The 69,584-nt window shown below is 35.7% G+C and overlaps 8 protein-coding genes across 8 annotated transcripts in view; 5 read left to right on the top strand and 3 right to left on the bottom strand.

The window, feature by feature from the left end:
* The window catches only part of LOC106103943 (syntaxin-binding protein 5), a 49,033-nt gene extending 39,688 nt beyond the window's left edge, over window positions 1-9,345 (top strand). The window contains exons 14-22 of the mRNA XM_013283860.1: window positions 2,603-2,843; window positions 3,045-3,167; window positions 3,249-3,358; window positions 3,449-3,692; window positions 3,986-4,094; window positions 5,521-5,610; window positions 6,481-6,576; window positions 6,662-6,786; window positions 7,177-9,345. Of these exons, the coding sequence (XP_013139314.1) occupies window positions 2,603-2,843; window positions 3,045-3,167; window positions 3,249-3,358; window positions 3,449-3,692; window positions 3,986-4,094; window positions 5,521-5,610; window positions 6,481-6,576; window positions 6,662-6,786; window positions 7,177-7,436 (1,398 nt within the window). The 3' untranslated portion in view covers window positions 7,437-9,345. The remainder of the gene's footprint in view (window positions 1-2,602; window positions 2,844-3,044; window positions 3,168-3,248; window positions 3,359-3,448; window positions 3,693-3,985; window positions 4,095-5,520; window positions 5,611-6,480; window positions 6,577-6,661; window positions 6,787-7,176) is intronic.
* Window positions 9,346-14,243: 4,898 nt separating this feature from the next.
* LOC106104004 (serine/threonine-protein phosphatase 6 regulatory subunit 3) lies at window positions 14,244-28,103 on the bottom strand. The gene is made up of 18 exons (XM_013283939.1): window positions 27,935-28,103; window positions 27,665-27,744; window positions 26,967-27,240; window positions 25,981-26,145; window positions 25,246-25,444; window positions 23,957-24,092; window positions 23,273-23,431; window positions 22,560-22,737; window positions 21,802-22,039; window positions 21,322-21,449; window positions 20,958-21,022; window positions 20,414-20,564; window positions 19,595-19,627; window positions 19,424-19,486; window positions 19,306-19,355; window positions 19,071-19,189; window positions 18,541-18,717; window positions 14,244-18,103 (listed from the first exon to the last, which is right to left on the bottom strand). Exons 1-18 carry the CDS (start codon window positions 27,992-27,994, stop codon window positions 17,673-17,675), a joined length of 2,706 nt encoding a protein of 901 aa, XP_013139393.1. The 5' UTR covers window positions 27,995-28,103; the 3' UTR covers window positions 14,244-17,672.
* Window positions 28,104-28,439: 336 nt separating this feature from the next.
* On the bottom strand, window positions 28,440-31,301 carry LOC106103987 (probable ATP-dependent RNA helicase DDX10). Its single transcript, XM_013283913.1, has 3 exons — window positions 31,051-31,301; window positions 28,717-30,833; window positions 28,440-28,636 (listed from the first exon to the last, which is right to left on the bottom strand). Exons 1-3 carry the CDS (start codon window positions 31,186-31,188, stop codon window positions 28,492-28,494), a joined length of 2,400 nt encoding a protein of 799 aa, XP_013139367.1. The 5' UTR covers window positions 31,189-31,301; the 3' UTR covers window positions 28,440-28,491.
* An 882-nt stretch (window positions 31,302-32,183) lies between these two features.
* On the top strand, window positions 32,184-43,949 carry LOC106103988 (cathepsin L-like). Its single transcript, XM_013283914.1, has 7 exons — window positions 32,184-32,375; window positions 33,271-33,370; window positions 34,002-34,204; window positions 37,305-37,467; window positions 41,745-41,950; window positions 42,280-42,478; window positions 42,786-43,949. The coding sequence occupies exons 2-7, from the start codon at window positions 33,278-33,280 to the stop codon at window positions 42,945-42,947; spliced, it is 1,026 nt and encodes a 341-aa protein (XP_013139368.1). The 5' UTR covers window positions 32,184-32,375; window positions 33,271-33,277; the 3' UTR covers window positions 42,948-43,949.
* A 2,805-nt stretch (window positions 43,950-46,754) lies between these two features.
* LOC106103989 (cathepsin L1-like) lies at window positions 46,755-51,476 on the top strand. Its single transcript, XM_013283915.1, has 7 exons — window positions 46,755-46,944; window positions 47,209-47,300; window positions 48,101-48,303; window positions 49,211-49,346; window positions 49,619-49,821; window positions 50,387-50,582; window positions 51,251-51,476. The coding sequence occupies exons 2-7, from the start codon at window positions 47,217-47,219 to the stop codon at window positions 51,413-51,415; spliced, it is 987 nt and encodes a 328-aa protein (XP_013139369.1). The 5' UTR covers window positions 46,755-46,944; window positions 47,209-47,216; the 3' UTR covers window positions 51,416-51,476.
* A 925-nt stretch (window positions 51,477-52,401) lies between these two features.
* Window positions 52,402-56,971, top strand: LOC106103991 (cathepsin L1-like). Its single transcript, XM_013283916.1, has 7 exons — window positions 52,402-52,479; window positions 52,668-52,762; window positions 53,550-53,668; window positions 53,997-54,129; window positions 55,006-55,214; window positions 55,384-55,579; window positions 56,633-56,971. Exons 1-7 carry the CDS (start codon window positions 52,449-52,451, stop codon window positions 56,831-56,833), a joined length of 984 nt encoding a protein of 327 aa, XP_013139370.1. The 5' UTR covers window positions 52,402-52,448; the 3' UTR covers window positions 56,834-56,971.
* Window positions 56,972-58,670: 1,699 nt separating this feature from the next.
* LOC106103970 (zinc finger C4H2 domain-containing protein) lies at window positions 58,671-62,279 on the bottom strand. Its single transcript, XM_013283890.1, has 5 exons — window positions 62,106-62,279; window positions 61,734-61,905; window positions 60,455-60,633; window positions 60,030-60,221; window positions 58,671-59,325 (listed from the first exon to the last, which is right to left on the bottom strand). Exons 1-5 carry the CDS (start codon window positions 62,162-62,164, stop codon window positions 59,199-59,201), a joined length of 729 nt encoding a protein of 242 aa, XP_013139344.1. The 5' UTR covers window positions 62,165-62,279; the 3' UTR covers window positions 58,671-59,198.
* Window positions 62,280-62,551: 272 nt separating this feature from the next.
* On the top strand, window positions 62,552-69,583 carry LOC106103942 (general transcriptional corepressor trfA-like; the record flags this gene model as incomplete). Its single annotated transcript, XM_013283859.1, has 6 exons — window positions 62,552-62,940; window positions 63,015-63,494; window positions 64,506-64,601; window positions 65,204-65,551; window positions 65,972-66,253; window positions 66,500-69,583. Coding segments are annotated over exons 1-6 (4,425 nt in total), but the record flags the coding sequence as incomplete, so codon positions are not given.
* Window position 69,584: the final 1 nt, after the last annotated feature.

The following is a 69,584-nucleotide window of genomic DNA, read 5'->3' as shown; positions in this document are numbered from 1 at the left end:
AAACTGCACAAGTGCCTCTCCACCGCCTCCGACGTGTACGCCGCGCCCCCCGCCCCGCAGCATTCCCTGCTCACGACGCGACAGTATTGCAGTTTTGGTAGTACAGTCACCTTGTACGAAACTACAGTCCTTCCGCTCTGTAACAGTCGCAATTTCTCGATTTTGTTTTGTTCAGTTTTTCCGTTACAACTTCGTTCAGTTGGCTTTTGACGAAGCGCTTGGAGCATCCGACGCCGGAGCGCGTGTGCTGCGTCGTATACTAACGGACTCGAACACGTCACTTGCCTGCAAGCGCTTTCGCCGAAATTTCTTCTTCATTTACTTTCTTTCAGTTTATTCTGTTTTTGTTTATTTTAATTCTTCAACGCTCAACTTCTCTTTCCATTACTAATTGCAGATCTTCAGTTGTTATGAATTTGAAGATAAATTGGTGTGTGAATGTTGTTGGTATGTATAATTGTTGGAGAATATGACACGATCTCATCCTCAAGTTCATAACTGAATTGGTATTTAATGAAAATTGATTAAAAATTGTTGCTGATACAAACATAAATGGTATATCATCAATGTTGGATCGATTAGTTTCATTCGGCCCTGTTGAATTGGCATGCGTTGAGTTCACGTATTCATTTATTAAATTTTCCACTTTCAGATCGGAATCATTTAATAGGTAATCATAACAGTACGTCATTCCAAAGATGTTTTATTTCTTTATCTTTAGTTGTCTCGAGTATCCCATGTGTCTTCATGTCAACTTCTAGAATTTGATCCTCATGTGGTGTGTCATTGCTAAGACGATAGCCGGCCTCTGCCGCTCCTCGTGTTTCATAAATCGACGTCCAGTGCCAAAGCGTATAAATTCAATTACTAAAATATCCTTTTCACGACTCTCCTTTCGTTGTTCTTTACTTTTAGTTTCGTAAATTCTAATCTATCCGTTATTGTTTTAAAATATTCATCTATGTTGTCAGTTTTTTTAAGAAATCCGTAAGACGTGGTATTTCCATACGGTAGTACGCTTGGCACTGGACTGCGAGTTACCTGTCCTGTCCTGTGTCTAGCGTCCTCGGACCCGCTTGTAACGTATGTGGTTTTATTTGTTGATACAGAACCAACTATTCCGCAGACTCTCGCATCTATGGAGTACTTGCACATAATGCAACCCAATGGTATCCAAACATTTGCATTGTTTTTTTTTCTTTTAATATATTTCTTTGTTCATTTGGTGGCTTTCCAGGCACCTGTAGCTTGTTTATTTGTACGTTAGAATGAAATTGTGGCTGTTGTTTCGTGTAATACAGCACTATATTCAGATTATTTGCACTTTAAAACGATACGGCATGATGTTTAGATTAAGGTTAAAAGGTGACTTACTACTAAAAACTATCTTATTTTATAAACTATCACAATGTCAGTGTTACGATGAACGGACTTTGTATGTTCTATGTGCATTTACAGCGAGGCTTTCCATATTGTATCAGACACGCGATCTCTACATTTTTTCTTACTAATTCTTTTTCAATATTCTATCGAAGATTTAACGTTTAAAATCAAGGTCACAAACGGTCACATTTTTGTTTGTTTGCCATTATCTGCAAAGTATTTTGTAATTATTCTATAAAGTAATATATTTTTTTATTGAGAAAAAAATTCAAGCTCAACAATTCGATAATTAGTTTGTTTAGTAATGTATGAGATTTGTTCAATACATAATGTAATTTCTTTTTTCTAGCCCGACCACACAAAAAGTTTATATGGCTCGTATTTGGCTGCCTCTATATACGGCTGTCATTATGTCTATGTATGCTTCCGGTACTATATTTAATAACAGCACTAGACGCATGCGCCTTACGAACGTTCGCACCGCTCTTAAATTAGTGTTATGTTGCATTGAACTTGTTTGTCCGTCCATACGACTGCTTCGTATTAGACGTGGAGTGTTACCGCGAGGGCTCGTGTAGACTCGCTCGGAGCTGTTTACGCTAGAGAATGAAGATCACCGGCTGAAGACGGGCCCAGCTTCCCCCATCTATACCCATCTTCATCACCATTTCGTGTTCCTTTACGCTAACATCTGTTTATGTTAAGCAACGCCTTCATTCGCTCTCTCCATACCTTTTAGAACTGTGATATGTGTTAACTTTTTAACTCTAATGTGATTCTCCATATTTTAATTTCTTGTAATATAGCGACAAACAGCCTTACTAACTGGGTGTACGACACGAGTTGTGTAAATCAGAGATTGGACGGGCATGCAATCCAAACCTTTCAGCATGACTTCTCCTGATCTCTTGTGACGTGTGCACAGAGTATGCAACACCAGACGGTGACTCCGGCTACTTACACAGCACAGATTACGTACGCTAGTTGTCGCCTGAAGCTACGTAGTTATTGTTGTCTATGATACTGGCTGATTTTTATTTTGATGTGTGTACCGATAGATGTCGCTTATTAAAAAGTACTTCTCGGTATAGAAGTTTTCTATGAGTATTATTTAAGTTAACTCAAGCAGTCCTTATAACAAATATGGTTATATAGAGTCTTACAAATAAGAATTTTAATTCTATAGCGTCATAGAGTATAAAATGCTTTTTAACATATAATCAGCCAGTATGATCGCATTTGTCTAAAGACCATAGAGCACTCGTGGTCTATGATCTTTGGATCTGAGCTATTACCACTACGGGTGGATAATCTGTTGGTTCTGTTGTCTACGGGCCGCGTAGACAAGCTGGATAGCTCGTTCTCGCGGTCGCGGTCCAGCAGCATGTCCAGTCTGGAGAACATCTCGCAGGAGGGCATACAGTGCCTCGCATTCGCTGACAGTTACACCAAGAAATCAGGCAAGTATACATTTATTAACTTATCTATGTTCATTGTATAGTGGTCCTTCGAGCAGGATACCCATGGATGGCAACAATGATCGCTAGATTCGATCTTATTGCTAAGATTAAAACTTTTTTTTAAATGCCGCTTGATGATGATATGCTAGTTTTCAATATATCTTTTCATTGGACAGTATTAATTCAATTTAAATTTGGCAGACCCTACGGGACTGGTGCCGACATTGTGGATCGGCACGTCGCTGGGCTCAGTACTCACCATGATGATCAACCTGCCCGAGGATGACCTACGCTACACGCAGCCCGTCCACATTTCCACCACAGGTTTATTTGCTTACTAAACCGTAGGTTTTTAATGATGAAATACTGTTATGAAAAATTAGCAATTGCTTTTATAATTTGCAGGAGGACCTATCCTAAGGCTAAAAGGTTCAATTTTAACGATGTCGTTCCTCGACTGTAATGGTGCTTTAATACCTTATTCATACGAAAGTTGGAAGGACGATAGTAAAGAGGTAATTCTATATGCAAAATACAAATCAATAATTTCTTTCTATCTCCTGTCAGATAGGAATGGTTGTTTTAAATTGTACTGGTGTATTTAGAGTCGTGATAGCCGTGAGCGTCGCGAGCGCACGCCCACCAAGCAGGGGTCGAGTGCGAGCCGCACGAGCCCGACGCCGGGCGCGGGGGGCGCGGGAGGCTCTGGTGATGGTGACCGCCAGTTCGTGGTGGTGGCCTCCGAGAAGCAAGCGCGTGTCATCGCCCTGCCCAGCCAGAACTGCGTCTACAGACAGCAGATCGTCGAGACTGACTTCGTTGTTAAATCTGAAACAGTCAGCCTTAAAGGTATTTTTATTTTTATGTCGGAACCCTAATACACCATACACAATACACAAGCGATTTAGAGGGCGCACACCTTTGACTGAACTATCGCACAACTGTCGATTGTTTCGCAGCCAAATCAACTGTTTAATTGAGCAATTAAAAATCGAGTAACGTGCGCACCTCCATATAAGCTCATAGGAATCAAAGCAAGACTAACCAGTTCTGATATAGTTTAATCAAAAGTGTGCGCGCGCTCTTAATGACAGTAACTACTATTAATATAATTGTATTAAGTTTGATTCTATATATTTCAGACAGCGTGTGCCTAGTGAATTACCTGTCGACGGGTCACCTGGTGGCGTACAGCCTGCCCTCGCTGCGGCCGCTCGTCGATGTAGACTTCCTGCCTCTCTCCGAGCTCAGGTATACCTCTTATGATACCTATCCCTTAACTAATATTTACTCTTCCATGGAAACCAACGCTTAAAGAGCATCCTCTCTAGATGAACTATAATCTATGATTTTTTAATCTATGACCATCATATTCCCGAACTACTTGTGACCTTGTCAAGCACTGAGTTATTTTGACATCGAATGAAGATCGCTTGATTTTTTTCTCTTGTGTCTCCGAAATATCGTTGACTATCTGGCCGAGTCGGTGATTCGCTTCACCTAGAAATTTTAGAACATCTAACTTCGCCTATGCTTCATAGACTAGATCAGCGAGCTTTATGTTTTTAAAACTCTCACTCGTCTAACATAAAGTATTATTTCAATTCGATTCTCTCATATTTGGGCTTAAATGTTTATGACGCGCCAGATTTCAAAGGATATTTCGACAGACCATGGTTTCCATGGAAGTACGTTACGGTGGACTTTCTTACTAAATTCTCTTTTAAAATCGGTGTCCAGTTCCTCGATAGACATGTCCGGTGAACACCAGTCACTTTTAGACAATTTCCATGCACTAAAATAAGGCACTAAATGATAAAGAGCTTGTTTTACATTCGAATTAGCTTTGATAATTACGAATGCTTTAACGCAGATTTTAATCATACAATGATTTGTCATTCATCAGTCATTCGCTCGATGAAATCGATTTAAAACCATCTGCTGTTTTATCATTTACAAGCCTCGACGTACCTTCTGTGACTTACGATCGATGTTAGATCTGTGATACTTGTTTGGTGCAAGACGTGACCCGACTAATTGCAACTCCGAAATCGACAAATTGATTTATATTTTCAATATATTTAACCGCGCTTTCAACATCTTTTTAATCTTCTTTTACGTGAAACTAATTGCTCATTTGTCGACTCTGGATGATGCAATGTTCCGTCATTTTGCATCCAAAGTTCAATCTGGATTTTATCTCAAAGCACGATCCAATTTTGCGCCAAACAAGCTGCGGTGTGTCATCTTTTATTTGAAATCAACAGCACCGCGCTGCAGTGGCGCCACTTCTCACAACGTAGTCAAAATTCTGCAGACTGTCAAGCACCACCTGTGCTTCCGATATTTGCAATTTTTAATCTATTTTTAAGTTAACAAAGCGGACTCTTAACATGATACGAACACAACAAATGTAATGACCTGACACTGTAAGCGTTGCCAATCCGAACAACCGGCGTTTAAATGGTATCCCACGATGCCAACAGCCATTGAACTCATCGAATGTGTCCCAGGTATCCTTTGCTAGACATTGTAATTGTGTAAGTCGCGGATCTTATCGATGACACCTGCATTTTACCCGGCGAGCGGCCGCGCGCGCTGCCCCTGCCCCAGCTGCGAGGTGGAGGGGCAGCGCGCGCTTCGACCTCTACTGACTCGCCGCTCGTGTTCCCGGTAGCTTCCAGACACAGTCCAAACAGAGGGGTATCGTAGACCCAATGCTCTCGATCTGGGGCCAGCAACTCATTGTTAACGAGGATACAGACCAGTAAGTGGTAGCGGCCGCGCTGCGTACCCCGCCTCACCGCCCCGTGGCCCCGCCCACACGCCCTCTTGCGATCCTTTGTTTAAACTGTTAGCTGTTCATGTCATCCAACTCCTACGTTACGTTTACACGTTGATCGAGGTCTGGGTGAGTATTTGCGCGTACTTTGAGTACGATCGACACTAAAATAACGGCAGTAACGTAAACAACGCAAATATACAAAAGGCAAAAATTCACCCAGACCGCATGTAGTTCGAGTCCTCGCTTGCGTTTGCTTTGAGCCTCAGTACCCTAGCGCGATTCCCTCACACTACACTACCCACAAAGCCCTCTACAATACACTCTCACACTTACACTGCTCTTCTCTGCTTTCATATACGTTTGTCTCGCTCTTCTTATTGAGTTATCTTCTCTTTCTCTCTCTATTTGCTACTATAAATCTTTTTAAACGTTTTTAAAGAAGCATGAAAGCTGACGGTACTGTATCTTCCATAATGCTTTACTTCATATATTGTACAGTCCGATGCTTCGCTTTTGTAGATTTTATATCAAATAGGTATCGTCATATGGATTAAAGGTGAGATTTTTTCATGTAAATTACATTAACGCTAAACTTTTCATTATTAAAAGCAATCAATTGCAATCACTGATACAATCTATCATGAATTCAAAAGAATACCTTAATTTACTCGGTGACACGTTGCGTCACAAAATTTATAATTCAGCTATAATTATAAAAATCAACTTCAATAACTAGTGGATATTTCAGAATTTTTATCAAATCCTGATTACTTGAAAATTATATACAAAACTGGTTGTTGGGAAATTCTTTGATCCGACGAGATATCTACATTGAATAATTTATGTGTACAGGATAGCGAAGACGTTCTGCTTCAGCAACCGCGGGCACGGACTGTACCTCGCCTCGCCCACTGAAATACAGAAGTTCACAATTGACACCGATTTCTGGTAAGTCATTTCACATTCCAAAAAAAATCACACAATTCTTTAACTTTCGAATGTAATTCTGATATCAATTTGGTATTTTGTGTAGCTATCAAATAAATGAAATGCTTGGAGAGCTATTCCTCCCGCGGGATATGCCGGAGGCGCCCAAAGAGGGATTTTTCAGAGGGTTGTTTGGCGGCGGCTCGCGGCCGCTCGACAGGGAGGAACTCTGTAAGTAATATCAGAACAAAATAGTACAACACTTGTGTAGGATTTATGATTGTGTTGTATATAAACTTGCACTGTCTGCAAGGAATATCTGTAAAGATTTTTATTTTTTAACATAATGACTTGTAATTCTCTTACCAATAAAATATTTGTATTTGTATTTGGACTCGTACATCGGTATAGGTAAATCCAGAAAGAGATGGATGGATTGCGTGAAAGGCGACATGATCAGAAGGGAGTGACTGAGATGACGTATGATAGAGTTATGTAGAGGACAAAAACCTGTTGTGTGTAAGGAAATAGATGATGATGAACGTACAACCCCTTACCCGTACCCCTGCTAAACTGTCTACCCCTGGAGATCACGTGATGTTAACCTACATCAATGTGCAGTCGGCGAGAGCAGCGGGAAGCCGAACCGTGCGGTGGCAAAGCACATCCCTGGCGGCGCGGGCACGGCGGAGCTCGGCGCGCGCGCCTCCGCCGCCGCCAGCGAGGTGTCGCGCGCGCACCAGCTGGTGCTGGAGCGCGGCGACAAGCTGTCCCAGCTCGAGGACCGCACGGAGCGCATGCACTCTCAAGCCGCGGAGTTCTCCTCCTCCGCGCACCAGCTTATGCTCAAATACAAGGACAAGAAGTGGTACCAGCTGTGAGTCCCGTGCTTCATCTTTTAGGCTAGAAGACGGATCTTTGTGAAGCTGTAATACATATAAAGGTGCACGCACTCGTTAGTTCCTCTAGCCGGCGGCCCCTCTCAGACGCATCTCAGACCGTATAAAGCCACAAGCAAGAATGACATACGATTTGCTTATCTTTATCTTCATAGACATCGAGACGGGGCGGGGCCGGCTTACTGACAAGACGAATGTGCGTTAACCTTTATTAGATACGCAAAATGTTTTGTCGCTCCTGTCTATCACAGCTGATAGATGGCGTTAATGTACAAATCTCTGAGTGCGGACTATCTATCAATTCCGATGCACATAACTTCCCAATAAATTCTAAATAGTTTCAATGGACTTTTAAGAACAATTAAGGTAGTAATAAAATTAAGGACACGATACAATTTCGAAAAAAAAATGGTAGGTGATTTAAATTAACTGAAAGGAGCACAATTTTCATATTCTAACACGTAAGCAAGTTTTCAAATAAGAGAGCTTAGGACAGGCGACAGACGAACTTTCTATAGCGTTTCGGAGTTACGCACAACGTTGTTTTTAGTTCGGGAATGACGTAGGTTAAAAACACGTTTGGTCAACAATTATTACTGTGCCTGATTTCTATTTCTTCATTAGTTAAAATAAATATCAGATAAATGAGAAAATATTTTTCATTTTAAGAAAATTATCGAAGTGTATCTGTTTGAAACTTTCTGCATTCGTTGTCGCGATGTGATAATGTAAATAAAAAAAAACTAACATTAACTTTATTTTTTTATACCACTTATCGTATGGAAATACGCATCAGTTATCTTTTATTTCATTTTTTTAATTACAATTTGAAATGCGTCTTAAAATCGCGTTCTATTTTTAAAAAGTTGACAGTTTACGTTTAGAAACAGAGTTTTATTTTAAAAAAAACGGGTGAGATTGTTGCTAAAAACCCGTGTCGCGTAGCTGTACATTTTTATAGATACGAACGTAAGGATAAAATTTAATAAACTAAATGATAGTTAATGTTGAACTGTATAATGTGATAAGTTAAAATAAATACTATAAAGATTGGAAATTTAAGCATTGGATGACAATAATTTTGTTACTCTGCAAATTTCTTTCGTGCCACGAAGTTACCTATCTTTTCTCTCTATCTCTTCTCTATTCGTTCAGAAATCGCAACATTCTTTATACATTGTGGCACTTTGTCTATGATATGTGGAGTTATATTTTTCGTCAGAGCATTTGTTAGTAGAGACACATTATATTTAATTAGTATTTTAATTATGAATTGTTTATAATAACGTAGGGTCCCGGTGCTTGCGGCACATTACATAGCAATACAGGCGCGGGTTGCCAGCCCGGCGCAGACCAAACCAATTGGTGTGTCGGTGTTGCTAGATAAAATACAAATATAAAATAAAACGATAACTATTATACTATAAACTATAAATTAAAATAATTGCACTATGTATATCGCTGGTTAATAATAAGTTTGTAGAGAAACTCTCTGTGTATATCAAGTTAAAAATATAATAAAAACGTATATGTTCTGTAACCAGTAGATTTATGGCAATAGTTTTTAAGCATAAAATACGTTTTCAAATTCAAGTATAAAGTTTAATTATATGATTTTTGTTTCGTATATGTAAATAAGTACAAAGCAATTTAGTATAAAATGGACAGTATACAGTGAGTTTCATCTACCTTATATTTAAGTACTGTAGTGAAAATCGGTGTATCGCATGGCAATAAACATTTTATTAACAATATTTAGGTCAATAATTACTGGTAACCCTGTGTTGCTTCTCGCTTCTCTATATTTCTCCTATGAAAAGAATTAAACAATTATAAAAATAATATCTTTAAACAAGCTAAATGATTTTTTTTTTATCTTATGCTCCTTTGTGTATTTAATTTTTAGGTTATGTTTTATTTCATATCTTTTTTTCGCTGAAAGATTTTATTAAAACTTGTCAAATTATTCTAATCAATGTTTTTCTTAGATTATTAATACAATTTAATTAAAATATCTACAATATAGTTTGTTCTTTAATATTCATATTTTTGTATTGTTACCTACGGTGAACCTAATATAACCTCATTTATATAAGAGTATTCATTAAAAAATAACTGTATTATTAAATATATTATGCTACGTTTGTTTTTAATTGATAATATATTCTATTCTAGTTATAAAGTTTATTTCGTTAGGAATGTTGCATTAAACGGAATGTTACTATTGTCAGGAATATATTTAAAACGGGGGAATTCCAAACTCATAATGTTCCAATTTAGCGTCTGTCTAAGTAGATAGGTTGAAATTATGTTATTTTATTACAATACCGGAATGCCTCTTACAGTCTTTAGTAGATACAATATTTTCTTATGAATCTATAAACAAATTAGCGTTCGCGAGGTTTTACATAATTTTTAGGTTATGTATATTTTGACAGTTGGTAGCGCACACGCCGTTGTAGAGAAGCACCGCATATCTGGTCGCATATCAGTGTAATATAAACCTATTTAGTGCGATGGTCGTAGGAACCCGTCGTAGTTTCTAGACGGTGCTTGACTTTTCTAACTAAAGCTTTTAAGATCTACTTAGGATTTATTTCTGTCTATATTCTAAGCTATCTGTAAGTACTCAAGTCAAAGATAACTGCACACAAAAGTTAATAGCGTCAGATTTTTTGTGCCGTTTTGACAAAACTATTGTTATGTGGTTAAAGTCGTCACGCAAAACCTGACGTTTCTTGTATTATCGTTTACTGCTCGGTTTACACTTGACCAGTTGAATTGCGACGGGCAATCATAAATTGTATAGACTTAATGGCGCCAATTAGTTTTCACACTACGCCAGTTGATTCCAGTTACTGAGCGATAAAGTCCAACTGTACTGGCCAAGTGAAAACCGCGCTTGTTAAGGACTGTGCAGTTATTTGTCTTGGGCCATCATTGCATAACGAATTGTCTCACATGTTCCATGCTGTACAGATCGCTAGAATTAAAGTACACTTTCATGAATTAATAGGTGTTGAATTTTATCGACGATCGAGACTTACAATAGCTTTTGTTTCATTAAGATTGTTGGACATGTTGCCATATTATTTTGTGACAGTGACGGATGTTAAGAAATTAAAATCGGACATATAATAGTTTTTATTAGTTTTCTTTGATAATTTAGATAAAACAAGCAATAAATATACTTTTTAAAATTCATCAATGGGCGATGATTGTACGTTTTTTTGTGCATTAACCTGCAGGTCGAACATAAGCTGATAGTTTCCCGCTTTTTTACTTACAGAGGTGGTAGATAAAGTGACATTTTTTCTAATAAATCTTGATACAAACAGTTCACGCTAATTTTACCCGCAAAAACGTCTAATCTAATAATCTCTTTGAGAAAAAAGTGATGACTGAGATTAGAGGTTTGAATAGCAGAACAGCAGAAACATTAGCAAAAAATGGTAACGCAAGTTTTGTTAATTGCGGCGAGAAAAACTTTTACTCTACTTATTACAATGTTACTTTGTCCTTCCTCAGATGACGTAGCACGAGAGTTTGCGTGAAAGTACCAATGTCTGCATCGATATGTGTACTTACTCTCAAATTTTCGTGCTATGCCTGATCGCCTGTCTTCTAGTAAGACTTCGCCTTCCCTTTGCGCGTCGTTATTTTGGAAATTATGGGACTAAATTAATATAAGGTGTGTAAATAAAATAAACTTGTGGCAAATTATTACTTGTTAATCTTACGACCGTAGTTTCTTTCAAATTTACTTTATACGGTTTAGAATGGTCTCTAAAGAGGAAGCGAGGAATTATATGAGCTACTTTTACATATTGTACATAAATAAATGCTGTTAAATTATTTAGTTACGTAGTTGATTACAGTCATTATGTATAAATGAATTATAAAAATATGATAATAAAACTATATCGAAAATTTAACGACTTTTATTTAATCCGTTTACCCTTTTTTCTTTACTTTTAGTTAGGATTTTCGTTATATTGTCAGTCCCATTATTAAATCTTACAAAGTACATCAAACTTCTTCTTCAAAAATTCTTTAGCTTTATCTATTATAAATAATCTAAAAGTTTTATTACAGAAACCCTCCTCGATACTCATGTATGACAAAACATAGGTAGCAGTCTGAAGAAAGATTTCTAATAGTTTCAATTTCATCGTAACCCACAAATCAATTTAAACAGTAATACGTCACTAGTGTTATTAAATGTCGCTTTAGATATCCAGCAATACTTATAGCCATTTACCATCTTACTAATATAAATGAGATAGTTCAGCAGGATGGATGGATGTTTGTCAGGGTTTGTAGCCTAAATGGCGGAGCGGATCTCAATAAAATTTGGCATAGATGTAGAAGATAGTCGGAAGAACACATAGGCTACTAAAAGAAAGAAGTCAACAAAACAGGTATTAACAGAAACACAAGTATATTGAGCAACTTTTTTAATAAAACTTTTTAACTATGATATAATAAATACAATACATTACATACGAGCATTTATTATGTCTCGGGCGCGTCGGATACAACGTACTGGAGGAATACCATATTTCAAGGTCACCCGGTTTTAGGGTTGTGATGCATCCACGACGCCCGGAAGGCACAGTTCTCGTTGACGGACCACCGCCACTACTCTGCCGTTTCGCTACATATGTACATATTTTCACAATAAAAGCGTAAACTATTAAAGCACACTACACTATGGGCCGATGGTTTAGTCGGGAGCTTGCTCAGTAAGACATGTACGGAGATTCGCATATTGAAGCCCGAGCCGATCAAAGATCTGTACTCTGTCTCTAAATAGTGAAAGCCTTTAATCTCTAAAGGGTAGAAATCGTTACAATTGCCCAATAAATATATGTTGAGCCACAGAATTACGCTTTTATTGTGAACGTGCCTTTAAGGCGGAAAAATATTTTTAAAGCTGATGACTTGAGACTTAGCAATACACCAAGTGCGAAAATGTGATTCGTCATAGCTTAAAAACAATTCATTCACTTGTTGAGTCGATCGTTTACATACAAGTTTACGAATTTCCACCTTAGATGAACGGACTGAACGACTATCCGATACAAAACCAATTGACCTAAAATCGCTTATAAGCAACAAAATCAGATCATTCACTAAGTTGTCATTCAGTCCCGTTATATTACATTATCTAGACACGACATTTATCAAATAAAATTGCCAAAGTTTTTACAAATATATTTGTTAATACATGAAAATCGTTGGGACAAATTTATACGCATTAACTATGTGTTATACTCGCATTTTTACATAGAAATTGAGTCCACGTTAATTATTGCGTACAAAATGTGTCCCAACTATTTCGCATCAAATAATCATACTGCATCGGCATTAAGTCTGAAGCCGTGGGTATTATACAAAAATAGGAATGACGTAACACCTAGATACTGTGTAGTCTATGGCCAGTTCTAACTCTAAGGCCACACGTGACGGCGCGGATGTGAGGACACAGCTAAACAGAGCCATCTCAGACACAAACGATCTCTACATATGACTAACTTTTACACCACTGTGCTGTTAAATGAAATAAGTAATTGAAATTAAACAATCAATTTAGTACTTTAAAATGAATCAGACAATAATAAAAATATAAAACTCGAAGTTACAATCAACAACAAAAAGCATTTGCTTATACTAAAATAGTCCATTAAATTTACAATAGATTACATTTTCTCTACCTACCAAAATTGCCGTTTGGTCTCACAAACGCACCGCACACGTTTCATTGCTAAGGCGATACAAAACGTCAAGGACGGCGCAATCGTCTGAGGATCGATCGGAAAACCTATATATCACATGATTATGTACAAATGTAACTCCTTGGAAGAACCCATCAAAGTCACCTCACTATTACATCATTAATATTCGCTAACAAAATTGCTAAATATCGAAAAATCCATTTTTATTTCATTATAAAAATCCATACCGATTATCAGGCAAAGAATTTTCAACCTTGTGTAATAATCGGACGGTTAAAGACCGTTTAGTCTGTACCTCAAAGTTTTGTAACATGTACAATGTAATGGGAATCAAAACTCAACGAATGACCTTGACTTATGTGACAGTAAAAACGGCATATACCGCTTCACACGATCAACGTGAATTTAACAATAATTTAATACTAACATCTACAAGACATTTACCACAAGTTCTATAAAACATTTGCAAGAAATATATCGAATTTTAATTAAATCGATTTAATCCTTAACAAACGATTCTAAAACGTCTGTAACGTTAAATCAAATTATTAAACATGACAACATTAAAAATATCTTTTGTGCTGTCCGCACCAAACAATAATATTGCATTAATGATTAAACTGCATTTAGTTTATTACATAACGATCGATATATGATTACATAATATGAATATGCGATTCTACATACTACATAAGGAATATTTACAACGCACGAAGGTACAACACGTATGGGACAACAGCAATGCGCCTAATTCTATGTACAGTACCGATCAACCGTTACACAGCGCCTTTAGCACCTTTCTAGGGCAACTGACAATGTGAACACATCTATTCATATAATAAAATTTGAGTCTCTGTAATATATAAAAAGAAAAACAGATTTTGGGAACATGATGTATTTGCGTTTCTGATAACGAAAATCGCAGTTACTTTTTTTGTCTGTCTGTCTGTTCGCAAGACGCGTTTGCTCCGAGTAATCTCCAAAACGGCTAGGCCGATTTGGACCGGACTTTCACTGAAAGGTAGCTGACATAGACGGGTATAATATAGGTACTTTTTTATCTTAATATTGCGTGGACGAAGTCGCGGGCAACAGGTTGCATTACTATAATTTAAAAGAACAAAAAACCCGACTAACTAAAGATTTATGGTGAGATTCAAACTCGATTTTTTTACAATTTTTAAAGAATAACTCTCATGTCTATTGTATTTCTTTTGTGCTAATGTCTGACTCTCCGGGGAAGAAAACGAGTTATTTGACAGCTCATTGAAAATCGGTTCAGTACTTTAGTCTGTAGACCGTCACAATAAAATTAAAAAACATACGCGCGAAAAACATCACCTCTGTCAGTCGGGTAAAAACTAGAATAACTTTTAAAATAGATACAGTGATTTTAACCAACAGCATCTCAAATGGTACCATAGATGTAAAGTAAGGAATGTGTCACATCGCAGTGCCTCGTCACATTTCGCTAATCACAGCTAGTTAAGATTAATTAAGCTAACACTTTGAATTCGCTATCAAAACAAGTTTCAAATTCGAATTCACGGTTTACCAGAAACTTTTGAAACTGATACGTAGACATTAAAATTTAAAACACATGAAAGTTGAATTTACAGAAATACAAAACGTTCAAATGATATGAATCTACAACAATGATCAAAGTCGATCAAAATTCATTCGACTTAAATACAATTTCAGTAACATCCTTATTATTATCGAGAATATGATATGACAAGTAAATGAACATCAAACATCATATGAAATAACTTACATTAGCTTTAGTAAATTTCGACAAAATAGGTAACAAAAGACAATGTAAGAAAGGGTAGATATAAATTAAATCTTTGCCAACTACTACGGAATTGGTTATTTTAATTTCATTTTTGATACATTCTGGTTTCATTTAAACATAAATTAATACTCGATTCGCCTACAAGGTTAGTACAAGATTATCATCAACTTTATAAAATCAAAGACAAAATAATTTGACTGAAGTAAGGAAATACATCAAACGTATTAATTTTGTTAGCTATCCTGAAAACATTCAAACTTTCCTTTATATCGAACTAAATCTACAAATGATATTCCAAACATATGTACCGAAATGGCCTATCTTGCCTTAGATATGTCTTGCGATATATTCAGATATGAATATTGAAAGGTAAATTAACGTATTGGAACAAAATCGTACACTACTTACATTTTTGTTTTTAAATTAAAAAGTACATTGAATCCGAAATCGTCTATAACAAAATAATCGATTTTTCAACAGCATCGACATAATTGATCACATCATAGATTTACGAATAAAACAATGAAATAAAACCTCACACATATCATACGTCTGTTCGATTTCTACACTTAAAATCTACTTAATAATTGCGTTTATACTCACATTTAACGAATTCATCAACATCTCAAACAGTATGCCGCAAGGGACTCATATAGGTCCCATACATTGTAATATGCATTTTTAAAAATAACTCTTAAAGTACATTGCGTGGAACTTAGACATTTTAAGGTACGCAGAAGGCTACACGTTGCGACTACGCTAACTACGAACAATTGTAGATATAGATAATATATACAGTAAACACTGCTAATTGAAATAAGAATTGAACACGAGGACAACACTAAATATGGTTTTAACACATTATTCTACACAGGCGGTACACTCTACAATGAGGGATATAGAGTCTTTATGTTCCTGGGACATTAAATTTTAAGATTCTAGACAAATGAGGGATTTTTTTTTGGTACGCTGCTTGGATATAATTGAAATTATTGTCTTTATTTAACGAATAGCATGTTTGTGTGGAGAATAGAGATTTCATTTTAAGGTTAATGGGTTATAATTAAATCTAAAAATCTCTTCGTTAACCTTTTTAGTTTTTAAACTTTATAAAAAACAGTTACATCTCACCAACAGTACAGTAAATACTTCTAAAGCCTACATAAGAAAAGCCTGTAGGGAGCTTTAATTTTCTAATTCAAATATAAAATCTAATCCACACATTAGTAGAGTGCACGCCTTTCTTAAAATTACAATTGAAGCTAGTTATTTTTTTAATAACACATTGCGTTGCACAAAAACATCACAGAACAATATCGACCAATACAAGATTTGCTTCATACAAATCAGATAGTTGAGATTAGTAATTTTATTCAACATCTAAAATAATCTGTATCATATAAGTAATAAAGGCAAAAATGCAATAATTTTGTACAAATTTTCATTTCAACAATATACGCACGTTTTCATTACGAGGCTTGCAAAATTACTTGTTACTTCATGTTGTATTCAATTTAAAGCCTAACAACCGTTAGCGTTCTGCAGGCATATTGTTTGATGTTATCCAATCAAATATTAATTTTAATAATAGTTATATATTAAAAATTGTTTAATATACCTTTATACATTGGCTAGCTACAATGTTAAAAAATCTTTACAAATAAGCATTTAAAACAAATCATGAAAAATACAATTCGGGTATTCGGAAATATACACAACGGTTACGAGTAGGTTAAAATATATGCACGTAAAATAGTTAAAAATTTAAAATTTACGAATGACACTAGCGACAAATTATGACACCAGTGTCATGAGCCATGATGTCATCAGCGCCTCGCCGTGTTAGCTGGCTGTAATTTTTAAGCTGTCATCTTTGCCTTTGTTGTGCAAAATTTAAAGCAATATAACTTAACACTAGATGAATTAATTTAGTGAAACTTTGCGTGTCAGTACATTTACTAAATAAGCTCACTTCGACTTAAAAATAACTTTGTTCATTATCACACGCCAATTGGTGTCAAACAGACAGACGTCTTATATTATACTGAAGGCGCAATATAGCGAAAAAATTGTCACTGGTGATCAATCATTGGTACGTTTACCTTTTTTTATCATGAATTACGCATTTTTTTATTTAAACGAACTTAGATATATGATTACCAAATTCATACATTAAGTGAAATTTAGCGTATTTAGACTTAGCTTAGACATAACTTAGAAATTGCATGAACTATTGCTCGGTATGAAGGTAGTCAGTAAATTCTCAGCACAAGACTATAAGTCTCCGTGATAACACTGAGCAAGTGTTACGTAAGTTAGGCATAAGCAAAGTCGAAGTCTAAGTAAGTAATACTATTCAGATAAGATAAATGTGATAAACAGTAAACTTCATAATGACATTTTGTATAAAAGGGTGAATAACCTCAAACGATTCTATCCATTGGTCCTTTATAAAATGGCTTTTGTACGTATTAGGAACAGATTAATTACTGAATTACAACTGACAATAATATTAAACAATGACATTTAATGTATATTGTACAAAAACGTGTGGTTTCATATTAAAACCGGTAGATAATGAAAAATAAATGATTACAAGTATCACAAGTATTAAAACCTGTTGGCGTCGAACAACAGTCCGCAGTCGTCGCAGCGAGTCAGGTGCCGCTTGCTCCATACATACGATCACCTGTCGGCCGACGGCTCCTCACTACTCTGCTCGGAGCTCTGCTCAGAGACCGGCTCAGTGACCGGCGTAGTCAGTGACTCAATCGGTTCAGTGTGTGACTCAATCGGCTTAGTGAGTGACTCAATCGGCTTAGTGAGTGACTCAATCGGTTCAGTGTGTGACTCAATCGGCTCAGTGAGTGATTGAATCGGCTCAGTGAGTGGCTCACTGAGCGGTTGAACCAACTCAAGTGGCGTCACTAACTCATCCGGCTGCGGCATCGCGCTAACAATGTCAGCAATAACATCAGGTGTCATCGAACTCATTGCTGTCAGCAAGTTGTTGGTCAACTCCGCGGTTGACGCATCATCCATCGGCTTCACTTTAAAATCCCCGCCTAAACTCAACGCTTGCAGAGATTGGTCCAAACCCCCCTGACAGTTCGCATCTAAAAATATTTATTGTGTAAGAAACGACAAAACAAGTAAAAAAAAAGGTTAAGTAACTGCGCACATTAAAAAAATAAATAAATGACTAATTTAACAACTCAAGTTTTAAAATAAGCCCTTTCATTTTATTTTCTCACATCTATGTCAAAATTCATCGTGATCCATTCAGCAGTTTAGACTACAAACTATGAACAAACATCCATCCATCCATTCATCTTAACTTACGAAATTATTATACTATATAGTCATATTATAATATAATATAGTCATATTATCATCATCATCGGTCATATTATATAATATAGTCATATTAGCTTATATCTTACTAGTATAAATCATTGACTAATGAGCAAGCTAATAGTAGGAATTGAACAAAGTTTAGTACTATAGTGAAAAGTACCGAGTGCGTTTTTAAGGCCGAATGGCATTCGCATACCTGAGTTATGGCTGTCATTGTAATGCCAAAATGGTGCAAAATCTTGTTGATCGAACGCATGTTGCGAGGGCGGAGTGTCTCCTACAGGAGCGAAAGGATCAATTGGCGTCGCGAAAACATCGCCAAAATTTGCCCATTCGGTGCCATCGGTCGCGTTATCATCGGCCGTATCCCACGCTAGGAAATATAATTCATAAATAACTACAACCTAGCTCGTACACATTTGTATTAACACTTCTAAACAAAATAAAAAAGTACAGCCGCCGACATCCGCGGTGTTTTACGTTCAGAAATATTGCCTTGTTTTTGAACAAAACAAGATCCGCCTCCTAATACAAAATATGAATAATTATAAAAACCAATTAGCCGTGGTTACACTGACTTTTTTTCGTATATCGCCTTATAAAATTCTTGGTTATTGTTCCACGTCTCAATGTGAAAACATTCATACGACTGTAAAATTTGGTGACACCGGTATATACCCTGACTGTACATAGTATAAAATACGAACTAGAGAAGGGTAAACTTACGTGAGACGTCAGCAAGTATTTCCCTGACGCGAGCAGGGTCAGCCTCACCCTCCTGTTCGTTGTCGTTCTCCGCGTCAGCCTCCCCCTCCCCCTCGCCCTCCACTGTGTCCTCCCACATACTACACACAAATAAAAATACAAAAATGGTCCTTCGAGGCGGATATTTTATGAAAATATCGAAGTAAACCAACAAAAAAGTATGACAAATTTCTATTTAGATAGAAAATGTACTCACTCATCATCGAAACGTTGGCCGGCAACTTCCAAGAAGTTCTTTTCATTTGACTGAAAAAAAAAATTATTTAGTAACATATTTAATATTTTGTGGTAGATGTTTGGCTTTCAAAACTCACCGCATTATCACAAGCTAGTTGGACCGCAGTTACATTTTCGTTCACACTGGACGCCTCGTTGAACTGTAAAATAGAGATACTTTAAAAAAACAAATCGAGAAAATAATGGGAAAAACTTCAGGACTCCAATATAATATATTAACATTAATGAGATTTTAGAAACATTCTTACGTCATAGATGTTTTCTGAAGGATAGAAACCTCCCTGTAAATGAAAACAAACATTAATACATCAAAAAATGTTGGTTAAATTGTTTATGTTATTTACAACGGTAAAAAGAGGCCTAGAAAGAGACGGATTACGTGAATATGAATGAAAATGATCAAAGGAGAAATTGAGATGACATCTGAATGAGATGAAAATAGATAAACTTGGAGGATAAAAACTGATGACAGTAAAATTATCAGTTGAGTTAGTAATGATTCAAGTGACGGTGTGATGAATATTTAATTGGGGGCAGGGTTTAACTACAACCTCTCCTAATAATTTATCACAAAGTGTTACTACAGTCACGGAAATCTGCGGTGTTCCATTTCGATAAGTTGCCTTTTTTTGCAACGAGACAAGCCTTATACAAATCTATACTAATATTATTAAGAGGAAAGATTTGTACTTTTGTATTGTTTGTTTTTGCTTGTATATTTGATTCACACAAAAGCTACTGGGACGATTTAAAAGATTTTTTCAATATTAAAAAGAGGCCCTTGGTGCAGCTCAACGTGCACCGCCTGTTGCATATTCCGTGACCGCGGTAAAGTGCATCATGACGAGTTTCCCTGAGTGTAGTGTGGTGTGGCGTGGTGTGGCATGGCATGGCGTGGCGTGGCATGGAGTGGTGTGGCATGGCGTGGCGCGGCATGGAGTGGTGTGGCATGGCGTGGCGTGGTGTGGCATGGCGTGGGGTGGCATGGAGTGGCGTGGCATGGAGTGGCGTGGCGTGGCATGGCGTGGCGTGGCGTGGCATGGCGTGGTGTGGTGTGGTGTACTGACGAGCGGCGTGTCGTGTCGCTGCAGCAGCGGGCGCAGCGCGGTGTCGCGGAAGTGTCGCCAGCGCGCGGCGGCGGCGGGCAGCGCGGGCGCGGCGCCCTCCAGGCGGCGCAGCGCCAGCACCACGTGCCCCATGTTGCCGCGCCGCACGCCTCTACACACAACACATAAACTAACATATAGTTTTTTTAATTCGGAAATTGGTGACGGTTTTTTAATTGAGGTTTCCAAAATTTTTTTTTAAAAAAGTGATTTTTTTGAGTTGGCACTGATTAGAATTGAATTACCAATAAAGAGCAAATACCGTAAAAAATATAAATCCATATCTATCTATATACATATAATAAAATTGTAGTGTCTGTTTAGTAATGTCAAAAGAAAAATTCCAGATTTCGGGAAAATGACGTATTTGCTCTGTATTATTTATTTATAGTATTATTTAAAAAATAATCAAAATAATACTTTCATTGAAAACATCGCTTTAGGTATGTGTCGAGATAAAAATTACTACAAATGTAAAATAGCAAATATGGGAAAAATCACTTACTTTGTGTTCTCATTTTCTTCAAACGTATCCATTAGTCTCGTGAGCAGATTGCATTCATCTATTAGCTGGAACAACACATTTTAAAAGATATAAATACATTATTAACTATATTATCTTCATTTATGTTACTTAATCCACGTTACAAATTAATTAACGTTAAATAATATAAAAAAAAGCTCTTATCTCCTGAAACTTTCAAATAAATTACCTCAAATTAAATCAATATTTAGTAAAACATCGTTTTTTTTTTTTTACATATTGCAATTAATCAAATAGAAAAAAAATAACTAGTCCAGGAGACAATCCCATTGATTGTGTAAAATAAGCTTTTTTTACATTTTTTTTATATTTTTTTTATATTTACATGTTTAGCGTATCTCTCGCCGTAGATGGAGTTAGAGAGCGCGTTGTGTATCAGGATGTAGACCTGCGTGTGCAGGAAGTTGTTCTGCGGGTAGTCGAAGAACATGTCCAACAGCACGCCCGCCGTGCCTACAAAACAAATATATCAATTACATATTTATATTATTACTAGTAATCGTGTAGCAAATATGTATAAAATATTTGTGTTTATAAAACAAAAAATATAACATTATTAAAACTACCCACATTTCTGACAAACCCAAATCAAAAATTGAAACATTTTTATAGACATTTTAAAAGCCATCATTTGGATGGATGATGGATGAAATATATTTAACTTAGATATAAACGAATTACAGTCTGAGATAACTCAAAAACTGCGTTATTATTTAGTTGTACTTATTCAATTTCATTGGAATGGAGGAAATTTTACTCAAAATTACTACTATTTTGGGGCGTTTAGGCTTCGTATTTTCCTTACCTAGAGTAATTAAAGCGTTATGTACATCTTCAACATCAGAGAATGCGAGCTGTGCGATGAGCGCGGCCACGTGCACCCGCGCCGCGCCCACGCCCCCCGCGCCCCCCACGCCCCCCGCCCGCTCGCACTTCTCACTCTCTTCTCTGTTACTCTCTTTCTCTTTACATTCTTCTGCCGCTTCTATGCATTCTGTGTCTTCAGTGTTATCTTGACACTCTTCGTGTTTGGGTTTTTCCGTCTGTATTTTTACATTTGAATGAAAACTCTATTACATTTGTATGCGATATATTTTTAATTATAAGAAAATTTAATTTGTTGAAAAGAAAGTCTTAACTTAAAAGATTTACTACCAATATAGTACAAATTTTACTAAAGATTTAACCTAGATTAGACAAAGAAGGACTCTCGCATTAAACTAATTTAAATAAATGCAGCTGTAAATATAAATTGGTAACTTATTTTTAATCTTACTAATATTATAAATGCGAAAGTTTAGTTGTATTGATGGATGTTTGTTAGAGTTTCTTGCCTAAACCGCTAAACGGATCTCGATGAAATTTATCATGAATGTCTGGAAGAACACATAGGCTACTAATTTTTGTTTTTTTTTAAATTCCAAGCGGGCGGAGTCGCAAGCGAAAGCTAGTTTGTCATAGATAAAGAACATAGTTTGGAAGAACACATAGGCTAGCTATTTTTTTTTAATCGCGAATCACAAGCGCGTAAATAATTTGACACTGTATATCAAGAGTACTTACCGAGTTGATGTTGGTGTTGGTGTTGGTGCTGGTGTTGGCGCTGGTGGTGTTGTCGAGGTGTGCCGGCGGTCGCAGCAGCGCCTGGTGCAGCAGGGGCAGATGCGGCGCCACCGCGCGCTGCACGCTGCTGCTGCACCACGCACCCTCGCCCCCGCCCGCGACACCACCCCCATTACCACTAAGGTGAACAAAAATATATGAAAAAAAAACAAGAAAAACTAAGAACCACCGAGAAGACAGTTAAAAATACATTTCTTTAGTTAGTCTAGTTTTTCAGTATCTATGCAGTTATATATTTTTTTAATTCCTATTACTTAATAATGTCAATTTCACGTCATTATAATATTGTGCAAGTCAACTCTTACATCAAAAATACTATAAATAAATGGAATATCGATTTTTCATAACAATTTTGATTCTAATTTGAGGTTCATATCGATTGATTTATTAGAATCGATGTTTTGAAGCAGGTTTTTTCATTATTAAATTAAAATTGATAGACAATAAATGTAGGATACATTATCTTGTAGTTAACCAGTCACGGAACAAGTCAGTCTGTCAGTCAGTCACCAAACAAGTCAGTCAGTCAGTCATTCATTCAGCCAATCAGTCAACGTGTCATTCGGTCAGTGAATCATTAAGTTAGTGAGTCAACGAGTCATTTAGTCAGTAAGTCAATCAGTGAGTGATTGAGGCAGTATATGGTAACTCACGGCTGCGAGTCATGCGGCAGCAGCGCCAGCAGCAGCTGGCAGCCATTGACGACAGCATGCCGGCGCACCGCCGCGGGCGACGTGAACATGCACTGCAGCACCAGGCGCACGCACTCCTCGGACCGCAGCCGAGACACTAGCGTCCATGACGTCAGCGGCCTGGGGTATTGTAACACTATAGTCCCACCTAATACTGCCTGGTTCACACTTGGCCAGTACCAGTCAAGCATTGGACTGGCATTCATTTATATTATTTATTTATTTATTGAAAATTTTACACAAAACACAAATTAAATATATGCACAAATATGGCCCTGCAAAAACCATACAATTGGTTTGTCCACGGGTGTTGTGTCAGGCTAACAATCTATGCTTGGCAGACACTGCATGTACTGGCGCCAGTTAGTCCTTGCAATATATGTATATCTACACTACTGTCTTAGTATGAAAAAGGCATAAATATTGCTTATTTTAATATTAGATGCGAAAATTTAGATGGATGAATGTTAGAGTTTGTAGCTTAAACGGCTGAACAGATTTCGATGAAATTTTGTATAGAAGTAGAGGATAGTCTGGAAGAACATATACCCACTTTTGTTTACTTTTAATTCCGCGCGGACGAAGTCTCTGTCGTAAGTTAATTGTCAAGTATAAATTGATAAGTGTAAGATTGTAAAGGCGTACTTAGCCATAGATCCCTGCGGTGCGCACGCGCCGAGCAACAAGTCGCAGAGCAGCGCGGCCGCGTTAGCTGAGGCACGCCCCGCCTCCGCTATACGCTTCTTACTCATACCTGACTCTTCGTCACATGACTTTGAATCTATAAATCATGAAAACATGATCATACTATTTGTAGCAATTATTAATTAGTAATAATAAAACATACAAAAGAATTATTAACCTCCTTTTGGAATGTCTGCCAAAAACACAAATCACATATCTAACTAATATTATAAATGCGAAAGTTTAGATGGATGGATGTTTGTTAGAGTTTGTAGCCTAAACGGCTGAACGGATCTCAATGAAATTTTGCATAGACGTAGAGCATAGTCTGGAAGAACACATAGGGTACTCACTTTTGTTTTTTTTTTTAATTCCACGGGGACAGAGTCGCGGGCGAATGCTTGTCACATAATAATATTATCAGTGAGTAACATAGGCTATATTTTTTTTTTAATTTTACGCCGATAAAGTCTCGACCAACCAGCTATATACAATATAGCCAATCGTTTTTATAATCTACATTGCATTAATAAAGGTTTTTATAATGAGATACTTTTAATGAAAACCAGCGCGACACTGGATATCAACCAGTATCGATTTAGTAGCCTCCCCCTTTTGCCATCTGTTACAAATCTAACTAAAACTATACTATTATAATAAAGCGTAAACACACACTTCTTTGTTGCCTAAGATGTCAGCAATTACAGTATATTTTTGATTCATTATTTTTTTTAATAAAAAGCCCTATATTTACGTCACGCTTTAGGCTATATATTTTCACGCCATTAAACTTAGGGGGTAAATATTTTGGATAAAAACCCTAATGTGGAAGAGACCATAAGTTGCTGCCAACATCAAGGAAGCAAGATTGCCATCATGTCATGTCATTTTGACATTTATAATTCATAATTTGACAAATGTAAACAATAAAATAAAATTCTGAAAATTTTCATGCGGATGAAGTCGCACGGGACTAGCTATGTTGTTATATGTGTTGTATAATATTTTTTTTACATAGCAATAAAAAGGTTAAAGAGGTAAATTATTTAGTCCGCCAATGCGCCATAAAACTTGGCATAAAATTTAACGACATTACTCTAATATCTTACTATTGAATAATAAATATAAATAAAGAGCTTTATAAATTCTTTCCAACATTATAACATTCTAAAAAACTTTATTGGAATACCACTTTACAACATAGAAATTCTGTTAAAACAATTACATTTAAATTTAAAATGCAACAGTACCTGTTTCAGGATCATTCTGCTCTTTTCCTTCTTTGTGGTTCATCTCCACTTTCTCACTAGTCTCCTGTTGACCTTTCTCAGTCTGTTCCGGGGATCTCTCCGAGCGATCGGTCATCGTGACCGGTCTTACTTCCTCATGCTCATATGTACCACAGACTATATGTATCAGACTCTCGAGAAACTGGTTTTCTTCTAACCACTGGAATATCAAATAAGAACTCATAATAGTATATTGCTATTCCAACCACTAGAATCTATACTAATATTAAAAAGAAAGATGTTTTTTTGGATTCTAATTCAAAAACTACTGGACTGATTTAAAGAAATCATTCATTACAAAACTATACTATCAGTGTACATAGGCTGTTTTTTTTTTTTGTAATACACGCGGGCGAAGTCACGAGCAACAGCTAGTAATAACATGAAGTTAAGTAGACTAGGCAACTTCACTATGAAACAATGATTTAAACTATGCAGTTTATTCTAATTTATTCACCCCTTTGACTAACGTAAAAACATTTAGCCAGTGTTTCATAAGTATCAAGCTATTTAATAGAAAAAAAACGTATTCAAAAATATGCTGTGATTGCTAACATCCTGTATAAAAGTTATTTACTTTAAACTTTCACTAATTTAACTACAGGGCTACATCAACTCCATAATAAATATACAATAAGTGACTTTATTTTAACTATGACTAAATAAGTTAATAAATAATAATATAACTACACTTACCTCCAAAATAATTTTATTAAAGGGATCATCAAGTCTTATAAAGTATTTGAAAATGTCCGCAATACTTGATGTTGAAATATGTCGTAAGAGGTTTGGCAAGAAATCACGTCTTGATTTAAAAAAATCCAACACTCTGAGGCACACTATATGATAAAGGTACCAATCCTGAAACAGATAATTTAATACATCATACAATCTTACTAAAAGTGGGTGCACACCTTTTGCAACCCATTCAACTGTTTAGTTGCACAACTAAAAATTGAGTAGTGTGCCTCTCCACATCTTACTAATATTATAAATGCGAAAGTTTAGATGGATGGATGGATGTTTGTTAGCGTTTGTAGCTTAAAAGGCTGAACGGATCTCCATGAAATTTGGCACAGGTTTAAAGCATAGTCGGGAAGAACACATAGACTACTTTTTATTCCGGGAATAGTTATGGTTCCCGTGGGATTCATTAATTTAGTTTTTTAATGTTTACATGATCATTCTGCAACGGTTCAATATATCTTATTGAAATTTGGCACAGATATAAAACAAAGTCTGGAGTACATATGGGATAAGCTTCATCCCCGACATATGTCCGGTTCCCGAGGGATACGTAGTTTTTTGTAATTTATATAGTTCGTATGTTTTCCAATAACACGCGGACGAAGTCGCGGGCAACAGCTCGTAAGCTCATAAGAATCAAATTGCAACTAAACAGTTGTGCAATAATGAATTATTTTACGGCTTACTCAGGTCATAATTTTTTCCGGTGATGGCACCAAAAAAGTATGACATGAGTAAGCGGTAAAATAATTAATTATAAAATGTCTCACGAAAGTTTAAATAATTTAGTTGTGCAATAGTTTTGTCAAAGATGTGTGTGTGCTCAAAACTTTAGTTCTCTCTTGGAAAGGTTGACATAAAAAAATTGTGTAACGCAGTAACATAATTTTATACAAATTAATCATCGACAATAGCAGTCAAATAAAACAAAATACCTGTTTAGGACTTTTCTCAAGCAGCATTTCTATAGTTTTACTAAAGTATGATGCAAGTAATGGATTTAACGGTGGATCCTTGTTAACAAAGTCGCAGAGCCTGTTCATCTGCACCGCATCCATTGATAACCGATCACTCAGCATCATCAGCTGGCTGGTGAGGACTTCACTAGCAATGTGCGCATGGCGATACTGGGATGCTAAATCTACATTTTCAGGCGGCTCTTCTGTGATCAGTGTTACCAGTTCTGCTAGGATTTCTGATTTTGTTAAACTGAAATATAAGATAATATTATTTTACTTTTGTGGAAATTTGTCTTCTTCAGAAACTTATGCATGTCTGGTTTCAAAAATATGTATGTACTTATTATCTGTAACAGTTTATCATGGTCAGAAGCATATAGACAGATAGGGTATACATTTTTTAAAACTAGAACTGTAGCTTACTTTACAGTAAATAAACTTGAATTTTCTTACATAGTTTAAATATTCTCGATGAAATTGCAGTGTTAAAGACATGATTGCATATTTGATTTTTTAATTGCTTTGTTGTTTCTTTACATATTAGTAAACTTTGTATTTTTATCAAAAATGATGATTTTTTAATGAAACACAAATTCAAATGAAAAAAAACTCCTATTTCTGCAACTTTGTATGAGTTTATAGGTTAGGTAATAAATATATAGAAAAATACTTACAAGAGCATCAGCGCCTTATTATCAGCCTTACATTCTTGCAGTATATCATCTGCCTCTAACACCTGAGTCAGTGTTACATTCTACAACAAACAATGTCCATTTTAAATACTACAAAATGTACATACACTTCACTAACACATACTACATATTTCAACGCCACTTCTCAGCATGATTAATTTACAAAAAAACACTATCACAACACCTAAAGTTCTTTCCAAACTTATTCATCCATCCATTCATAACCATGAATTCCTGTATCAAAATACGCACCTCCTCTTTAAGGAGATTGTTTAACTCTCTAACAACGATAAAGTTCCCGCTCCAAAACATAATTAAAAGTAATAAGTACAATTTAAATTAATCTAGATCCATAGAAAACTTGGTATTGTACAAATTTAGCGTTTCACCGATAAAAGTGCAACGATCCGTTTTCTGTCTGTCAAACAGCACCAAAGTAGTGTTGCCATTTTTAAGTTTTTTCAAGTCTAGATTCTAGGGTTCTGGACGCCCTATCTACCTGTTCTTTGAATTGAAATAGTTATCGAAATAAAAATAGCCAACGAAAAATGTATGATTTGCATATAACACTTTCAGGTAGTAAGCATCCCGATATTGTTAGAAATTCAAATATCAGCGACTCGACGAATGATCCGTCCACTTTGTTAAACAATTTACTATTTCATGACCCAAGTTGATGATAAAATAGTTAGTTAAGTATACTGGGAACCCAAAAACATTGAATACTATAAATTATGGGATATAATAAAATAATCCATTTTTAAAATTCGTCATTTATTTGTTTTATGATTAGCATAAATAAACAATTGTTATGACTGTAATAACTTCATTGCAAGTGCTTCAGCTTCAACAATAGATAAAGAACCAGATATATCTTTGAGTTTCTTTTTCTTTCGAGGTGCAACACTATCTTGTGGGATACCTTTGCTCTCAACAAGTTTGTGTTTCATAGGCCTGAAAAAACAAAAGGAAATATTAATCAGAAACAACTATTTAATATAGATACTGCAGCTGAAATTTTCAGGAAAAGTTACCTGTGGTATTTATCTTCATCAGAATCACTAACATCTTCTGTATTAGACTGATTATTTTCGCTCCCACTATCTTTTTTGCCATATATTTTATCAGGATCTGGTAACCATGACAAATCTGGTCCGTCAGACTCAGATTGTGATCCAAAATCATCTTGTTCTTCTGCTTCTTCCTTCTTCTTATTTTTAAGCTTACGCTTTTGCTCTTTATGTTTAGCTTTAACTTTTTCTCTGAATCTTATCTTATCAAATTTGTCTTCTTCTTTCAAAACTTCTTTTGCTTTCTCTATATCTATTCCACCAACATTTTCATTAATAAACTGTTTAGCCAAATCGGATTTTACATCTTTCTTTTCATCTTCTATAGCATCACCATCTTCTGTGAATTTTACTTGTGTATTTACTTTAATTTTCTTCTTCAGTAATTTTTTAGCAACTGCAGCTTTTGTCAATGGTTTCTTTTTCTTTTTAGATGTTATATGGTCTTCTTCTTCTATTGGGAGTTTAACATCTACATTAGCTTTTTTAACTTGAAGAAATTCATCCTCTTCACTATCCGCATCATTGTGGAAATCAAATTTAGGTAGTTCTTTTGTGAGTTTTTTTGTTTTCTTATCCTGTGGTGCAGGCTTTTCGTCTTCATCTGAACTTTGATCAGTACCACCATCATTTTCAACTTTTGCTTTTAATTTATCAATAACATCATAATTTTGCTCAACGTCCGGTTCTTTTTTGGGTGGATTATATCCTTTAAGGTTTTTATGTAAGAACCTTATCCTGGGAGGGATTATCAAGCCTAAAGATCTGGCATAAGCATCAGTATCTAGAAGATGAACATTGAAAACTTCTTTATTTTTCATTAAAAATATTGATTTAACATAACTGACAAATGCTCTTTGGGCAGTTTGTTTAAGGTCAGTGTTATCTGAAAGTAATCCTTCAATTTTTCTTTGTGGAGCTACAACTTTAGATGGATCTACTGCTATTTTATTTATTGGAATCTTACTTTTTTTAAGATCCTCAACAATTTTCTCTTCATGTGGCAGAAGCATTAAAAGACCTTCACCTTTTCCTAAAACACCTCTTGCTGTGCGTCCCGCTCTATGTATATATGTTTCAACATCTTCTGGACAATCCATTTGAATTACCCAGTTCACACGAGGGAAATCTAAACCTCTTGAGGCCAAATCAGTAGCAAACAAGACTACATTCGACTTTCTACAAAATTCATTGTAAATTCTCTCCCTTTTTTCTTGATGCAATGTACCATACAGAGCTAACAAGCTAACTCCTGGCCTCAATTTACAAAACAAATCATATGTATATTTTACTTGTTTGCAGGTAGCCATGAAGACTAACACCTTTTGCTTTAAATGATTCCTAATGAATGACCATAATATGCCTATTTTCTCATCTATCTCACAGACTATATAACTTTGTTGTAAGGATTCTGGAGTCACGGTTTCTGCTTGTTCATGAGGAGCGACATAGGTAGGGAAGGATAAACTCAATCTTGCTAAATCTTTAACAGATTTAGTTTGAGTTGCAGAGAATAATAATGTTTGACGCTCCTGTGGTAAGTTTTCTATAATAGCATTCATGGTTGTTTCAAATCCCATATCTAAGCATCTATCCGCTTCATCCAATACAAGTATTTGGAGATGACTACAATCAAAAAGTGGATTTTCATCCATATGCTGAAGAAGTCTACCTGGTGTACATATTAAAATGTTAATTTGATCCATTCTTTTCCTTTCAAATTTAAGATTCTGCCCGCCTATGATTAAACCAGCTGAAAAATCATGTAGCCCACCTACTTTTCTCAATGTTTCATAAATCTGATATGCTAATTCTCTTGTTGGTGAAATAACTAGTGCACCAACGCCATCGAGCCGAGTCCATTTTTTACAAAATAAATTTTCTAAGATTGGTATTAAAAATGCTAATGTTTTCCCGGAGCCAGTTTTTGCCGCACCTAAAATATCTTTGCCTTGTAAAGCATATCCGATTGCTTGTCGTTGTATTTCGGTTGGTGTAACGTAATTATTGTCTTTTAAACCTTTTAATGTTTTTTGAGACAGGGGGAAGTCTTTGAATGTTTTGACAGCGTCTGGATTTATCTGTAACAATTACATAAATCATTGGTAGTGGCAGCTCCAACAGTCAATGCTTTTAAAAATAGATTAGACAATCTTAAAATCTCCGAGCTATACAACACACACGCATCAGCTACTAGCTGCTAGTGTGTCACCCAAAATAATAAATTATTTTAGAACCTAATGATATTCATAGGAATAGTTAGTATAGAGTAAGGAAATAGAAGATTAATAATATTACCTTGTCATATTGAGCCTGTAAATATTGGATTGCTCCATCTTCTTCGCTGCTTTTCTTCTTTTTAGGTTTGTACAACTTGAATTTGTCCTTTTTAGACTTTTTCTGTTTAGCTTTTTCTTCAGGATTATTCTGTTTCATTGTGATTTTAGAGTTTTAATGTTTATAACATAATTTTACACAAGCAGTTTAAGCACATGTACATGACATTTAAAGTTTGACAATTGACAGATTGACAGCAGTCCTAATCCGCTGCGGGAGAGCCATAAACAAGAAATAGAATAGAATGGAATAGAATAGACAGCAGTTCAGCAAGATTCATTTTTTAGGATTTTATGGCCTGGCTACGAGCTTTTTGAAGCCACGAAAGTTCATTAGTGGTCATGGATCAAAAGGTAACTTGTACTCTTCTCTTTATCAATAACCTTTGGCTTTTCTTATTTAAAATATGCATAAGATCGTTACCATATTGGCGAAAATAAATTATAATCATTTATATACACATAATTACTTATCTATTACACGTGTAAAAATACTTTGTTATCAGGAAAAAAGACATTGCGAAAATAATTCTTTTACTTGCATTACTTGCATTACTTGCATTGTTTGCATTATTCTTTTGCTTGCATTACATTAATTTTCGTTAAACATACTAAGATAATTTATTTACCTCATAAGGTATAATTCACAAACAATACGAAAAAAAACCTTTTCGTAATTAAATTTTTTTTTATCATTAGGTAGCCTGAATCCGCCGTAATGGCAAAGCGATCGTGGTCCATAGAGATCCGCAATGTGATGCGTTGCCTACCCATTATCGACATAGGATGAGACGCACATGAAGAGGATATTTCCACTTACTAAGCGTCTCCTCCGTCGCCAAATCCACTTTCGCCTACCATCCTTTCCTCATAAGAAAAGGAAGGAAAACAAAAGGAACTAAAACTGCGCCTGCGGCTCATACATCACTCTTGTCTTCTGTGTGGAACGAAGATGTTAAAACAGGCTTTACCAACTTTTATTTTAAATCAACATGTTTTTTCGAACTCTCAATAGCATAGTTATAACGGTTAACGATGTACGGTTTATGCAAGATTTAACGCTAAATGCCCATCACTATGTAATGTCAAACTCGCGTTGAATGCTGAACGGTGATTCAGTGATTTTGTTCGTTCTCCTTTATCTATCGCGTTTATAATTAATTTTCCTCAAAAGAATTCTACCGTCTGTGGGGAACGGACAACACTCTTTACTCCCTATTGTTAATTACGTCGTTCCTACAATTTAAAAAGTTTTAATTGTCTTTATTATATTCTAGAGTACTTAAGGTAAGTTTTTACGTTGCTTTCAATGCTTTGTTTTCTTTTTGTATGAAGTAAACTCTATAGATTTGGTAGATAGTTGATTAGATATCGTTTCTTTGTTTGTTTCATTCATGTCGACTGATTGTTGCGTAGTAAGGAAACATAATTTGTAAACATAAATGCTATCCCTAACTTATGAATTTTCTAACAATACTACGATTTTAATTGCCAATGTCTTGAAACAAATATTTTAGTTTTAAGTGGTTACCTATTACATTCGATTGTGTCTTCGAAATATTAATATTTTAAACAGTAATTTCTTTTATTTATTATTTTTACGGTGAATTTAATACTTGTTTGAAAATATTTTACGGGCGTAATTAGACTTCGTAAATAAATCAGGTTATTTTATTGTTGTACGCTTTGTCGATTTTTGTTTTGCACACATCTAGTAAACAAAAAACAGCTAACATTTTAGGATCAATAATATTTATGTCAGATAATATTTTTTTTTAATTTCTATGAATTTATAAACTGACGGTATTTTAAAAAATTAAAGCTATCTCATACGACGACATCTTTACGATATTTGTGACATGATGCAAATCAGAGGCAACAAAAATATAAAAAAAACTAGCTTTTGCCCGCGACTCCGTCCGCGTGAAATTTAAAAATAAAAATAAAGAAATGAAAAAATATATAATATCACCTATGTTACTCACAGATAAATAACCTTTCTAACGGTGAAAGAATTTTTAAAATCGGCACAATAGTTTTTGAGCCTATTCATTACAAACAAACAAAGTTTTCGTCTTTATAATATTAGTATAGATAAAGGTAGTTCTCTAACGTACTATAAAAATAACTTGGGAGTTCCTGTGACCTAACTTCCAAGCGGCTGTCAATGATTTTGTTCCAGGTTCACGATGAGAGGTTTGGTAGTACTGATGTGCGTGGTGGCCGCGGCCAGCGCTGTCTCATTCTTCGACCTGGTCAAGGAAGAATGGAATGCTTTTAAGGTACGAGCACTCAAATATACTTAAAATGAAATTTCCTATTGTTTTTTTGTCTCTATTGGTCATAGCTTTTAAAATTTACGGGAGTTTGTCGTCGTATTCTAATGCCAGCCCTGTACTATGTACATTCGGGGAAACTGTGTTCCAAAAAGCAATCGTTTGAACATTTTGAAACGAGACACGGAACAAAAATACAACGCAGCTTATAAATGTCTGTACAAAAAAAGTCTGTTAGAGTTTCACGGCTAGTTTCTTTTGATTATTATACATTTGCACTCACTGCTATCTAATTATTTGTAAGAAGAGGTGAAGTTTGTGTAATGAACAAGGAACAACCTAAAGTGGAATACCGCGGAGTTCCGTTATTTTTTATGATAAGGTGGCAAACGAGCATCCGGCCAACTGAATCCGCCAAAATGGCGAAGTCACCGCTGCCCACTGCACATTCGCAGTAACGGATGCGTTGCCTACCCTTAATCGAAGGAGGAGGAACGCACGTAACGAGAAACATTCCCTTCCTATGCGTCTCCTTCATCGTCAAGACTACGTTCTCTTCTCATCCTTTTCTTATAGGAAAAACGGACTAAAGTTGGGCATCCATGACTATAATAATGAGTCTTTTGTCCTTTTCTAGATGGAGCATCAGAAACAATACGATAGCGAAGTAGAGGATAAGTTCAGGATGAAGATATACGCAGAGAACAAGCACAAGATAGCCAAGCACAACCAGAAGTTCGCGCGAGGTCAGGTCCCGTTCAGAGTGAAGCAGAACAAGTATGGAGACATGTTGCACCATGAGTTCGTACACACCATGAACGGATTCAATAAGACAACTAAGTAAGTACATGTATTAAAACTATCTAAATATATTATAATCGAAACATCCCTATTTTCTGTAAATACTAAACCCCTAATCATCTAATGTTACTTCTTACTAATATTATAAATGCGAAAGTTTAGATAGATGGATGATTGTTAGAGTTTGTAGCCTAAACGGCTGAACGAATCTCGATGAAATTTGTCATACATGTAGAGGGCGGTCTGAAAGAACACATATGCTACTCACTTTTGGTTTATTTAATTCCACGCGGACGGAGCCGCGGGCAAAAGCTAGTATATTATAATCTAAACATCCCTATTTTCTGTAAATACTAAAGCCCACATCATAGTAGGGTACAATTCTAATCTTCTTACTAATATTATAAATGCGAAATTTTAGATGGATGGATGGTTGTTTCTTAGAGTTTGTAGCCTAAACGGCAGAACGGATCTCGATAAAATTGATGTAGAGGATAGTCTGGGAGAACACGTAGGTTACTTAGTTTTGTTTTTTTTTTAAATTCTACGCGGTGGGAATCGCGGGCGAAAGCTAATAAACAATAAATTATCCATTCCAAATCAATTAACAGATACATTATATTAATAGCTTTCTTTTATTATTTAATTATTAATAAAAATTGATTCCCAACTCAACCCGGCAATAACAGTACAATAAACTTTGCAATAATAATAACTATTGCCCTCATTATGATACGCATTATCTCTTATTCACGTGACATTTATCACGACGAAGTGTTTGACCCTAGGGTCTTTCGACCTAATGAAACTCCGTAGTTTGTTTACTATCACCAGCGTGAATGCGTAGATATATTACATCTAGCTGTTGATGTTTTACACTAGTACAGTGATTCTCAAAATAGTCCAGACCTCTAGGAGGTCACGGAAACTCTGACGGAGGTCCACGATCGCTGGAAACTATATTAGTGGTCAACAGTTTTGAGTTTACGAGATTTACGCTAAGCCATCTGCGCTCGGCCACCTCAAACCCGGTGAATCTGTAAATGCCTCTTCAAGGCAAACAACACAAAGAAATATTCAGTTTCAAATACTGAATGCTCGCTGTTAGTTGCGTGTACCACCAACATGTTTAAAAATCAACAAAATGTTTAACAAACATCTCTATTGAATGTTTCTGCACCCTCCACCTTCTTAAATAAAAATTGGCAGCATTTATAGTAATAATACTGGTGAGGAAATACGTTAGGAAATCTTTGCTTAGTATGGTATTATGAAATTTTTATTGTCTTGTGGTAATGAGGTTACTTGACTCGTATTTAACCCCAGAGTCAAAGATCCATAGGTGGAATTAATTGGACTTAAATTTTCCTTAGTAATTTTTGTGACTAAAATTAAATTGCACTGGTTTTAAATTTAGACGTTCATTGACTTGAGATTTTGCATAAAAATTTCAATTTAGACTTGTTAAGAAACCCTTTTTTTATCTAAAAAATACTAATTGAATTAAAATGTTTACTTTATTAGTTTTGGGATTTAACGATTAGAAACCGGTGTTTATTTACGATGTAAGAAATGCTTTGATACGGTTTATCACATATGGTTTTGATAATTTGTAATACGATATGTTTGTTTATTTGCACTGATTTGTAAGCATCCGGAGGGCGGATACAACTGCACAATGGCCATTAGTCATCGCATCGGGTTTACCAGACTTTATAACACTAGCTGTTTCCGTGCGGCTTCATCTGCATGAAATTGTGAAAATTTTATTTCATTGTTTACATTTCTCTAATTATCAACAGCAAATGTCAAAATGACATGACATGAAAAACCTTGACAGTTTTGCTGCCTTGATGTTGGCAGCAACTTATGGTCTCTTTCCCACATTAGGGTTTTTATCCAAAATATTTAAATCCTAAGTTTAATGGCGTGAAAGTATATAGATTACAGCGTGACGCAAGTGTAGGGTTTTTTATTATAGAAATAAGTATTCAAAAATATGCTGTAACTACTGACATCTTAGGCAACGAAGAAGTATGTGTTTACGCTTTATTATAATATATGTAATATAGTATATAGTATAGACATAGATGTACAAAGGTCCTGACACGCTTTAATTTTACTCCTCTACTCTCCATTGTCATCAAATCCTTCTAAATTAGAAGTGACTAAAGAGGTGCCCAGAGGTGTGAACAACATGCTTGACTAATCAGGATTGGTTGACTTACACACTTGACGATGTTTTCCTTTTACAGTTTTAATTAAATCTATAAAATATTTTTTTTATAACTGGCAGGCTATCTTTAAACTTTAAAGTACTTCTAAAAACTCGAAAAACTTTTATTATTGTTTCCTATTTGATGACAAAATCGATAAGCATGCGACACACATCACGTACTTAATAATAAATTATAAAGAGTAATTTATCACGTAAACGAGATTAGCGTGACGAAATAGTACGCTTATCGCATTAGCAGCGGTTTGATATGCGTTTCCGAATTGTTATTGACAATCAATCATGTTATACTGGAGTAGGTTAACTAACGAATTTATCAGTTTAACCTCGTATAAAATAACTTCTGTCTTTTGACGTCTAGAATAGAAAAGAGCAAGCGGCCACGTGGATCCGCCGACCGCTGCCCATAAACAACCGGATGTGTTGCCTACCCTTAATTGACGGAGGAGTAGACGCACATATAGAGGACATTTCACCTTTCTATGCGTCTCCTCCACCGCCAAATAAACTTTTCTTTGCCATCCTTTCCTCTTAAGAAAAGGGTGGAAAGGGAAAGGGACAAAAATTAGGCCTCCGGCACCACACTCATCAGACAAAACGCGGGATTGCTCCCACTTCATGCCTGTCTTCTGTGTGGTCGTGGTATTACACTGGGCTAGCCGGCCCATTCGTGCGAAGATGTTAAAGAGAGAAGGAGCCAGCTGAAAATCAGCGCAAGAACGGCTTAGTCCCTCCTGCATAGCTGGCTTCCTTTAGCCACGATTTTCATTAGAATAAGTGCGTTTATGTATTGGATTTGGATAATCTTTGATGTCGATCGAATCGCGCGTCAATTGGGTACTTTTGAACCCATAGTTCGAAAAGATGGACACAATCAATACAGGTCAATATTATCTTGTGCAGAAACGGCAAAGGCCTGTTCGGCAAGAGCGCGGGCGAGCGCGGCGCAACCTTCATCCCGCCAGCGAACGTGCGTGTGCCCGACCATGTGGATTGGCGCAAACACGGTGCAGTCACTGAAGTCAAGGACCAGGGCAAATGCGGTTCATGCTGGTCTTTCAGCGCGGTGAGTACAATAATATTCAAATGTCTTTGCAGCTCTGAAATTCCTACAAGTCGCTGAACAAAACATAATTTTAGGTGTGGTGGTTAAAACTACCGATACCATAGGTCTTTTATGTGGCTTGAATCGTAAATTAGATTAGTCCACTTCACTTATAACACATAAATAAATACCTAACAAAAAACTTCGTAGAATTCATGTTATTTCGAGTTACATTTCTTAAGAGATTTCCTGAGTGGCTCTTTTTCTTAAATGGTTTTTCTTAAATGGTTAAGTGTGGTAAAGTTTATTTCATTCAAGACTTCTAGAAAGAATCCAACAAGTTACGACATTGTAGTTGTTTAATCCAATTAAGTTAACAGCTAAGTTTTTAACGTTAAATTATTTTATCAAGCACAACGGAAACGTATTCAAATTAAATTATTGCAATCAGTCTAGTTTCTATAAAACATTTTTATTTAAAACCCATAGAAAAATGTTTCTACGGATGATTTCATTTCTCGTTAAAATATCTCATTTTACAACTCATATGAATTTCAACCTTACGACCTTAGTAATAGTGGAAAATATACAATAAATGTATCTCCACCGCATCAGGTGATCATCTCATAAACTGGTTTTGAAAGTTTTTGCTGCTATCGGTGTTGGGAACGTGCATCCATATAAATATAATATAGTTGTATCAAAACGGTTCAACGTCAATGTTTATTTAAATTGGGCGTTATTTTTAACGTTAAAATATTGCCCATCACTAAAAAAATTGCACTTATTTTTCTGTTATATAATTCCTACAGATAACTAATAATTTATTTTTTGCCTAAATATGTTTTATTGATGGATATTATTAAATTATTTGCCTAATGTTGCTTTTACACTTGTTAAATTGTTGGTAGTATAGTTTTTTATTTGTTTGACGACGGTAACACGTATAACGATGGTCTTTTTTTACCTTGAAATTGTATTGGAATATGATTTTCCTCATTCTAGTATTACAAATGAACAAAACAAAACAAAGATATATGTAGTGTAGGTATGTCAATATTTACATATTTTCTGTTAGTATATTGTAGTTGTAAATATCGAAAAAATTGTGAACAATCTTATAAAGTTTGCTATTAATCTAATAGAGTTCGGTAATAATTTACTAAATTATAACTAGGTATATTGTAATTTTGCGTATAAATCTAGGCATACTTAAGTGGTATTCATTGCTTTTCTTAAAAGGTAAAAAAACGCTGTATCAGTATTGTTTTTACTATTGTTCTAAATTCAAATTGATTCTAAGAATGATGACTGTTATTCTTTGCCGAATGTTATTTTTTTGTTTGTGTGTTCTAAATTCAAATGACGAAGTGTAAATAATTTTTATTTGCCAGTAATTTGCCCATTGTATTTTCAATTTGGGTGCGTTCGTGTTTACCAAGTCGATTTATGAAAATTAAATGAATGTTTTAGGCAGAAAACAATACAATTTCATTATAAAACCTTTCTGATGTTTGAACAAATGTTTCGTTGACCTGTTATTAACGTTGGCCAAACATCACACTATGTAACGACCCGGTTAGATGCAATTATTCATCGAGCTGAGTCATTTAGATTATTTACTTTATTGTACATAACGCGTTACTTATGTCCGGAACAGACGCGTGTTAGTCACACATGTAACAATACATTTAAAAGTATATAATATTAAAACAAATGCATAACTAAGCTCCGATTACATTTTTAAAACGATACTTAATAGTAATTTATGGTCAACTAGCTTTTGCTTGCGACTTCTCCTGCGTGAAATTAAAAAAATAATAAAAACAAAGCCTATGTTACTTACTGATTAGTTTTGTAATGGTGAAAGAATTTTAGAAATCGGCCCAGTATTTTTTGAGTTATTGCAATACATACAAATATACAAAATTTCCTCTTTATAATATTAGTATACAGATTTCTTTTGACGTCATTTTTTAATATAAATAATGTAAAAAATCTTACGCCGTCTGTAGATTGTATTTATCGCCAGTTACCACTGACACTGGGCCAGTTGATTGTCAGTCCAGTTATTGACCGTACTGGCGAAGTGTGAACCGCGCATTACATGTTTTTGAACACATTTTTATATTTAAGGTAACTAAATGAGTTACCTTGAAACTTAGTTTGTTGGTCACGTGCTAGGTCAGCGGTGTACATGACCATCGTGACTTAGAGTGCAAAGATCATCTATTTAATTAGATCGTACGACGGTTTATCTAATTTAGACGCAGGTAAAATGATTAATAAATCAGCAAAATTAATACTGTACACTTCACTACTCTTCGTCCACCTTTAAGGCCTTAACCACGCTAGCCCAATGATGGTTGACTTTTTTTTTATTATATAAGGAAGCAAACGAGCAAGCGGCCACCTAAATACACCAAAATGGAAAGCAACCGCTGCCCATAGACATCCACAATTGTAGATGCGTTGCCTCTCCTTAACTGGCGGAGGAGGAGACGCACATAAACAGATTTCCCCTTCCTATGCGTCTCCTCCACCGTCAAATCCACTTTTCCTTTCCATCCTTTCCTCTTAAGAAAAGGGTGGAAAGGGAAAGGGACAAAAATTAGGCCTCCAGCACCACACTCATCAGACAAAACGTGGGATTGCTCCCACTTCATGCCTGTCTTCTGTGTGGTCGTGGTATTACACCGGACTAGCCGGCCCATTCGTGCGAGGATGTTAAAGCGGGCTCTACCACTGTTAAATATTCTGTGACGTCACATCCTCGGACACCATCCTCGGACAAAAAGGGTGAAAAGGGAAAAGGACTAAAAATAGACCTCCGGACTTCGTACATTTTTGAATTTCTTGTGTTTTCCTTCACCGTAAGAACTTCATATGAAATTCGAAACTCATTGGTTGCCGAGATTCGAACCTAGGACTTGTAGACAAGTTAACTGAGCTATTAATACAAGTTATTTACAAATATGTGGGTGAAGTATAATAGCTTCTTTGTTATAGTTTACAGGAAGTAGGCCGAAGTTTGTCATTGCCGTCTTTGTACTCGTTTTATTTATACAGTAAATATTTTGAACACAAAGAAACAGTTCATTGACATCCTGTGAATGTTATTGTAGTATCATATTCACATATATATAACTGTATTTACATTAGAAGTATTATTTAAGTTAGAAATATCAATAAGAGAATTATCAGAAACTAGCTGTTCCCCTGCGGCTTCATCCGCATGAAATCATGAAAATTTTATTTTATTGTTTACATTTGTGAAATTATCAATAGCAAATGTCAAAATGACATGACAATACATACCTTGGCAATCTTGCTTTCTTGATGTTGGCAGCAACTTCTGGTCTCTTTCCCACATTAAGGTTTTTATCCAAAATATTTACCCCCTAAGTTTAATGGCGTGAAAATATATAGCCTAAAGCGTGATGTAAGTGTAGGGCTTTTTATTAAAAAAAAGGAGTATTCAAAAATATGCTGTGATTGCTGACATCTTAGGCAACAACGAAGTGTGTGTTTACGCTTTATTATAATAGTATAGATGAGTTTGTTTAGAGCGGGCGCACATATTTGACTTATCGCACTGTTGTGTGATTGTCGATTGTTTCGACAATTCAACTGTTTAGTTGCACAACTAAAAATCGAGTAGTATGCGCACCTATAAGCTCGTAGGAATCAAAGCGAAACTTAAGTTTTAGGTGTGTGCACACTAAATCTTAGTTGATTTTGAGTTTTCATTTTGTAGTGAACTTAAAATTCTTTCACAATCTTATCTTACTTCTTACTAATATTATAAATGCGAAAGTTTAGATAGATGGATGTTTGTTAGAGTTTGTAGCCTAAACGACTGAACGGATCTTGGTGGAATTTGGCATAGACGTAGAGGATAGTCTGGAAGAACACATAGGCTACTCACTTGTGTTTTTTTTTTTAATTCCAAGCTAACGGAGTCGCGCGCGAAAGCTAGTAGTTTATAAAAAATAGCTGAGATTATTGCATTTCGAATTATTGTTAAACTGTTTAAAATTCATGTCCTCTTTGTAATATTTTAAACCATTAATTTAATTGGAACTAGTGATGTTAATTTAAACACTCCACTAGAGATCTCGTCAGGAATGTGCGCGAATATTGCAATCCTTCTAATGACAATGACATCTGTCAGCTAGGGACGTGACGTTTATACCGATAATCTAGTGTTGCGCCAATTCTACAGCACGGTACTAATTTTTCATCTTAACAAATATTAGTATAGTTAAAATATTGATTTCCAATGCTTTGTTCTCCAGACGGGCGCATTGGAGGGTCAGCACTACCGCCATACCAACATCCTGGTCTCCCTATCGGAGCAGAACTTGATCGACTGTTCCACGGCGTACGGGAACAATGGCTGCAACGGTGGTCTTATGGACAACGCCTTTAAATACATTAAGGATAATAAAGGAATTGATACTGAGAAGAGTTACCCGTATGAGGCTGTTGATGATAAATGCAGGTGAGTTTGTTTTCTTCTATGGGGTTCTGATGCTCTAGGGGGGTGGCTAGCATGATGAATTAATTAAATATATATTTCATAAATTTCGCTGGTGTTGATGCTATAAGATCCGAACAGCAAAAAAATAAATTAAACACCTTTTTTTCCATCAATTGATTTGGTGTTATGGGTTCAGTCTTTAGGAGTTCCGTAGTCTTGATTTCTTTATTTGAACCCTACACATGAACACATGTTTTCACTGTATAGATGCGTCTAAGTGACCGTTATGTCTTGATTCTAATTTAGGTGTCATATGTACTTTAAAAAACACAGGTGACATATGTTTCCAGATACAACCCTAGGAACTCCGGCGCTGACGATGTGGGCTTCATCGACATCCCGTCAGGAGACGAGGGCAAGCTGATGGCGGCGGTGGCCACGGTCGGCCCTGTCTCCGTCGCCATCGACGCCTCGCAGGAGACCTTCCAGTTCTACTCCGACGGCGTCTACTTCGATGAGAACTGCTCCTCCACATCCCTCGACCATGGCGTGAGTATACACATTGTTTAAAATCAGCCTGAAATACTTTTACATGAGACTTAGGGGGACATAAGAGCGAATTACTTTTGCATAACATTCCTGACACCCCCTTAATCATAGTTTAAAAAGGGGGTGCCAAAGAAAGGATGGAAAGAGGAAATGAATTTGGCAAACGATGGCACGCATAGGTACAGGAAACATCTTTATATACGTCCTCTTCATTAATTAAACACGCTTCTGAAATTCGCTAAAATGGCGAAACAACTTTCGCTATTTTGACGAATTTCACTCCTTAACAATTGTAATCCATCCGCAGGTGCTGGTGGTGGGTTACGGCACTGACGAGAACGGCGGCGACTACTGGCTCGTGAAGAACTCCTGGGGCCGCTCCTGGGGAGACCTCGGATATATTAAAATGGCGCGCAACCGCGACAACCACTGTGGTATCGCCACCGCCGCTTCTTTCCCCCTCGTGTAAACACCACACCCACAACCCCACATCCCACTACATCCCCTATGAACCAAATGTCAAAGTAGTATCGAAATAATCTCAAACGCCGCTAAATCTATTTAGTCAAAACTATATTTTTTAATCTTTAATCAAATATTTGACAATTATTTCCAACTTGTTACTGTATTTTTTCAAATGTCCCCCTTTATAAAAGAAAATAGTTTTTTAAAAACCCAAAGAACCCACTTATCTAGTAATAATCACTAGTACAATTGTCTCAGAAAAACTTATTTGATTAAGGGTTAATTTTACAGTTAAAGGTAAAGAATTACTTACGTACAGTTTTACAAAATAACTTAGACTTAAATTAACTCTAACGAAGTTATGTTTTGAGCAATTTTTTTGTCCGTGCCCACTGCGTCCAAGAATTGACAAAAAATGTCAAATATTTGTGACAGCCAATCAGATGGCTGCAATTTTGACAGTAGCTTGACAGTTCTGGTTCAATATTCCCCTTTCACCTAAGAAGCATGCTTGTTTACCCGATTTATATGATTTTCTTTAATTATTCATATAATACCAATAAAGAGACCAAAATATTTTTTTTCGAGATATTATTATAAGAGAAAGATATAATTTAAGATGAAATGCTACGACATACTAAAGTACATACAAATCACAATTTAGTTTTAATTATTTTGGTTTGTGTTGTTTATTTTTAATAGAAAATAACTGAAATATCAGTGATTTTTAGTTAGAAAATTCTGTATAAGTCGTAGATTTGAATTTAGAATAATTAATATGAAAAAAAATTGTAATTATTTTATTATTGACTATTATGTGTTAAGCAATAAAAAAATCTCAAAAATAATTAAAAATTAAACCATGACACTCGTATCTAACATTCCGTATTAAAGTATTTAGTTGAGATGAGGTAAAAAATGTAGTTTTTCGGCATTTCAATGACTTTGTGATAAAAATAAGATTCGGATGTTATGTAAGATATAAATAATAAAGATGTGTTAATTATATTTTGTTTCTTTTTAACCCTAAAGTTGTTTATTTTTAAATATTAACAAAGATTTTGTTTAAACCCGATTCCACGAGAAACAAAAACACTCATACTTACTAATATTATAAATGCAAAAGTTTAGATGGATGGATGTTTGTTAGAGTTTGTAGCCAAAACAGTTAAACGGATTTCGATGAAATTTGGTATAGATATAGAGGATAGTCTAGAAGAATACATAGGCTTCTTGCTTTTGTTTTTTTTTTAATTCTACACGGACGGAGTTGCGACAGTTAGTCACAGTATATTTTTGAATCCTTTTTTTATAAAATATTTACACTTACGACACGTTATAGACTATATGTTTTACGCTATTTAATTTAATTGCAGCAAAGATGCCTCTTTCCTGCTGGATTGCCATTGTAACGGTAATTGTTAGCCAATAACAAAATCTTTATCATTTAAGCATTTAGGAATTATAAAATAAAACTTTTATAGATAGAGAACAATAATTTATTTTTATAATATGCGGATGAAGCCACACGGGGACAGCTTATAACAAATCGCTTAATGGCAATTTGTCGAATCTTCTGGCAACTCTAGCATTTTTCTCTCAAAAATTCGTCCTAAACTTCTTTTCATGCAAAACATTTAATTTCTTTTCTTATAATAAATAACGTACACAATAAATACTGTATTATTTAAATCACAATAATATTAACAATGAATTATCTATGTACATAATATTTCCTTTATCGTAACATAACAAGCACGTGACTGACAGACTAGACTAGAGGTCACGGGGTCATAGAACTGCGATGTATATTGCCAGGGTTACCATATTTACATAATGTGATCTAAAAAACTCTTATCTAATTATAAAAAGGAGTATTTTTTTTAACTGAAAGATCCATTTATTGTGTTTTGAATTGTAATTATTATTGCGAAGCATTTCGGACTAACAAGACGTCACTACCTAAATTATTGAAAGAAAACAGCGCAAAGGAGATATTTCTCCAATAGCGTTAGAACTCTATCATTGCTCGATTGTATTATATGAGAAAATAAGATATGTTTACAACAAAGTAATCTAATCTAGTCTATTATAAAGAGAAAAGATATGCATTTTTGGATTTTTGTAATGAAATAGATCAAAAACTACTTAGCCGATTTCATAAAATCTTTCACTATTAAAAAGCTACGTTATCGCTGAGTAACAGGCTACATTTTTAAATTTAACATGGACGAAGTCGCGAGTAACAGCTAGTAATCAATATAATGCTTAAAAAACACTATCATTTCATACCTACATATGTCATGTTTCGACAGCTTGAAATGCCACAAGCGGCGGACTGCGGTGCCGCAGGACTTTTTAAACAAAGAAAAAAAACCATACAGATTGAGTAGTTACCTCCTTCTTTTGGGAAGTCGGTCAAAAATTAATTTATACTTTTACTATTACGTAATAAATTTATACAGAAGTTATAAGTTTAGTGATAATTATACATAGGATAAAGGTAATGGGGCAAACCGCATGTTACAGGCATTTAAAATACCTAATTAAATTATGATATGTGCCGTCATCATTTTACTTTCCTTCCCGTTAAAATTGTCCTGGAAATTGTATGCATTATGTTTGCATTTACAGTGCGATTACAGGTTACAATTTTTTTTAGCAAATGGCGGCAAAGCGACCTATATTTGCGAAATTATATCTGGTTATAGAGACACGTAAGTTAAAGGTTGAGTTTAAAATCCAAGGCATACAGCTAGTTTATGCAATTAAAAATTGTTCTCCATTATTCAGAATACACTGTTATAATTGGATGTAATGGAAAGAGGAAAGATTTGTATTTTTGTATGATGCATAAACTCAAAATCGACTGTATTGATTACAAAAATTAGAAAGCATTATCATTGAATAACATAGGCTACATTTATTATTAGTTTTTGTTTAAATTCCGCGCGGACGAAGTCGCGATCAAACGCTATTAATTATTATTTATAAATAAATTAATGTTGTTAAATAAACTATCCTACTGTTTGTTGTTATTATATTAATAATATTACTGTTGGCCAAAGGGTTACAAAGGGTAGCTGACTTGTATAGGCATATTATAGGTTACTTTTTTAAATTCCGCGCTGTCGAAATTGCGTAACTGGTGATCCAAATTTGCACTAACGAAGTTTGCGGACGACAGCTCGTTGCTTCATAAAATGAGAATTAGATATTTTAGATGTACATATATATAGACCTAGTTATAGGCCATTAATCCGGATGGAGTCAGTAACTATTAATGATATTACTGTTAGCCAAAAAATTTTTTATTTTTGATTAAAATAATACCTTTACTTATGGGTGTCTCCAGGAAGCCCTTTGCCCTTTTCTAAACAATAGAAACGTGTACAACAAACTAGACAATTTTAATTATAGTTACCCCCTCACCCTAGGCGTACCTAGATTTTTAGATTATCTCACTAAGCCTTTACGGTCTTTTTCTCCTCGTTCATATGTGTTCCAACAAGAAAAATCTATTCAAATATTATTTTTCGTTTTTATTTTTATCAATGTTTTGATGAAACTAAATAAAATATTTAACTATTTATATGTCACGTAATTTGATAAGAGGTTAAAGGGTGACACGGTTTTTTTGGTTATAAAATGTAGGTTAACATATTATTACTTACTATGATTTAAATTGGATATTTGTTATCATTACTTCATAAAATTAAATTTAGATATTTCAGGTGTATATTATAACGAGGCCCATAATCCCGGCGGGGTCACTAACTAGTCCAAATTGAGGTAGGGCAAATGGTTACAAATAGTGCAGAAGTAAAGTGCATTTTCACATATCTCTCTAATTACCATGCTTTGATCTAAATTATATTGTCCTGTCATCATTTGGGAACCTCTGATATGTTTCCATTTTCCCTTTTCCCCTTAAATAAAATTTAGTTATTACAAACTGTTACTTGTATATTTAACGCTGTGGAAGTTAGATCTATATTAAAGTAAGTATATTATTTATAATAATCAATTTAATTTATTTATAGTAGTTCTTAAAGTCCAGTGGCAAGTTATATTAAATTATTTACTTTAACAAAAAGTAATTTGTGATTTTAATTCACGATTTTATTGTCCACCTAAAAATATATTATTTCGAGGTCTGTATGTTTATTATTTTGTATAATACAGATTAAACGTAGTGTTAGAACTATAGTTAGAGGAGTTTGTTGATACTTTATGTTGTCTTAACCAAGTTGTTTATGTTTCAGACACGAAGATGATTTTCGTAAGCGTAGTGTTGATAGCGGGGGTCAGTGCGATGTCAATAGATTTACTGCAAGATGAATGGAACACTTTTAAGGTTAGATTAATTGTTAAATATAGGTTCCAGGTTACTGCAGAGCGTTACAAAAGTAGCAACCCTCCTCAAGTATGCCCTACTTAATAATTCTGTATTTTACATCAGTGAAGTGCGTAGCGAGATTAAGAGCGCACACCTTTGACTAAACTATCGACCAACTGTTTGGTCTCGCTTTGATTCCTATAAGCTTATATGGAGGTGCGCACACTACTCGATTTTTAGTTGTGCAACTAAACAATTGAATTGTCGAAAAAATCGACAATGACACAACAGTTGTCCTGTTTTGTTAAAGTTTTGCGCTCACTGTAACTCACACTTACTTTTTTGTTCACCCTCATTCGAAAACTCTTTAATATTTAAAATAAAAGTGCACATTGTACTTGAACCAAGTCAGCAGTTCTTTTACAGATAAATATTCTAGTAAGTCCACTTGGATATGGTTTAGTTTGCGCCCTTTATTACTTAGATTAAATGCATTATAGATTACTTGCTGAAGGAAAACTTCGTGAAGCAATCTGCACATATCGGCGAAGAAATTTAAAAGATATGTGAAGTCTACCTGCAGTGCAGCGTGGTTGACTATAGCCTAGTCACCCCTTATTAGGATAGGCTTCGAGCCACGGGCGGATCCAGCTTTAGCGCCAGGGGGGTCACATAGTCGTGGTCAAGTCAAAAGCTTGACATAAGATATAAATATATCATGACCCCCTCACCTGGATCCGCCATTGCTTCGAGCCCCTTAGTGGGGACGTATTGTGAGCTGGTGATGGTGATTAATGGTTGATACTTTTCTTTCCTAGCTAAAACATGGTAAAAAGTATGACCCCTTAGAAGAACATCACCGCAAGCAGGTCTTCCTGTATAACAAACATATCGTAGAAGAACACAATCAACGCTACCTGCGCGGAGAGACCACATATTACATGAGAATAAACGAATTCTCCGATTACTTTGATACGGAAATTAATAATTCATTGTACGGATTCAATATCACTGATTATCTGTAAGTATATTTTAAAATAAGAAGGGTACACCGGTAGAGGTAGACCTAGAAAGAGATGGATTGCGTAAAAGGTGACATGATCAAGAAGGGAGTGATGACTGAGATGACGTATGATAGAGTTATGTGGAGGACAAAAACCTGTTGTGCCAACCTACGGGAGTAGGATAAGGAGAAAGATGATAATCTGCAAGTATCTTTTTTATAAAAAAACGCTTAACTTTTTGCATTCTAAAAACTTTCAACTCCCAATATAAAAAGTTCAAATGCTCAATTGACAATGTGTATCTTGCTTTGGATTTATGATTGGTTGAGAATTTATTATATTTGAAGCGGCAGAGATTTTTTTATTCTCTCAGTTCTTGCATTACCACGTACACACCCTGTATATTATACATTTCTTAATCTTAGTGTAAGATATACAAGGTGTTTGAGACCTGGTTCACATTCGTGTTAATTAACCATTTCAACCTTGATTCTTCATTGGTAATCGCTTAGTGTTTGTCCCTTTCTAGTAGAGAATTTTTTCCATTTTACTCACCCCTTAGTTTAGGGGTTTTTATTACAAAATTATTCAAAATATGCTGTGATTTCTGACATCCTACATAACAAAGAAATGTGGGTTTATGCTTTATTAGAATAGTATAAATATAGATGCATTTACTAATTTTTTTTTTGCATTCCTTAGCTCTAGGCTTTTGCTAGGATATTGTTCACGACTATAGTCTAATGGCGTGATTGGAACCTACGACCATGAGATCAAAAGTCCGTTCCGTTGAAGTGTCAATTATTTTAAGGTCAAATCTTAAAATAATTGACACTTCAATATGTTTCAAAGGAAAACCTACATTATTGCTGACGAAGATACCTCTGTCATGTTCATGAAACCTTTTTTACCTTTACTCTATAGGTTGCATGTGGATAAAGGAGCCACGTTCATTCGGCCAACAGATTATATACCCGAGGAAATAAACTGGGAGCACAGAGGTGCAGTCACTCCGGTCAAAAATCAACGCGGCTGCGCTTGTTGTTGGGCCTTCTCAGCTGTAAGTCGAATTAGATGGATCACCGAAGCTCTTGATCGTGCCCCAAGCTCCCATTACTATATGTAATTTCTATTTATGTTAAAAACTTACTTGTAAAATGAGAAGTCATGGAAGAAGTTGGTCGATTAAAAATAGGTGGTGTCCATTCGACCGATATTTTAGAATGTGCTCTAGAATACAAAAAGGTTAAGAACCCGTGGTCTAACTAGAATATGAAAGACAATATTTCTTAATTTAAGACTAGTCGAATCTAGTTTAAAATTTATATACAGACTGGTGCTTTGGAGGGTCAAGTCTTCCTTAGCAAAAACGTACTGGTGTCGCTGTCGGAGCAGAACCTTGTTGACTGCGATTCGCGGGGCGACGGCTGCAGCAGCAGCGGTAACATGCTTTCAGCATTCGCCTACGTCTCACAGAACCAAGGCATCGATAGAGAAGACGCCTATCCCTATTACGCAAGAAAACAACAATGCGCGTGAGTTGTCTAAAGATATTAATTCCAACTAGGCGTTACAAACCGTTAGAGCATGGGCTCAGTTGTTTAAGCACTTGACTTGTAATCTACAAAACTTGAGTTCCAATCCCCCATGTAGCAATATGATTTTAGATTTACATATGTACATAAATTACTCGACGTTCTTACGGTAAAGGAAATGATCATGATGCCTGCACATATCGGCATGAAATTCAATGATTTGTGAAGTCAACCCGCAGTACAGCGTGGTTGACTATGGTCTAGTCACTAACTTAGGGTAGCCACCGAGCCCCTCGATGGGGACTTATGACTTATACTTAGCTGGTGATGTAACAAACGTACTTAGCAGAAATATGACGATGTAGATATTATCCATTGAAAATTTCATAGAGATCCGTTAAGCCTGGAGATACGTGTACCGAAACAGACAGACAAACACATTTTATATTTCATCAACATATAATTTGCTTTCTGCTTCTAATGTTTATTGCTATTGGATTTAAGTCGTACGAAAAGTAATCTGCTTCTTCCGTCTTTATAAAATTTATTCTTTGTACAATTGCAGTTTTAAAAACGTAACTGTGGGCGCACGGTCTGCTGGCTTCACGGCGATAATGTTTGGAAACGAGTTGATTCTAAAAGAAGCTGTGGCGACGCGAGGCCCTATCTCAATCGCGTTCCATGCTATGCACAGCTTCAGAACTTATAAAGGCGGCATATACTATGAAGATAGGTGTAATGCCAACAACCTAAACCATGCAGTTAGTTTTCATTGTTTTTTAAACTTCTTATTCTAAACACGACTCAAGGAGATTTCTCCTACAGGAAATTAGATAAGTAACATTATCGTTGGATGATTCATAAATGGTTATATTTTAATTGATTTTTCTATTCTAGGTTAAAAGCATGAGTTGAATTAGATTATAACTAAATGTTTCTGTTATAATACTTTATTATTTTCATCATCATCTTCCTCCTTATTCTACTCCCGTAGCGACGCAACAGGTTTTTGTCCTCCACATAACTCTATCATGCGTCATCTCAGTCATCACTACCTTTTTGATCATGTCACCTTTCACGCAATCCATCCATCTCTTTCTAGGTCAAGGGAGGACCCAAGGGGGGTCGTAACCCCCCTGAGCTGATAGGCTGACCTTGACAAAATATATATACATTTTTTGTCAAGCTCTTGACTTGATCACCACTATGTGACCCCCCTGGCGCCAAAGCTGGATCCTCCCTTGTTCTAGGTCTACCTCTACAGGTGTACCACACTCATAACTAACATTCTTCTTGTAACATGCGATTCATCCCCCCCATTTACTATTTTATCATTTATTTTTACGGCTATTCAAGTTCACCTTCACTCGTCGAACCTACACTTGTGCGGAGCTACTCTACAAAATTGATTTCCTGTTTTACTGTTTAGATGCTGGTGGTAGGATATGGTAGGGAGCGAAACCAGGACTACTGGCTGGTGAAGAACTCGTGGGGCACTGGATGGGGATTGAAGGGCTACGCGAAGGTCGCTCGAAACCGGGGAAACAATTGCGGAATTGCGACCATTGCCAGTTACCCGAATATAAAATTGTAACATTTAACTATTATTATAATCTGTTTTGTTACTGAAACTGTGTGAATTTAATTTCATTTGTTTTCTTCTTGACATAACAAATGTATTTTGTAGAATAATTTTATTCTTTTTAATAAATTCGTAATCAAACAAAAATATTGTTCATATTTAATTCCTTAAAACATGTGAAGTGTTAACAATTTCAAACTAATATTATAAATGCGAAAGTTCAGATGAATGGATCTTTGTTAGTTTGTAGCCTAAACCGCTGAACGGATTTCGATGAAATTTGATACAGATGTCGAGGATAGTCTGGAAGTACACATAGGCTTGCATTTCATTTTTGACCGACTTCCCTATAGAAGGAGGTACCCAAGTGGTCTGTATGTTTTTTTTTTTATATGTGTTACGGCATAACTCCGCCGCTAGTGGACCGAATTTTTGTTTAATTCCACGAGTACGGATTTGCGGGGAAAGCTAGTTTAAAAGCTTTTTACTTTTGGTGACTTAATGGTGACATAGTCTTCAAGGCATTATCTCCTTTTGAATTAGATAAATTCGAAATCGAATTAACTTACTTCTCATAATATTACTAATGTTATGAATGCGAAAGTATAGATGGATGGATGTTTATTTTAGTTTGTAGATTAGACGGCTGAACGGATTTCGATTAAATTTAGTGTTGATGTAGAGGATAGTCTGGAAGAACACATAAGCTATTTTTTTTTCCATGCGGACAGAATCAAAAGCTAGTATGGTACATAAAAAACCCCCTCCTTTCTAATTTGGGGTCAAAAATCGGAAAAACATACACGTACATTGGAAAATACCAATTTAGTTTCCTAATAAGGTAATAATAATAATTACGTATTTAACATTTTATCCTTAAAATATATAAAAGGAAAAAAAAACAGATTTCCTCCAAATTAGTGTCATTTAACTACATATAAATAATAAATTAATATTATTATTGTCCGTTTTCCTTGGAATTAACAAACACAATTATTTACAATTTCAAATTGTTCGCGTTTGTATTCAAATTAGCAATTCTTTAATGTATACGTTATTAAAAAAAGAAAAAACGAGTATGTTAATAACTTAGTGTCTTGTTAAAACATTTCTTAATACATTCATTGTTTATTAATCAGATAAATTTAAAATCGTCAGAGTTTTGCCGCTTTTAATTAGATTAACAATGAAAATATCTTACAAAGTTTTAAACAGAAAAAATTTCCATAGATTTTGAACGTTATAACATTTTTTTCTTTTGCAGATAATACAATGCGTTTATTGTTGATAATATGTATCCTACTGGGTGTTTGTGTGTTGATTTTACAAGTAAATGCCGACCAATGGAAAACCCTCAAGGTTTGTTTACTTGATTTTATTCAAGATTAGTTTTCGCCTACGACTCCGTCCTTGTGGAGTTAAAAAAAAGAAAGTGAGTAACCTTTAATGTTTTTCCAGACTATCCTCTACATCTGTACCAAATTTCATCGAAATCCGTTCAGCCGTTTTGGCTACAAACTCTAACAAACATCCATCCATACATATAAACTCTAACATTTATAATATTAGTATGAAGTATGGTATCGATATAATAATAACGACATGCCCACTACATTCCAAAGTACAGTCACCTTCGATCGCGTTGTTCCACCTAAAAATCGACAATCGTTCTACACATTGAAACGATAAAGAGGCATAAATAAATCCCAAAGTTCTTTTGAATTTCAATGAATTTCGAATAACAGCTTTATCATTTACTAGCTGTGGCTCGCGGCTTCGCTCGCGTGAAATTATAAAATATAGCCTATGTGACTCACATATATATTACCTTCATAATGATGAAAGGATTTTTAAAATCGGCCCAATAGTTTTTACGTGAATCGAATACATACACAAATACAAATGTTTCATCTTTATAACATTAGTATAGATATAGATTGGTTAAAAACGGACGGGGTTTTAATGCAATCTGTGCATGGTAATGTTTTTGTAACTGGTATACCGCGAACTAAGGCGACTGTACTTGTAACGTAAGGCTTTTGATGGTTGTGAATAATGAATATTGTTTCCGGTTATTCGATAAAATGAAACTAGCGAAGATCAACATGATATCGAAGAACTATTAATTAAAACGGAAAACTTACAGAAAGATGAGCAGCCCAGTCTCGATGTAACCACTTCGCAGTCAAATGAAAACGACTCATCGAATCTTTTATTAAACGAAATTAGACGAATTATTTTCAATTACAAATCATCGGCGCCAAAGTATGTATTATGTTGTTTCTTTTAAAACAAGCTTTCGCCCGCGACTCCGTCGGCGCGAAATTAAAAAAAAACAAAAGTGTGTAGCCTATGCGTTCTTCCAAACTGTCCTCCATATTTATGCCAAATTTCATCAAGATCCGTTCAGCAGTTTAATCTACAAACTCTAACAAACATCCATCCATCTAAACGTTCGCATTTATAATATTAGTTAGATTAAAAAAGCACATTAACAAAGTTTTCAATAGGATTCGAATGATTATAGTTATATGCCCAAAGACTTATCTTTCATATTTCAGTAGAAAAGTGATGATTGTTTGATTTTTGTCAGAATGCTCGGCCCCGACTTAGCGTGGACACTGATTGATGCCGACTTGCCAAGAACAGTAAATTGGACAAAACGCGGTGCCGTTTCAATCGTCAAATCTCAAGGAAAATGCGATAGCTCTTATGCTTTCGCTGCGGTAAGTGTTGAGTGCAAACGAAGCGTTAATAAAAAGAAACTGGCCTCGTATTATTAACCGACTTTTTTTGTACAGACACATTTATAAGCTATGTTGTATTTTTGTTCCGTATCTCGTTTCAAAATGTTCAAACGATTGTTGCCTTTAAGGTAAACACTGTATGTTTGTCCAACTGTACCTGCGAGTACAAACTACTATTTTATTGCAATTCAGCGAATCATTGTATTAATTATTCCAGTTCATATTATGCGCTGGATTCAATCACTAGAATACTACATTTAATCTGTCACACTAAATAACTAGACACAATAATCATACTTCAGACTAATGTTATAAATTTAGATGGATGGATGAATGTATAGATGGATGTTTGTTAGAGTTTGTAGTCTAAACGGCTGAACGGATCTCGTTGAAATTTGGTATAGATGTAGACGATGGTCTGGAAGAACAATAGACTATTCACTATTGTTTTTTCACGCGGTCGAAAGCTAGTAAACATATAATTACAAGTTGACATACAAATCAAGAACGTCGGTGGCTCAGTGGTTTAAGCACTTAACTTGTAATCTACAGGTCTTGGGTTCGAATCCCGCCGTGTACCAATGTGATTTTCGATTTTTCGAATTTTCATATGTACATAATTTACCCGACGTTCTTACGGTGAAGGAAAACATCGTGATGCAACCTGCACACATCGGCGAAGAAATTCAAAGATATGTGTGAAGTCGACCAACCCGCACTGGGCCAGCGTGGTTGACTATGGCCTAAACACCCTAATTTAGGGTAGGCTCCGAGCCCCTCGGTGGGGACATATAGTGAGCTGGTGATGGTGATGATGATACAAATCATATTTCAGCAAAAATACTCTGTTTTCAGGCTGGTGCGCTCGAAGGGCTCTATTTCAAGTATAATAATTATACACTTTTACCGCTGTCTGTTCAAAATTTGGTCGACTGCAGTATAGACTTCCACAACCACGGGTGCAACGGCGGTACTATAGAGAAAGCGCTGGAATATGCCGCTGCCAATCATGGCATCGACCCCGAAAGCGAATACTCTTACGATGGAAGCAGTAACACTTGCCGGTATTTTTTTAATACAAATATTATTTAAAAAATGTAACACTATGTTTACATTATTTTTTATATACGAAGAACCTTAAACCGTCGTTCATATATAGTAGTCATATTTTCGACCAAGGAACCCGTGGTATGTAATGTTCATGACATATTTTTACTACATTCGTGTCCGTAGGATGAAAAGGTCAGCACTGGTTTTGGTGAATATGGGCTATACGTCACTTATGAACGGCGACGAGTCGGCGCTGAAACGTGTGGTCGCCACTCAACCTGTCGCTGCGCGCATTCGCGTCTGCTTTTACGATTTCATGTTCTATGAAGACGGCATCTACTCAGACAGTTGCCCCGATGAAAAGAGAATCACCGTTTCGGTTCGTACCCATGACTACTTTTTGCCTACTTACAAGTTGGTACTATAACAGCCAATAGGCGAGAGTGCTAATTTTTAGAATTGCCTCTACCTTATAGATAAACTTATTATAAGTACTGAAATAAATAATGATTATTGAATTGCAATTAATGAATACGTAAAAAAAGTAGTTATAAAATTCCCTGCGCGCCAGCCGTCGACGCGGAACATCACTAAAATATGTCACTTGTCTATAAAATATAGACCCTTGTAGCGCTGACTTGCGCGTGGCTTCCTAGCACGCGATCTATACAGTCATCTCACTTGCACCGCCGCTCGCGCACAGCTATCTCGCTCACTCCGTAGTGGAAAGCGGCAACGACGCACTCACCGAAGTTCACAGTTACATGATATCGATAAGAAAAAATTTCATTTTGATTGATTGTATTCAGTTTAAAACGAATTATTTTTATAACTACTACTACTACTTGACGGATGATAGGGTTTGTAGTCTAAACTAGCTGTTCCCCAGCGGCTTCATCCGCATGAAATTATGAAAATTTTATTTTATTATTTACATTTGTCAGATTATCAATGCAAATGTCAAAATGACATGACATGACAAACCTTAGCAATCTTTCTTTCTTGATGTTGGCAGCAACTTATGGTCTCTTTCCCACATTATGATTTTTATCTAAAATATTTACCCTCTAAGTTTAATGGCGTCAAAATATATAGCCCAAAAGCAGGACGCAAGTGTATGGTTTTTTTTATTAAAAAAAGAACTATTCAAAAATATGTTGTAATTGCTGACATCTTAAGTAACAAAGAAGTGTGTGTTTACGCTTTATTATAATAGTATAGAAGTATAGATTGCTGAACGGATCTCGATGAAATTTGGCAGACACAAAGAACACATAGATTTACTTTTGTCTTTTTTTTAATTCCACTGAGACGGTGTCGCGGGCGAACAGCGAACACAGTTAGACATTGCACACCCCTATCGTCTACCATATACTATTGACGATGGCGCCTCTCAATTTATTGTTTATTCGATTTGTGTTGTATCTTCCAGGTTCTGATCACAGGCTACGGTAGATGTAAAAAACAAAATTACTGGCTGATAAAGAACTCGTGGGGCACCGAGTGGGGCATTAAGGGCTACATGAAGCTGGCACGCGACAGGGGCAACCAGTGCGGCATCGCCTCCGCAGCATTTTATCCCACATTACTTTTAACTAAGAATGCTTATAATAAACTTCCTGCGCTCACTTAACAAAATCATTTGAAGAACGCATATAGATCAACAAGGATATCTGGCCCGGTTAGGGTTAAGTCAAACTATAACTGCTTTACAAATAAACGCAGTATAAAATTAAACTTAGGAATATAGTAAGTATAAGCAAATATTAGTACAAATTTTGCTTATATTGTTTACTAGCTTTCGCCCGCGACTCCGTCCGCGTGGAATTTACAAAACAACAAAAGTGAGTAGCCTTTGTGTTCTTCCAGACTATCCTCTACATTTATACCAAATTTCATCGAAATCCGTTCAGCCGTTTGGGCTACAAACTCTAACAAACATCCATCCATCCATTTCGCATTTTTAATATTAGTACAACTCTTAGTTTAGTAAGGTATAAGTCACGAGCATAAGCAATATTTCATAAAGATGTATGGAGGGAAGGGAAAGGGATGGGGGGGGAGCAAAGGCGTCAAATAAACCACTACAGACTGAAGTTTGTTATAAAAACAATTATATTCACAGTTACAATAATTATATTTACAATTAGCAACTTAATTTAGTATTGAAGTTACATAACTGCGGGTTTACACTGCCGCACATCGCTGCAGTGTAACCCACACTAAAACTACATTTACCCGATTAGAAAATTCTAATGTTATACCAAAGAGTTGTTTTATAATAAACATATTCGAATATTGCTCAAAACTACAAAACTATTGCATTTGATAAACTATTTTTTACTTTGATTGGTTGAAAAATGAAGAAAAATATCGAATCGTTTGATTTTTTAATTATCAGAGAATTTGTTGTTTGATTACCAACGGGTAAAATTTCACCATCAATCGGCAACAACTATTTTTATATTTGACTAGATCATGTTCCAAGAAATAAACGTTAACCACTGAACTTCATAAATAGACAGGCTATAAATGTTATTGCATAATTTCATTTTCGCTATTTTGACGCTGATCTGCTGGTGAGATAGAATTATTAGTAAACTCAACAGACTTATGTAGAAACTAAACAAACGCTTATTTTTATACTTTTAAATGTATACTCAAGCTTGTTTTATTTTTTTCCCCTTTATTTTTAGCCTGTATTCATCATTATTTTATCAACTTTGTAATAAAATATTTGCCATCTGAATGGATTAAGTGATTGTATTATTTCCTAAGCAATGACCTATCTATTTATAGAGATCAGTGACAACAACCTAAACACCATCCTATTTTGGAGGAACATATGTACTATTCAGTAGAAATTATAACTGTCTATAGATAATATATCTACATAATCTATACATCTATAGATAGAGTGTTTCATACAAGTTTGATCGAGAATGGAATTACTGTCATTTTGCATAGTAAATAACAATTTACTTCAACGAAAGGACGCCAGATGTTTTTTTCCTCCACTTTTCTGCTATAGATTACGTATCTATAGATTATATATCTATACTTACATTAAATGATATTAAAATACAGACAATTAGTTTTCTATCTCTTTTGAGTAATACTAAAAAAACTTAATATTATTAAGAATTAATATATACACTGTACAATAAACTACAATAGTCTATATAAGAAATACTTAACTAACATAGATGGAGAGACTTATTTGACCCGGTAAGCATCAGTTCGATGTCAGTAAGTGTTATAAGATGTCATGTAATGTTGCTTGTTAGAATTTATTTTCTACTAGCTTTAGCCCGCGACTCCATCAGCGTGGAATTTTAAAAAAAAAACAATAGTGAGTAAATAGCCTGTGTTCTTCCATACAATACTCTACGTCTATATCAAATTTTATTTAGATCCAATACAAAACTAGAATCAATACAAAAACAAACAAATAATTAAAACATTAAAACTTTATCGTACAAAGAAGTTACCAGTAAAAATATTATACCCTATGTCTAGTCTTTACTTCTTAAATGTCTTTGGTCAGAAGTAACCGAGATCTTACCGGGTTAGATAAGCTTATCATATTATAACCTCAAAAATGTTTTCAAATATGACCATCAAGTAATAGACATATATTGGCTCCTATGTAAAATATCGTACGTAAAGCAATTTACGTATCAAATAATCTATATACATAGGAAACCAAAATCTGCAGTTTTTAACGTTATTATCAAAGATTAAAATAAATATAGAGTAGGCACAGTTGACACTTCACGTGAGACATTTTTCACATAATATTGTCTAAAATAGTATCATACATAGCAGTGAATCTTCGGTTATTTTCAAATTTACAGTGAATTTGTAACAAAAAAAAATTGAAATTTTGACTTACGATAGTCTCCATAGGAGTCATATGTCAGAATAATCTTAAACATATTGACGTCGAAATTATAACCTCAAAATGTACTTTAGTTTACCTAGTTTAGAGCATTGCGTTATTTCTTCTTGGGTTTCTTGGGGTTCCTGGAGCGGCTCTTGGCCTTGCAGAGAGGACAGATGGGAGCGTTCCTGTGGATCTGCTGATGGCAGGATAGGCACGACTTCATAGGCGGCGGCTGCTGTCTGTAAACACAAGAATTACAATAGAAACACGTGTAATATGAGTGCTTACAAGTGTTGAGAAGCAAATAATAAAATAATAAAAAAAATTAACAAACACTTGCTGCGTTGCGATAATTGGCTAACTAAACTAAATATATTATACTCATTTACCCTTTTGACTACAAAATTGTTTAGAAATGTTTTTTAAAAGAGATCCAGAAAGGTCGAAATGAATTCGTTGTTAGAAGATCGGAATTTGCATTTTAAAAAATTCAGAATTTTTATAAACTAGCTTTCACCCGCGACTCCGTCCGCGTGAAATTAAAAAAAAAACGAGTAGCCTCTTTGTTCTTTCAGACTATCCTCTACATCTATTACAAATTTCATCGAAATCTGTTCAGCCGTTTAGGCTACAAACTCTAACAAACATCCATCTAAACTTTCGCATTTATAATATTAGTATGAAGTACGATTTATTTTCGACAACTTTAACAACTATAGGCTTTACCAGCCGATGTTCGAGGCTAGGTTTGATACGTAAAACCTAGCCTTTTTAAAGAGGTTTTTAAACTATTTTATTATATTACCATTCACTTTTGAGAGGAGGTAATTGAGCCCCGAAAACTTTAGTGTCGTTAACAACGCAGCAAGTTATAACAAGGTGAGATAGGAACAGGGATATCGGAAATGTGGAAAAATAAACAAAAACAAAATCATAATCAAACCTCAGCGAGACGGTAATGAAATCTTGTTGTAGGGCAGACCTGAACGCGGGCGGCGGGGGCGGCTTGCGCGGCGCGGGGGGCAGGAACGCCGCGCCCCCCGCACCCACCGCGCCCCCCACACCCGGCGGCAGACCCGCGCCCCCCACGCCCCCAGCACCCCCCACAGAGCTCCGCACTGACGCCGGGAAACGGCTGCGGAACGTCCGCCGTCACAGATTATAAAATGTTTACGTCATAGATTAAAAAATATACCACAGATAAAATATTATATCATGCTCATAGATTACAAATTAAATATGAATATAAAATTATATTCACCCAGGACTTTATTGTTTGATCTTAAAAATCCTTAAAAAATTAAATTGTTTTATTTATAGAAAATTGTTTAGAGTAGAGTAAAATTAGCTTGTAACATGCATACTCACTCAGGTGTGATGGGTGAGCCCTCCTCCTCATGCAAGTCTGGCAGGCGATCAAGGCCGAGGCACTGCCGGCGCAGCATGTCCACCTCGGCCTTCAGCGGCCGGTAGTCCTCGTGCAGTCGTGATGCATTAGATAGCTTCCGGCCCATGCTCTCCTCTGTTTGTTTTATTACTGTCTCCATCTGGAAAATTAACCAGTATTGTATCATCCAATGATATGTATTCAGTTGTTAATGATTATATTTTTCAACGTAAAATGAGACAAAAATGATGGTAACCCTATTTTTATAACCAGGTTATATCATTGAACATTGAGAAATAAACTAGCATTTGCACAGAGTAACTCACATTTAGAGATAATCAGTTGCTAGCATTATGCATAGTTAAACTTCTAAAAGAGCAAACTTTATACAGACATAAAAAAAATAAAGTGAAGTAACATTATTAAATACAAGATAACTATTTGTAAATTTGACAGACATATTATAATAAAAACAATTATTAATCACAAATTAAGAGAGAAAACATCCAATCCTTTAATACATCTAAGATATTTCATGTATTTAATAATTTTATTGTCAACAGCAGTTTTTACATTGTCCAGTCTGTAATTACATTAGTCTATGCGGCGTCGTTGCGCGGGAGAGCTCTCGAAGTAGTAAAACAAACAAACAGAGCTACATGTTACAATTGTGCTCCAACAATAGCCCGCCTCTAACAATAACAAACATTCTATGTCTAAAAGTCATTCACTACACTCAAAAACTATTCTTGTTCATTGAAATATTGAAATACAGTACTTATTTTATATTTTTAAGTTTTAAATAACCCAATTCCCCTAGATTTGATGAAACAAAAAAATATAGAGTTTAGAGATATAATATGTTGTTATTATTATTTTATATTGTAAATTAGTGTCAATTTATATTAATAACTCAAAAGTACACATAAAAATATGATTTTAGCTTTCTATGCATTTAATTTTCTAAAGTCTAATAAAAGGACTGTCCATATTTAATAAGCTTGTAATTTATTTTTTTAACTAACATATAAAAGAAGGTGGCTCAATATGTCTTCGTTTTTTTTTATGTATTTCTGTTACCGTATATTTTATCGTCAGGTTAGCAATAAGAATAAGTATTATATCTTTGGACACAAATGTTAATTTATAATTTAATTGAACAAATAAGATGTATGACTGTCATGAATGGAATTTCACATTCCTGTGTACATTATTTAAACAAATTTGTATAATACAGTTTAGTATATCATGTTATTTTACCGCATTTATATCTGCATGTATCTGTCGTAGCTCTTCTACATGGCTCATTTTCTCCTGTTGTAACAGCTCCATTTCCCTCTTGTATTGTGCCAGACATCGCCCTTCCTGATCTCCACTACGTACTTCACTGACGATACTTCTCTTCAAACGCTCCAAGGTGATCGTCTTATTTCTAAAAACAATAGTTTATTATTATTGAAATACGAAATATTATGATGCGCCTTTTGTACACACTAAAACATGATTAACGTTATGTTTATCAATACAATATAACGAAATAAATTGAGGTTTAATAATTATTTTGTGTCAAGTACTTATTGATCGTCTCTACAGGTGCGAAAGCATTTGAAATAACAATCCCAAACGGAGTACCTGATTTCTTTCATAGCTTCTAATTTATGATATATTTCGCGTTCGTTCTCTGCTGTCATTTCTCTGTTATGTTTATTGTAAATAAGCTGTCCAAATAATCGGTTTTTCGAAAATAAAAACTAAATGAAAACGCACAAAGCGACAATGCAGTAAGCCGCACATGAGATTAACTAGTGATGTGCTGAAATCAAATCAATCTGCTATTAATAATGTCGATAAGAGTCGATTTGAGTTACCACAAACAAGATAATAATGCAGTTTACTATTAATTAAGTTGTGACTTTGAAACTTCATCGATTTTCCTTTATTACTATAATTCTGGCAATATAAATAATAACATATAAATACAGTAAAGTTGCTTATATAAAAAAACTTAACATTGGAAAAGTAGCATGAAAAACAAACAAAGCTCATGAGTCGTACTCATTGTCTATGAATTGCAATAATGAAAATGGCCGCTTGACCGTCGAAAGCGGCTTGCTGTCAAAATATAAAAATAATTTAAAGTAGCGCGTATGAATAATTCTAATGAAATCAAACGAATTTTACAAAGTTCTTTTATATTAAGATTGGATGAAATAAATAATTTTTAGCTCAGATGTTGTAACAATTAGCTCGCAAAGGTCATTTACACCTTTGCAATTCGCTTCGTGTCGTGCGTACTGAAGCAGCACTTGTGAATCGGTGTTTACGTCCCAGGATGAGTGAGGAGGATAGTGAAGGCTCGCCCGTGCGGTTCAAACGGAAAACCAAGATTGTTGACGTCTTGACTTCATCAGAGTCCGATAGTGATGATGGCATCGGCGTGGCGGATACACGTAGAAAGAGACTTCGGGTAAAAAGCAAAGTTAGTTTAGCAACCAGAGTCATATTTAAAAACATTATGCTATAAAGCTTACATATTTTCAGGTATTAAGTGACGAGGAGTCTGCCAGCAGTAGTGACAGCTCCGTGGCGGTCGGTGGTGTTCGTAGACGTGAGCTTCGTAAACTGAGATATTCGGATGATGAGAGCGATCTCTCAGGATGGACTACTGATGACTCCAACGCAGCAAAGACACAACCAACACAACAAAAACCTACTGGACAGACATCTGGATTCGCATCGGACAGTTCTGAAGGCAATTCTGATAAATGTTCAATCTGCCTTCTCCGCTTTAAAGACCAGGAGGTGGGAACTCCGGAGAACTGTGACCATATATTTTGTGTTGACTGCATATCGGAATGGGCGAAGAATGTCAATACATGTCCTGTAGATAGAATTACGTTCAATTCTATAATTGTGAAAACACATGCTGGTGGTAGTGTAATAAGGTCTGATCCCGTGATAGTGTTGCCTCGGAGACCTTCATCAGATATATTTATAGTTGAAGATACAACATACTGTGAGGTTAGTATTATAATACAATATTATAAATACAATCTTTGCATTAAATACATGATCGTCTTTAAGATGATTCAAAATAAAAAGGCAACAATTTCAGCAATATAAACATTTTTAATGTACCAACTACTCAACTCATTAGTTAAAGGCAGACCAAACAATTAACAAAATGTCCAAAGGTAAAGTTATCTATAAAAATTATAGGCTAGAAAGCTATGAGTCATTAATAAACAATTTTTATCCTAAATTACTGTGACAAAGATGGAAGATATGAAACTATTTACACAAAGTATTATTTTTGTAAACATTCTGTAATCACAATAGTTAACCATAAAATTTATTTTATTTGTTACTTTGTAAGAAAGACTTTTCAAAGTAACAAATATGTATTGCTTTCAAAAGCCTGTTTCAACGATAAAATGCAAATGAGAAGTAACAGTAACAAGAATATATTTAAACTATATGTTGTCTAATATGTAGTGAAGCATGGTTAACTATACTAAAATTAGTGCTCTGCAGATCAACTTTCAGTTCATAAGTTTGAAGCAGATCAGTGAAGCTTGCAGCTCAATTAATTGTACCTGCATAGCATTATGATTTGCATTCATACTGAGAGTTGTCAGTTACCTGGAAAGTTGCAATAAGCCATGAACTGCCAATTTAGTTGTTGAGCCACAGCCCAAAGTCCCAATGAGCTGGTTCAGAGTTACGACTAGTAATGTTACAATTGAAAACTGTCCTTAATTAAGAATTGCGGTGATGGCTTGACCACTCACCAATAATAAAGGCATTATCTAGTTAAGTTTTATGATAATACTACTTTTTACTATATTATAAATGCAAAAGTTTACATGTATGTTTGTTACTACATATCTACAGAATTGCTCAACAGTTCTTTCTGAAATTGGGCAATCATGTAAACAATAGTCTAAAAGTAGACAGACTATTATTTAAGTTTTTTTTGTGCTGACAGTTGGGGTTGACAGTAACATAATTATTGTAAATTTATTACTACAGGTATGTGCAAGTCCAGATAATGAAGAAACAATGTTACTTTGTGATGGTTGTGACCGTGGATATCATATGCAGTGCCTCAACCCTCCCCTCAACACAGTATGTATATACCAATTACTTCTTATATCTATTTACTTGATCTTATATACACATAGTTATATAACAAAGTAACTTTCGATTATTACCATCGCTGATTAAAAAGTCAAAGTGTAGGTAACTGACAATTATTTGATAAGTCACATGCTTCATCATCAAAACACCAGCTCACTATACGTCCCCACCGAGGGGCTCTGAGCCTACCCTTATAAGGGGTGACTAGGCCATAGTCAACCACGCTGGCCAAGTGCGGGTTGGTTGACCTCACACATATCTCTGAATTTCTTCGCCCATATGTGCAGGTTGCATCACGATGTGTTCCTTCACCGTAAGAACGTCGGGTAACTTATGTACATATAAAAATTCGAAAAATCGAAAATCACATTGGTACATGGCGGGATTCGAACCCAAGACCTGTAGATTACAAGTCTAGTGTTCAAACCACTGAGCCACCGACGCTCAAACTAAAGTCACATGCTTGTCACATATTAAATCCCCCTTTTCAACATGTTTTTTCGATTTTACTACGAATATCGCTAATCTAAAGTTTCTTTGTCTATGGTGGCACACTTAGACTGTATGACTATGAAATATTTGTTTTTCAGGTGCCTTTATCTCAATGGCTTTGCTCATATTGTCAAGACCTTCTAGACGCTAACAACACTTCCGATATGGAAGACCTGGAAGGCATCAGGTCACGTCGGTTGCGGAGAAATTTGCGATCAATGCCGAGAAATTATGATACAATAGAAGAACCATCAACATCAAGTGGTCGGAGTAATGTACGTTTAAATGAACCGACTACTTCCCGGGGGACGAGCACTTCTCAAAGATCTAGATATTCTAGAAGGTCGACAGGAACGCAACGAAGGAAACGGAAATTAAAGACTAATGCAGATGTAGACAGACAAAATAGAAATAAAAAGCTTAAGAAGCTAAAGAAGAAAAGGAAGGTTAGTAATTACAATATAATGCTATTTTGGAAGGTTTTGACTTATTTTTTTGTTAAAAAGATCGAAATTATTATTAAATCGTTAAATGTGTCAATTTTGGATCTAATACTATTTGTTAGATTTTAAAACACATATTTTTCATTTGTCTTATTTTAATCATTAGGTCAGATTTTTTTAATTCACCATCAGAGATCTTCCATCTTTTAGTACTTTATGGCCAAGTAATAAAAGTCATTTAAAACACCTTCAATATGTGCCACTAAAAATCCAATAGAGGTCAAAATTTCAATTGTAATTTGTCCATTTAACATATTATTTCATACTTAATTTGGCCATAAGTGTAGACTTAGTAGGAACATACTAATCTCGATATAACTGGTAACCCTTAAATGAAGTACTATAGCTAAAAATATGTAACAGACAAGACGGCAACCAAGAACAGCAGCCCGCAGGTCCCACGTGCGTGCGAGCGTGCGCGCTCAGTTAGTCAACTTGAAGATCAGCTCCAACGATGTCCGCGTGTCCTCTGCGGAGGCCCAGAGCCTGTCCAGCCTGCGGCAGGCCGCCGGCATCGCCTCGCTCAGTCTCTTCGGCAGTGCTTACGAGCTGGACCACTTCACGGACGATGAACAAGATACTAATTCTAGCGGGATGACTGCGGTTATGAGACCCACATCTAACATGCTGTCTGCTTATAGACAGGTAAATCTTACTATCTTATCTATCTTAATAATCTTACTATGTTACTAATATTATAAATGTAAAAGTTTATATGAATTACATTTGTCCAAAATGGATCAACAAATCTTGTTAAATTTGGTACAATTGGCTGATACATAGAGTCTGAAAGAACACAGGCTATAATACGATTGGTTTTAATTAAACGGGCAACTTGTTTAAATAATTAGAAATACATATGTGAAATAAAATCATGACTTATGTTTTCAGGCAAGAAGAAAGATGATTTCTATTCCATCACCTTCACAAACATCACCACCAGATATTCTTTCTAGCATAATAGAAAGTCAAACTTTACTGTATTCTAAGAACTCTGTCGTAACCGTATCTGTAGATGGAAATATTGATATCAAATTGAAAAGAAATAAAAAGAATAGTTTGCCGAAAAATAACTCCAACCCTACAAAAAATGATGATAAACTCGATCTTTCTAAAGGCGAAGATGCGTCTAAGAAAGCTCCCTCGTACCCCGGACAGTCGCGCGGCGGCTGGGGCGGCGGCTACCGCGGCAACTACCACAGGGAGCAAAACTCCAATAATTTCAACAGAGGCAATAACTACGACAATTACGGTGGCAACTACCAAAATCAGAGACAGGGAAACATGAATTACCATAATAACATGAGACGAGATGAAGCTGATAATTTTGGCAATTACGCGAGAAGACCACAGTATTCGCATAATGATGACTCCTTCTATGACAGACAAGGTCCCAATAGAAGACAGGTTCCCAACGACGCTAGAGGTCAACACTACGGCCCACATCAGAGATTAAATGATCAAGGGCCAGGACGATATAGTTTAGGTCCATCTTGGCAATCTTTTCCCATGGGCAGCGGACCGCGTCCTGAAAACCCAGTATCACATAATAGACATTCTTTTGGAGGATTCGAAAACCCACTCGATATGCGAATGGGGCAAGCACCTTTTCCTGGTAATACAAACTCAAATGATATGTTCCCTCGTTCAGAAAATGTCAATAAATCGCAACCTTCAGACTATCAGCCGTTACCTGAACCACCTATGTTTAGTTTCTCTAAAATGTCTGAACCTGAAAAATCTGAAGATGAAAAAAGTGATTCGGGGTTAGTTATCGATACGGAAAAATATGACCCGACTGAACCTACAAATGATGATGATGATAGTTGTGGGGATGATAAAACAACGAATCAATCTAAAGCGGTCGATTTGCCCGCCTTGCCCGCATTGCCCGCCCTGCCCGCCCTGCCCGCCCTGCCCGCCCCGCCCGCAGCCGACGAGCACTCCCCCCCGCCCACGCCCGCCGCCGTGCAAAATATATTAGCGGGTATCGACACTAGTACAATAAATGTGCCTCATAATATATTAGATAGTGCTGTAAGACAAGTTTTAAAAGAACATAGAAATTTAATATCTTCACCTAAGTTACAATCTAACGTGTCTAACGATAAAAGCGACGACGAATCAGATGGTGATTGTCCCAATTTTTCTATTTATTCAGCCACAAGTGTTCACATTGCAAATAATAGTAACCTACCTGTCGAGGTGGTCAAGGAAGTGCCTCAAGACAATCTTGAAGACCTCGTACAGGAGGACGATGATGTGCCTCCCCCAGAATTTACCCCAAACGAGGTGACTAATACACCTGTAACGAAAGCAATAATAGATACGACCATTAGTAATAAGCCACATTATTCTAGTTCTGATAGTAGTGTAAAAAAGAAAACCGACGAAGAATATAAAGAGAAAGTATCAAAACGATGTCCAATAACAACTAATACGAGAAATCCTATTAAAATAAAACTTAATACACATTCTCTTATAAAGAGACATATAAATTTATATGACGAAGAAGATATAAATGAAGAACCAGAGATAGATAAAGCCGAGACAGTCGATAAAACTGAGGCGACTGAAAAATGTGAGACAATCGAAAAATTTGACACAACTGGTAAATTCGTCTCTATAGAGTCGTTGCCAGAAGAAAAACCACAAGATAATTTAAATATCCACCTTGAAAATAATGAAGAAAAAACGGTGGAAAAACTCGACAACCAAATATGTAAAGACAAGGTTATATCAGAAGAAAAGAATGATACAGAAGTGCCAATGCTATCTCCGGCATCCGATAAATCAACCAGTAAGAAAGAAAAAGATAACAGTGACTCAGAGAAAGTACAGAATGCAGAAATAAACAATGAAACAGCAACTGAAGAAGTGAAGGATTTACAGGAAGAGGAGGAGGAATTACCAACTGAACTGTTATCAAAAGAAACAGATACTAACAATAGCGAGCTTGTTAAATCGGATAGCGAAAAATCTGACAACGAAGTCCATTCTGAGGATGACGATTCTGACGATGAACTCTGCCTTAAAGCTGATTCACCCGAAAAGGAGATCGCTCCGGCAAAGGAAGGTGTAGAAAAAATGACAGAGTCTATAAGTGAAACCGAAGACGAACGTAGTTATACGCCCTGTCTCGACGAAAACAAGTCGAAAGATACGTCGCTAGAAAACGAAAAAGAGAAGGGAATAGAAGGTCTAGACACTGAGATGATATCCGAAGATGAAGGAAACGAAATGTTTTCGGAAAATGAAAAAGCTCCCTCGGAGACATCGCTCACCTCGCCAGTTAGGACGCAACCGACGGCCGCAGAAGAGAAAAGGGTCTCGGTCAAGAAAAAAGAAAGCAAAGGCGAAGATCGCGATGATATTAAAAAGAAAAAGAAGAAAGAATCTAAAAAGGAAGTCAGGGATAAAAATAAAAACAAACATAAAAAAACCGATATTTCTTTCAAGAAGCTTAGCAAAAATGGTAAAGAAAGGAACTACAGAGAAAGGGATAAGGACGAAAAGAGCAAGAATAAAAAGGAGAGTCGCCGCGAGTCGAGCGAAGAAAAACAAAAGAGACGCAAGGAAAAAAGGAAAGATTTGGAGAGATATGACGTTCGCACAGTGGTAACTGAAAAAAGAAAAAAGATGAAAGACGCGTTTGGACGAGACATTTCCCCGCGCATGCGGTCCACCTCCCTGTCGCCGCTCGAGGACCCCTCGCCCTCGCGCACGCGGCGGTCCTTCTCCAGGAGTCGAAGATCCGTCTCAAGAGGTCGCAAATCGTTGTCCAGAATAAGAAAGTCGCCGTCGAGAGGACGTAAGTCTCCCTCGAGGAACAGACGATCCCTCTCGCGCACACGAAGATCTCCATCAAGGAATCGCAGATCACCGTCCAGAGTTCGCAAGTCGCCGTCGCGCGGCCGCAGATCTCGCTCGCTGGGAAGAAAGTCGCCTTCCAGAGGAAGATTGTCGGTTCCGAGAG

The sequence above is a fragment of the Papilio polytes genome, unplaced genomic scaffold (assembly GCF_000836215.1).
Source record: "Papilio polytes unplaced genomic scaffold, Ppol_1.0 DF823692.1, whole genome shotgun sequence".
Classification (NCBI taxonomy): Eukaryota; Metazoa; Arthropoda; class Insecta; order Lepidoptera; family Papilionidae; genus Papilio; species Papilio polytes.
The sequence above is the reverse complement of the archived record's forward strand: the minus strand, read 5'-3'. Positions and strand labels throughout refer to the sequence as shown.

Excerpts from the sequence above, each read along its gene's own strand:
- LOC106103991 (XM_013283916.1), top strand. The coding sequence starts at position 52,449 with ATGTATACGTTATTAAAAAAAGAAAAAACGA. Across the intron at positions 54,130-55,005 it reads GCTCTTATGCTTTCGCTGCG|GCTGGTGCGCTCGAAGGGCT; the intron begins GTAAGTGTTGAG and ends CTCTGTTTTCAG. Across the intron at positions 55,215-55,383 it reads GGAAGCAGTAACACTTGCCG|GATGAAAAGGTCAGCACTGG; the intron begins GTATTTTTTTAA and ends TCGTGTCCGTAG.
- LOC106103987 (XM_013283913.1), bottom strand. The coding sequence starts at position 31,188 with ATGAAACAGAATAATCCTGAAGAAAAAGCTAAACAGAAAAAGTCTAAA. Across the intron at positions 30,834-31,050 it reads TACAGGCTCAATATGACAAG|ATAAATCCAGACGCTGTCAA; the intron begins GTAATATTATTA and ends TAATTGTTACAG. Across the intron at positions 28,637-28,716 it reads GATGAAGATAAATACCACAG|GCCTATGAAACACAAACTTG; the intron begins GTAACTTTTCCT and ends TTGTTTTTTCAG.
- LOC106103989 (XM_013283915.1), top strand. The coding sequence starts at position 47,217 with ATGATTTTCGTAAGCGTAGTGTTGATAGCGGGGGTCAGTGCGATGTCA. Across the intron at positions 48,304-49,210 it reads TTCAATATCACTGATTATCT|GTTGCATGTGGATAAAGGAG; the intron begins GTAAGTATATTT and ends TTTACTCTATAG. Across the intron at positions 50,583-51,250 it reads CCAACAACCTAAACCATGCA|ATGCTGGTGGTAGGATATGG; the intron begins GTTAGTTTTCAT and ends TTTACTGTTTAG.
- LOC106104004 (XM_013283939.1), bottom strand. The coding sequence starts at position 27,994 with ATGTTTTGGAGCGGGAACTTTATCGTTGTTAGAGAGTTAAACAATCTC. Across the intron at positions 21,450-21,801 it reads TAACGCTTTAATTACTCTAG|GCACGGCGGGCGTGCTGTTG; the intron begins GTAAGGAAAATA and ends TTTGTTTTGTAG. Across the intron at positions 19,356-19,423 it reads AACTAGCTTGTGATAATGCG|TCAAATGAAAAGAACTTCTT; the intron begins GTGAGTTTTGAA and ends TTTTTTTTTCAG.
- LOC106103970 (XM_013283890.1), bottom strand. The coding sequence starts at position 62,164 with ATGACAGCAGAGAACGAACGCGAAATATATCATAAATTAGAAGCTATG. Across the intron at positions 61,906-62,105 it reads GAAGCTATGAAAGAAATCAG|AAATAAGACGATCACCTTGG; the intron begins GTACTCCGTTTG and ends TATTGTTTTTAG. Across the intron at positions 59,326-60,029 it reads TTCATTACCGTCTCGCTGAG|ACAGCAGCCGCCGCCTATGA; the intron begins GTTTGATTATGA and ends TTGTGTTTACAG.
- LOC106103988 (XM_013283914.1), top strand. The coding sequence starts at position 33,278 with ATGAGAGGTTTGGTAGTACTGATGTGCGTGGTGGCCGCGGCCAGCGCT. Across the intron at positions 33,371-34,001 it reads AAGAATGGAATGCTTTTAAG|ATGGAGCATCAGAAACAATA; the intron begins GTACGAGCACTC and ends GTCCTTTTCTAG. Across the intron at positions 41,951-42,279 it reads GCTGTTGATGATAAATGCAG|ATACAACCCTAGGAACTCCG; the intron begins GTGAGTTTGTTT and ends ATATGTTTCCAG.